This window comes from Micromys minutus (genome assembly GCF_963924665.1).
Source record: "Micromys minutus genome assembly, chromosome: 21".
Taxonomy (NCBI): Eukaryota; Metazoa; Chordata; class Mammalia; order Rodentia; family Muridae; genus Micromys; species Micromys minutus.
This window is the reverse complement of record NC_137956.1, coordinates 28,196,205-28,257,152: the sequence shown is the minus strand read 5'-3', so window position 1 is coordinate 28,257,152 and position 60,948 is coordinate 28,196,205. Positions and strand designations below refer to the sequence as shown.

The 60,948-nt window shown below is 45.9% G+C and overlaps 2 protein-coding genes across 3 annotated transcripts; both read left to right on the top strand.

The window, feature by feature from the left end:
- Positions 1-234: 234 nt before the first annotated feature.
- Positions 235-26,774, top strand: LOC308434374 (uncharacterized protein; the record flags this gene model as incomplete). The annotated part of the gene is made up of 9 exons (XM_080934663.1): positions 235-417; positions 1,950-2,102; positions 6,524-6,672; positions 10,062-10,202; positions 11,251-11,396; positions 14,478-14,573; positions 21,427-21,559; positions 24,268-24,374; positions 26,557-26,774. 9 exons carry the CDS (start codon positions 235-237, stop codon positions 26,772-26,774), a joined length of 1,326 nt encoding a protein of 441 aa, XP_080790789.1.
- Positions 26,775-38,634: 11,860 nt separating this feature from the next.
- RNF7 (ring finger protein 7) lies at positions 38,635-46,596 on the top strand. 2 transcript variants are annotated; one of them, XM_080934658.1, is made up of 3 exons: positions 38,635-38,957; positions 44,020-44,067; positions 46,280-46,596. In XM_080934658.1, exons 1-3 carry the CDS (start codon positions 38,790-38,792, stop codon positions 46,334-46,336), a joined length of 273 nt encoding a protein of 90 aa, XP_080790784.1. In that variant the 5' UTR covers positions 38,635-38,789; the 3' UTR covers positions 46,337-46,596. The 2 variants fall into 2 exon arrangements, with proteins under 2 accessions (XP_080790784.1, XP_080790783.1); XM_080934657.1 differs by having other exon boundaries at positions 38,704-38,964.
- Positions 46,597-60,948: the final 14,352 nt, after the last annotated feature.

The window sequence follows — 60,948 nt, the reverse complement described above, 5'->3', positions numbered from 1 at the left end:
ACAGATGGTTGGTTGTGAGCTACCACGTGGTTGCTGAGAATTGAACTCAGGATCTTTAAAAGAACAGTCAATATGCTTAACCACTAAGCCATCTCTCTAGCCTGCCTTTAAGATTCTTAGAGAATGGCACACAGCAGTGTTTGCAGGGATTTCAAGGGTGAGGCACATTCTGCGCTGGATTTCAGTTTAAGTTACTGTTTTCAGAACCGAAGTGGAACCGAACACTATAAAACAATGCCGAGAGCAAAGGAAAGAAAACAAAAACCCAAGGGTGGAGCTGCCCCTTCGGTGGTTCCGGTTCTTCAGAAGTTCCTGAAGACGTACCAGAAGCACTGCATACAGTCTCGGACTTCCCTGTGTCCCACCATACAAAGGGACCTAAAGAGCAGCATTGACAGCGAGCAGGTCCTCAGGAAGGTGAGAGGTGGGGATTGCATCCTTCTGTCCTTCCATCCTTCCTTGAAACAGACTCCCTAGGGACATGTTCCTCCAACCCAGAGCTGACCGCCTCACCAGCCCTGCCTTGCCTGAGTGACATTCACAGCTTGGCTCGCGGGGTACCACCGCCCTCTTCCATCGGGGTACCACCGCCCTCCTCCATCCATTCTTCTGCGTTCCCTGCGCCCACGCCCACGTACCTGCCCTCCTAAGCCTGCCAGAATGTGTTTGTGGGGGAGGGGGAGGCTCAGGAATTGAGTCCACGGAACCTCAGACAGCACCACCTTCTCAAGTGCCTCTTTAAGCCCTCCTCTTTCCTCTGACTTCAGCCTCCCCAAGATGCACCCTCTCCTACCTCCAGCCTCTCTTCCCACGTATCCTGCTCTGCCCACCTCCTCTGTCTCCAGGTTTTCTAGTCTCTTCTTTTTCTAGTTTCTACCGAACGTTCCCACACACATCTCCCTGCTTCAGAGAGGAGCTTCCCACAACCACCATTTTTTTAAAAAAAATGTATGTATACATGTGTTGTCTGTATATATGCCATGTATGTTCAGGTGCCAGTACAGGTCAGAAGATGGCATCAGATGCCCTGGAACTGGAATTACCCAGAGGAACCATGGTCCTCTGCAAGAGGAACAAGCCTTTAAACTATTGAGCAACCATAGCTTTGGTGGGGGCAGGGTAAAATAATTATTGATTACATTTTTAAAGATGTTGTCTTTAAATTATATGTATGGGGGAAGGTGTGCATAGAGTGAGGGCACCCGTGGAGGCCAGAAGAAGGTGTTGGATGCCCGGAGCCAGAGTTACAGGCCCTTGTTAGCAAACATGCTTTTAACCACTGAGTCATCTCTCAAGCCCACTAAATGTTCCTTTCCACTGTCGTTCTTACAATTAGTTTCATCAAACGTTTTATTGCAACCATCATCAAAATACAATTAACATCCCCATCCAGGATCAATCTATGGGTTGAGACACAACTAAGAGGCTTCGTAGGTTGGTAGCATGCTTAGATGGGGGGGGGGGTTCTCTGTTTTGATTATGAATATCATGAAGAGCCTTGTGAGGCGGTAGAGGGATAGGTCAGTGGTTAGGAATGCTTGCTGCTTGAACAGAGTACCAAGATTGGTTCCAGGTTACCCACATGGGGTCTCACAGTTGTCTATGACTCCAGTTCCAAGAGAGCTGATGTCTTCTTTCAGCCTCTGAGAGCACAGCACACATGGAGTGGAGACACACACATAGTCATAACATTCAGACACATAAAATTAAAATAGAAAAGTCTTTTTAAAAAACCTTATGAAACAATATGTATTGTCCTTGCTATGTAAGATGCCCTACTAGAGGGTAGTAACCTGTAGTAACTCTGTCCATGGTTGGTGGCCAGTTGGACCACCCACCACACTGGTACGCCAAACACCCATGCAGCCATCTGTGCCTGTGTCTCTTTTGCACATTCGGATGCATGGGTATCTCTTCCTGATGGCCACCTAGCCTTTTCCTCATTCCAGTTTATGCTCGTGAAAGCTGCTAACTCAACAGCAAGCACGCCGCCTATTTCCTTGGAACCTCTGCTCATGACCATTCGAGACGAGAGCTATACACTGGGCAAGGAGATCTGCATCTGGGGCCTTCAGCTGACGAACCCAGAGATCGCCAGACTCGTGAGTGTGGTTTTAAGTGTCTTCAAACCTTAAAATTAATAACAGGCAAGCAACACCCTGTATTCCAGATGTAGTTTATTTGGTGGCTGACTTAATGATATGTATGCTGCAAGATTTTCTTTCTTAAAAATAACACTACTTTAATGAAATGCCTCAAAAGTATCTTTAAGTGTGGAAAATGATGAAACCAGTATCCACAAACTCATCTCTATGATGTAATATACCCTTTTCAAATTAGTTTCTTTAATTTCTTATTTAACTCTATGTGAATGGCTGTTTCACCTGCAGGCATGTGGTTATGATACATGCATCCCTGTTGGATCAACTGGAACTGAAGTTACAGATTGTTGTGGTAGCTGGGATTTGAACTCAGGACCTCTGGAAGAGCAGTCAGTGCTCTTAATCTCTGAATCATCTCTCTAGCCCCTGAACTACTTAATCTAAAGGAAGGTAGTTGAGAAACTTAGAAACATGGCTAAGTTGCATGCCTTTAGCCCTAGTACTCAGAAAGGCAGAGGCAGGTGGATTTCTGTGAGTTCCAGGTTAGACTGTTCTATATAGCAAGTTCCTAAGGCTACATAGTGAGACCCTGTCTCAACAAAACAAAACACAGAAAGAAAGAAAGAAAGAAAGAAAGAAAGAAAGAAAGAAAGAAAGAAAGAAAGAAAGAAAAGAAAGAAAGAGAGGGAGGGACAGAGGAAAAGGGAGGGAGGGACAGAGGGAGAAGGAGAAAGAGAGGCAGGGAAACAACTAGAACAGAGCCTTTAGAAAAGAAAATACTGTTCATTTCCCTGCACTGAGGAGGAAGTGAGGAGAAAACCAGTGACCAGGAAGAGGTGATCAACGGAACGAAGCCGGAGGGAATGCAGAATGAAAACACAAACAGCTACCATGGCGCAGCCACAGAAATGGCGAATCAAAGCTCATTATTGAATATCAACACGGATATGAAGCAACTGAGTTTTCCACACTGTGGGAGGAGTCTGTACACAACTGCTTTGGAAGAGTATAATGCAGTTTCTCCTGATTCCAAATTTATTCTCTCTCTCTCTTCCTCCCTCCCTCCCTCCCTCCCCCTCCCCCCTCCCCCCTCCCCCTCTCTTTCTCTCCCCCTCTTTTTCACCCTCTCCCTCTCTTTGAGATAGGATCTCTTTCCAGAGCCCTGCCTGTCCCAGAACTCACTATGTAGACTAGGCTGGCCTCAAACTCAAAGGTCTACCGCCTCTGCCTCCCCGAGTACTGGTATTAAAGGTGTGAGCCAGTACACCTGGCTAGGACCTCCAAATATAGAGGTTTATATCTCTGACCCTTGAGACTAAGGGCTTTATGGCTCCGACTTTCAAAACTGGGGGCTTATGCTCTAGATGCTAATGGTGACAACTATTGTTCTGGGCTTAAAATACATTACCCAGCAGCCAGTTACAGCCCCACCCTGCAGCATCTGGACACTGAGGTCTTCAACCTTGAGCTCTCTCAGACTCTTGCCTCCATCTTCAGCTTCTGTCTTGGCTTCTCAAAACTTCCTCTTTTCTAGTCTCAGCTTCTTCGCCATCCCAACATTACGCTTTCTGTAGTCTTAGCTCCTTGCCTGTGTTACCCTGAGGCTCTCTCTGAGGTTTTACAGACCCCCTGCTACGAGTATAGCTCTGAGCTTTGGGTGTCAAGACCTTAGCTCATGGTAGCTCTCTGGAGTTCTCAGCTACCTCCTCACTGCCTCTATCAGGGTGTGCTGGCTGGTTTTATGGCAACTTGGTGGAAGCTAGAGTCATCTGACAGGAGGTAACCTCAACTGAGGAAATACCTCCATAAGACTGGGCTATAGGCAGGCCTGTCAAACATTTTCTTAGTTAGTGATTGATGAGGAGAGTTCAGTCCACGGTGGGTGGTGCCATCCCTGGGCTGGTGGTCCTGGATTCTATAAGCAAGCAGGCTGAGCAAGCCATGAGGAATGAGCCAGGAAGCAGCACCTCCAGGTTCCTGCCCTGATTCCTTCAATGACAGACTTGGACTCCTCCAACTCTTCCCGATTCTCCTCCGACTCTGACTCCAACGACTCCTCTTCTTCCTCCTCTTCCTCTTCTTCCTCTGGGAAAACACCAAATGGTGGATAATTCAGTGTAGTGGGAGGGCCTTGAAAACCCAGAGGCCACTGTGGTTTTAGAGGGTTCATCAGAGGTCTTAGGACCTGCAGTTGTGGTCGTGATCATGGTCGTGGTCCAGGCATGAGGCTCATGGAGGTAAAGCCACAGAGAAGGAGTAGATTTCTGTCACCAAGCTGAGCTGACAGGTTAAGGACCTGAAGATCCAGTCCTTGGAGGAGATCTACCTGTTCTCCCTGACCTTTAAGGAATCTGAGATTATTGATTTTCTTTTTTCTGGGCTCATTCTAAAAGGATGAGGTTCTAAAGACCTTGCCAGTGCAGAAACAGAATCCAGCTAGCAAGTGGACCAGGTTCAAGGCTTTTGTTGTCGCTACTGGGAACTATAATGGTCATGTTGGTCTTGCTGTTAAGTGCTCCAAGAAGGTTGCCACTGCTATCCGAGGGGCCATCATCCTGGCCAAGCTTTCCATCGTCCCTGTAGGGAAAGCCTACTGGGAGAACAAGATTGGCAAGCCCCACACTGTCCCATGCAAAGTGACAGGCCACTATGGCTCTGTGTTGGTGCCTCTCATCCCTGCCCCCAGAGGTACAGGCATTGTCTCTGCTCCAGTGTGCAAGAAACTACTGAGAATGTCTGGTATAAATGACAGCTACACATCAGTCAGGGGCTACACTGCCACCCTGGGCAACTTTGCCAAGGCCACCTTTGATGCCATCTCAAAGACTTACAGCTACCTGACCCCTGACCTCTGGGGTTCACCAAGTCTCCTTATTGATAATCCACTAACCACCTCGTGAAAAATCACACCAGACTCTCTGTTTAGAGGACCCAGACTCCAGCTGTGAGCATCACATAAGGATTTTTATACAAGAAAACAGGTATTAAGTCTGTGGGGGGGGGGGGAAACAGATCAATATCTTAGGAGCTGCAGATGGCTCAGCAGTTGAGAGCACTGACTGTTCTTCCAGAGGACCTGAGTTCGAATCCCAGCAACCACATGGCAGCTTACAACTCTCTGTAACTCCAATATCTGACACACTCACATAGACTTAAATACAAGCAAAATACCAATGCAGATAAAGTAAAAAAATAAAATTGAAGACAGCAATCACTATCTTGGGACCAGTGAGATGGTCCAACAGGTAAAACATTTGTTGCTTAAGCTTGGTGACCTGAGCTCACTCCCTAATGCCTACATAAAGGAGAGAGGGGAATGGGCATGGTACATGCCTTTAAGAGGCAGAGGAAGGTAGAACTCTGAGTTCGAGGCTAGTCTGGTCTACAGAATGAATACCAGGACTGTTACACAGAAAAACCCTGTCTTGAGAAACCAGAGAGAGAGAAGAGAAAGTGGGGGAGGCAGAGTGTGGTGTGGGGAAGGGTGGTAGAGAACCAACTCCACCACACACAGTAATTAAAAAAAATTTTTTTTGACAAATTCAGGGCTGACAAGATGGAGTAAAGACGTATGCTATTCAAGCCTGAGTTCTGCCCCCAGAACCTACTTTTAAAAAATGAATAGAAAATCAATTCCACAATGTTATCCTCTGACCTCTTTGCCACAGCAGGCACACATCTCTCCACCACAAAATAATCAATTTAAGAAGAAAAAAAAAGGGGGGGGGCATGGTCTGCAGAGGCTGTTGGCATCATGGCCTGTGTAGCTGAAGCAACCGATTCTCCTAAAAGCTGAAGCCTAAACTCAAGATGTCAACAAGGTTGATGTTTTTTTCCTGTATCTTCACATGATCCTTGGCTTGTAAGGACACTAGTCGTAACAAGTTGGGGATCATCCCAAGATCTCACCATAACACAGGCACCTGATTCCATAATCAAGCTTTCTGAGCTATAGCCTTCTGAGATGTCTGGGGTTAGTACCTCAATGTATGTGTTGGGGAGCACTATTCAATCCACAGCACCTGCACTCAGCACCTGTACACATCACCTGCACACAGCACCTGCACACAACACCTGCATATAGCACCTGAACAAACACTTGCACACAGCATCTGCATCCAACACCTGCACACAACACCTTCACCCAACACCTGCACACAGCACCTGCATCCAACACCTGCACACAGCACCTGCACACAGCACCTGCAGAACATCTTATCACAGGGTTTCATGGCTCTCATGATTTTTCAGTGAATTGTGGTTTTAAAAAAGGAAAGCTCCTTTATTTCTATGCTATGCTTCCTTGTAGAAAATCATCTTGGCAGCAAAAATGTTGAGGTCACTGATAGGCTAGACTTGGGAATATATGAGAACTCAGAGCACACTGGTAGCCCTGATGGAAGAGTTTCTTAATCTTCTAGGCTTTGTTTCTGGAGCAGAAGGGGCACACCACTTGCCCAGTGACTACGTTGGAAATCATTGATTGCAAGATGGATCTGTGGTCTCTGGGGCGACTTGGGAAAGCCCTGCAGTTCAGCAGTTTGCATTTCCTGGTCCTCGACTACTGCAAGTAAGGCTGACTGGAGCTCTTCAGGCTGGGTTCTAGATGGTGAGGGCCATAGGGGGGGAGAGGGAGGGGAGTACACACCCAGGTTCTTGGTGCCTTTAGCTTTCCTCTGGTGCCCAAGCAAATGATAGTGTTCCCATTTGTTCTTCCACAAATGTTTGTTGAAGTTGAGCGTCTTCATTAGGGTTCCTGGTGCTGCAACACTGTGTCTTGTATAAATTCACTGTACTGGCTGCTTTTATGTCGACTTGATACAAGGTAAAGTCATTAGAGAGAAAGAGTTTCAATTGAGAAAATTTCTTCATAAAATTCATCTGCAGGAGCTGGTCAGTGGTTTATTTTTTTTTAATTTTTAATTGTAAATGAGTTATTCTAATATAAGTGTAATGGTGTGTTAATCTGGCAGCTGTATTTCTTTACCTTATGCTATTCCCCAATAACTACACCAAAGAATTAAGGTTTATTCAAAAGTGCACCTCAATAGCTGAGCAGTTAAATGACCTACCTTTGCTAATCTGGCTACCTCCCAGCTCCATCCCATGATACCTGCATATTATTGTTGATGTGGCTCTTTGGATCCATCTTCATGGCTCTGATTCCTCCGGCCCCCTGCCAGTGGGTGATCAGCAGATGAGGTAGAGAGTAAATGGTACGGACTGTCTCACAGACTTGAGACAGGAGCGTCCCTGCATAAGCATTGCAATACCGGGTCCTGATTGGAAAGAAGACAAGGGCAGAGAAACCAGCATTTGAATAGCAAACATTACATAGTACACAAAACTTTATGTATGTCTACAAAAATCAACATCTGTCATGGTCTGCGGAGACTGTTGGCATCACAGGCTGGCTTATGCTTCCACATCACCAAAGGAAATCAGGACAGGAACTCAAGCAGGGAAGGAACCTGGAGGCAGGAGCTGAGGCAGGCGACACAGAACTGCTTACTAGACTGCTTCACATTGATTAACAAGCCTATTTTCTTACAAACCCAGGACCATCAGCCCAGGGATGACATCACCCACAATGAGCTCAGCCCCCAACCCATCAATCACTAATTAAGAAAATGCCCTACAGGCCTGTCTTTGTTGTTGTTGTTGTTGTTGTTGTTGTTGTTAAGACAAGGTTTCTCTGTGTGGCCCTGGCTGTCTTGGAACTGTCTCTGTAAACCAGGATGGCCTCAAACTCAGAGATCCACCTGCCTCTGCCTTCTGAGTGCTGGGATTAAAGGCATGCAGCTCAGCTCCTACAGTTGAATCTATGGAGGAATTTTCTCAGTTGAGGCTCCTTCTCTCTGATGACTCTAACTTGTATCAAGTTGACATAAAAGCAGCCAGTACAGTGAATTTTTGCAAGACACAGTGCTAGGCTCCAAGAAAAATATCAATAAAGGTGTGTAGGCGAGTGCTTTGTCAACTTGACACAAACTAGAAATCATTTAGGAAGAAAGAATCTGAACTGAGACAAGTCCTCCTTAGGACTGGCCCATAGGCAAGTCTTTGGTGCACTTTCTCAATCTCTGCCTGATGTGGAAGAGCCCTGCCTGGGAGCTGGCCTGTTCTCATGGCTTGCTCAGCTTCCTTGTGGTTGCTATTGTTGTTGTTTTGTTTGAGAAAGGGTCTCCCTGTAGAGCCTTAGCTAATTGGAAACTTGATAAGTAGAACAGAAGACCCCAAACTCAGAGATCCATTTGTCTCTACAGAAGACCCCAAACTCAGAGATCCATTTGCCTCTACAGAAGACCCCAAACTCAGAGATCATCTGCCTCTGCCTCCTGAGTGCTAGGATTAAAGGAATACAACTCCCCTACTAGCTCAGCTTACTTTTATACAATCTAGAACCACTCGCCCAGGGATAAGGTCTCTCATAGTCGTCTGGACCTAAAATACCCTCACAGAGTTGCCTAGAGGCCAATCTGATAGAGGCATTTTGTCAATCGGGATGACCTGAATTTGTGTCACACTGACAAAACAAAAAGCAAATGAGCTCACCGACTACCATGCACACAAACACCTTAGCCAGCACACACTCATGCCCAGCCCCAGCCCAACGATTAACTGTTAATGATTTAATTAAAAATTTGAAGTTAGGTCTCTATCATGTATGATCATCAGTGTGATGTTACATGCCCGTAATCCTGGAATGTGGAAGGCTGAAACAGGAAGCGTTCCTCCCGTTCAAATCCAGCCTGACTGAAGAGCAAGACCCTTGACTCAAAACAACGTCACTATGTCAACCCATTTCTAACATCGCAGAGTTCAAACCCCAACAATCCAAATTCCTTGCAGACACTAATTTAGCTCCCTGTTTCAGCTCCCTGACAGGTACGTGTCACTAGTCCTATCCAGGGGCTGTGGACTGGGCTTGTGAGTCACTTTTGCAAACTAAATATTATACAATGCGAGACTCATAGCATGAGGGTTGAAAGAAGCTGTGTTTTCTTAGAGTCCGGCAGCAGCCCAGGCTTCCTAGACTACACCCACCACTGCCAGTTACGTCATCATGTTGGCGTCATTCTGCCCGTCACTGTTCTGCCTTCACGTTCTGACTGTTCTCTGTTGAAAGGATGTTTCAAACCATCCTTTGCTCTCTTTGCTCTGGAATTTGACTTCACAACTCCTTCCCTCCCTACAAGATTCCCTTCTCTTCCCGGTCAACCCTGCACTATCTCTCCATCATCCAGAAGCTTAAACTGCGATCGATCGGTAGAAACAGTTGCTAGGTGGCCTGGGAAGACTGCGACGTTGTTAGGAGCACAGCACAAAGGTCCTTGTGCCCACAGATCTCCAGAGAGACCAGGATCATTAAGCACACAGGATTGTCTTGCTGATAGTAAAGATGTAAAACATGCTGTTCCAACCAGAAAGCTGGGCACTGGAGGTGATTAACACCCTGAGGATCTCTGGTGTGTGTTGGGTCAGGACATATCAAGCTCCTACAACGAAGGTAGCTAGTAATTTAAACGTCCCTTACAGTCCGGGCCTCTCCAGTCTCTTGCAACGAGGCCTTAATACTCTAATGACCTTTAAATTATCCGTATAGCCAAAGACTCCCCAAGCTCCCACAGAGACCAGAGGTGGCTAACAGCCCAGATGACATCTGCTATCTCTAGACCCTCAAGCCAGTACAGGTAGCCTCTCTCCAGAACCCATCTTCTTGGAAGAAATGACATGCACCCTGAGTTGAATTTTGATGTAATTTGTAAATTGTGTTACACCAGACAACTTTTCCCCCCATTTATACTGCATTTAAATGTGCTAGAAATGAACTGCCTGGCGTCGGACTGCCTGAAGTTTTGGTCCAGGTTAATACCTTCAGTATTCACAGTTCCTTTATCCGCACTACCATCTGCATGGTCCTCGGCCTTTGACACGCTCTTTGTTCTGTCATTTTAGGTTTGGAAATGAAGAACTTGAGAGAATCTTCTCAGGCCTGGAGAGCAACCAAAGGCTTCAGGGCCTCAGTATGCGCTACTGTGGGCTGGGACCCCAGAGTGGGCCAAGGCTGGGCTCTGTCATCAGCCACAGTGCAATTTGGTGAGCTGCCACACACACACACACACACACACACACACACACACATTCCACCATTCATCATGTCTCTGTTTTGGCTCATTGCACAATACATCCTGGTGACTATTTTTAATTTTTCCCTCCCTTCTTCTCTTCCTTCTTCTTTTCTTTCTCTCTGTTTCTGGTGAGTGAGTATGTCCACATAGGTGCACATGCATGCACGTGGAGGTCAGAGGTCAGCTCCATCAGATGTCATTCCTCAGGTCTTCTTACCTCTTTCTTGAGTCAGAGTCTCTCACTGGCTTGAAGTTCACCACGTAGGCTGAATGCAGAGAGCTCTGGGGATGCCCCATCTCTCCAGCTCTGAGTTTTAAAGCACACTGCCTTCCTGTGCTGTTATTCTACAGTTTATTAGAAATGTATCTTTTTTTAAATTTTTTGTTTGCATGTGTGTGTGTGTGTGTGTATACATGACCCATGCACATTCAGAAGTCAAAAGACTATATCAAATATATTCACCTATTGCTATTTTTTTAATTGAGACAACGTCTCTCACTGAACAAGAAACTTGCCTCACTTGGTAGTCAAGTTCCAGGGACCCACCTGTTTCAGCCCCCGATGATGGGATCATAGGTCCTTGTGGGTATGCCTGACTTTTACATGGGCACTGGGGATTTGAACTCAGTTCCTCTTGATATTACAGCAAGTGTTTTATCCACTCAGCCATCCCCGCAGCTCAGGGTTTTCCTATGGGTTTTAGAGATTAAGCACGGGCCCTCGTGCTTTCCTGGCGGGCACTTTACTTACCTGCCCTGATTGGTTTTTCTTACCCTTAGAGAAAAAGCCTTTAGTGAAGTTTGAAAACCAAGGTGTCTGCTGAAGGCATGGTTTGTGCTGCTGGCAGAGCCAGCATTTTGTGACATGGCCTAGTGTGTGTTTACTATAATCATCTATTGACGGTGTTACATTATATCGTTTATGACTAGTTATGCTGCGTCAGATGAAGATCTTAGGTTGAAATCTGTAGTGGGCCTGACAGCCGATGAGCAATGTTTTCTGCCCTCTTCCCCAGTGAGCTGCGCCTGGATGGAAATTGCTTGCAGTGTTCTGGAACTCTGGCTCTCCTCAGACCAATAGCGGAATACGCAGAGACGCAGGGGAAGGACCAGCCTACCTTGGTATCGCCACAGGTTGGAAATTCTCCTCAGCTTCCTCAAGGTAAACACTGGGCACCACCTCCAGACAGCCCCTGCTGGTCCCTGAAGAAGGACTGTGCTTTGTAACTAGGTGGCCTTTGCAGCACTAAATGTAAGCCACTTCCAGAGTGAGTGGGAGGTAGATAATGGGGCCCCAAAGGTGTCCCTGTCCTGACGTTCAGAACCTGTGAAAATGCTCTTATGACAGATGTCAGATCAGGAGCCTGAGATGGAGATATTCTGCTGGACTAGCCTGGTGGTTCAAGTATAATCACAAGGACCTTTCAAAAGGGCAGGCAGAGAGAGGTCTCCACAATGACAACTGACAGAGACGAAAGTAATCTGAGTCAGAACATAGGTGCAGCTAGTCTCAGGGAAAAGCAACAAACAAACAAAAACCAAGCAAACAGAACAAAAGACAAAACAAACATTCCTCCAGAACCTTCAAAGGACTCTAAGCTCAGGATGTCTTGACGGTCAGCTGTGGGATCTATTTCAGACTTCCAGCTTCCGAAGCAGGGCAGCATCAATAGGTAGCAAGTTTGTGTTTCTTCCAGTTAAGCTCCCCCCTCTCTCCTACTCCCCATCATACACCGCTGCCTCAGTTCCCTTCAGTTTCGTGAGACGGAGTCATGTTGTATATAGTCCCTGGCTAGCCTGAAACTCACCATGTAGCTCAGGCTGGCCTTAAATGTATGCTAATCTTCCTGCTTCTACTTGAGAGCATTGAGGCATCTCAGCCAGATTCTAAACTTCTATTCTGTTAGCTACTCAGGGTATGGCCATCCATCACAGAAGCAACTGGAAACTAACATCCCAGATCAGTCACACTCATCAGGTTGGTCAAAGCAATTCAAATGGGATTAAAGAATACTTTGTGTGTGACACAAATTCCTAGGCCCTGCATGGGTACATTTGCCTACAGAGACGGCTGAAGTGATGACAGCAAGAACCCTCGAGTTTGAAACTCTGGTCATCTATGGTCCCCAGACCTACCTCTTGGTCCAGGCTCTATGGACCAGGTCATGATGATCTGTGATTGACAGGACTCATCACACACCTACCTTGTGGGAAGGAAGCGTACATGCCAAGATTATGTGGTTCAAAGAGAGAGCATGTCCACACCCAGATAGCAGGCAAACAGATTCAGGACAGACAAACTGTCTTCACTTATGGGTTTTCACTTATTTAAGTAAATCCTCAGAATGCATATTTATGGACATTTCAAGGCTGACTACTTCTAATAACTGATTGTATAAACTGAATGGCTAATAACACAGACGAGGGTATACCTGTGTGTGGTTGGATAATTTCAGGCTCTTCAGCTGCAGAATGAACATCATCATAATTAACTTTGGTGTTCAGTAAGGACTGAGTGTCAAGTCCTTGAAGAACATCAGTTAGCCTCACCACTATGACAGGTTGCCTGTTTCCCAGGAGAGGGAAATCTTAGACCACAGTGGGAAACCCAGTTGCTCTATTTTCTGGGGAAGAGAGTGAGTACAAGGGGTAGAGTGAAGACAGCACTGGGGAACAGAAGGCCTCCGTGGTGGTGGAGGTGAGGCAGTTTGGAGCCCAGGGCTTTCTGGACAGCCAGTCTAGCTGAAACGGCAAGACACGTGTTCAGTGAGAAACCCTATCTCAAGAAATAGGATAGATAGCCAGTGCCAACTTCTGCCTTGACACACGCACACACAGCTGAGTGCATGTGCATACCCATTTATACACACACACACACACACACACACACACACAGAGAGAGAGAGAGAGAGAGAGAGAGAGAGAGAGAGAGTGACAGAGAGAGACAGAGAGAGAGAGACAAAAACAGACAGACAATGTCTTTTAAAGTAACAATTGACGTGAAACAAGAAAAGGAGTGTGGTATAGGAGTGTGAACTCTGGGAAAGAAGATGGGGTAGGATTTTAAACAGAGAACCTTTGGGTGTAGGGGTAAGCACATGGTATGTGTTCCAAGTATGTGAGTATGCATGCTTGTGTCTGATCATGTAGGGGCTAAAGGAGGGTATTCAGGTCTCTTCCTCTATTCTTCTCTGCCTCGCTCCCTGGAAAAAGTCCCTCTCAAGGAAAGAGGCAGAGGGAACAGCCAAGGCCTAGAGTCTTTGTACCCAGAGCAGCAGGCCCTGTGTACACCACAGTGACAAAAGGTGAAGGGACCTGGAGCTCAGAACAAACAGAGAAGAGTGGGATGAAGAAGTGGGTGGCACACAAACTCAGAGCGAAGACATTATGGGGAGCCGCCATCCTAAGCAAGTCTTGGACTGGGGTTAGAGTAGGTAGGAGCAAGAGGATTGGATTCTGCATTGCGTCATTCCAGTTGCATGCTGGGTACAGGGAATAGAGAAAGACCTGACATGGCTCTAGAGTGGTTCTGTGTGTGGATGATGCTGGGGATTAACCATGGCCTCATGCATGCCAGGCAAGTGCTCTACAGACTGAGCCATATCCCTAGCCCCAGGATTGATACCACCCATATCTATAGAGTTGGTGGTGGTTATTGTTGTTTGGTTTGGAGGGGTTGTTTGTATGTTTGGGTTGTTTTTTGTTTGTTGTTGGGTCTTTTGTTTGTTTTTGTTTGGGGGTTGTTTTGTTTTTGTTTTGGCTTTTGGAGACAGGGTTTCTCTGTGTGGCCCTGGTTGTCCTGGAGCTCACTCTGTAGACCAGGCTGGCCTGGAACTCAGAAATCCACCTGTCTCTGCCTCCCAAGTGCTGGGACTAAAGGCATGAGCCATGTCCAGGCTTCCTACATAGTTTTTACTGTGTGCCAGCAGAGTGCATTACTCCACCCACCTTGTTCTTTGTAATCTCGGGAACATGAAACCATGGTTACAGGAAGCAGCTGCTGCCCAAGGGAGCCAACAGCTACTGCAGGAGGACTCTGGGAGAGCCCTGCTTGGCCCAGTCTTACAGCTGAGAAATACAAGTCACAGAACTGAAAAGATTCTGACCATATTCAGCTAATTCCTTCCCAAGAGAAATACCCTTGCCCAAAGTGTCCATAAAATGAAGGTAACTGATCGCCAATACCAAAGCATGCCAAAACCCATTGCTTGACTCTGACCCTGCACCTTTTTTTTTTAACCAGTGTGCCAGGGAGCAAGCTCAACATTAAGTCAGATTGTGAAATCTTCCAAAGCTTTAACAGCTAAAAGGACCTCACAGAAGACACGTGGGAAAGGAGGTATTTGGTTGTGGTGTCTATAATTCCTTCCCCTCCCCCTCAGCTCACTCCCTGTGTTGTCTCTAGTGCATAATTATCCCAAACAAAGGCTTAAAATCAAATGGAGAAAGGGAAGATTCAGTGTCTTGTGACCTTACACAAACCACCCATGAACAGTTCCACGGTGTCTGCCAGAGAAATCCATCATGGGCACTTTCTCCACATTCCAGAAAAGAAAGGTTTGGAACAACTCTTCCAGAAGCTGCCAGTGAGGCCTCAGAATCCGGGGTACTCAGAGCTAGAAGCAGGGTGACCATGAAGGGGCTTTCAGCAATCCCAACTCGAGAGAGATGAGGAGGGGGCAGAGAGAAATACAGGGGGAGGCTGAGGGGAGGAGGTAGAGGGAAACAGAGATACTTAACTCTGAGCAGGCTTTAATACCACAGCTGCCTTCCAAGCTGCTCTGACCCTGCTCCCGGCAGCCATGCACTGCCTGGCTCTCAGAATCCCACTCTGCAAAGGGTGGGCCTGGCCTCACATCCTCTCTACACGCTGACCCCACTCAGTGCAGAGGCTCTGCTGGATAGGTCATGAGCATGCAGCCTTTGGGAAGCCCCTCATGGGACCACCTGAGTCTGTGATGCTGTGTCTTGAGCATCTGGTAGTTTATATGTTGCATTTCTGGGGAAGACAACCCCTCGGGCTAACCTAACCCCTCGGGCTCTTCTTCTTCAATTTTAATCTGTTCTTGTGTGGTCTTTTTTTTTTTTTTTTTTTTTTTAATGCCCTTGAGTCTTTTCTCACAAAAACTACAATTAGAAAATTACAAACTCTTGTGGTCCAAAAGCTGCATGAAAATGTGAAGCTGGGTGCATGCCCCTCAGCTAATTGCATGGGAAACAGAAAGAGGAGGATAAAGAGTTCAAAGTTATTCTTAGCTACAAAGCACAATTGGAGGCAAACCTGAGCTACATGGGACCCTGGGAGAGGAGGGGGAGAAGAGGAGAGAGAGAAGGAGGAAAAGAGAATATAAAGTAAGAAAGAAAGCATAGCAGGCCTTGGTGAGGTGTCTGCCCTCCATAGGTGCAGTTTCCCATTGGGTAGTGCTACTATAGAAGGCAGTCAGGGCTGAAGAGATGGTTCAGTGGTTAAGAGTGCTGACTGCTCCTCCAGAGGTCCTGAGTTCAATCCCCAGCAACCACACGGTGGCTCACAACCATATGTAATGAGATCTGATGCCCTCTGGTGTGTCTGAAGACATAGACAGTGTAGTCACATAAAATAAATAAATCTTAAAAAAGAAAGAAAAAAAAAAAGGCAGTCAGTGTTTCCAAGTCCACAGAAGTGGCCTTTGGTGTGTTCTCTGGAACATCAGAAGGCATTCTGCTCCAAAGGACAAAGCTGCCAGTGAGCCCTGGGGTGGAAGAAGAAAGGACTTGGATGAGAAGGACTTAAATAGGAACAACCCATACCATCCAGGAGCCCACAGGCTTGGCAAAGACAAGAGGAGGCGGGAGTCTGGCCCTCCTAGAGGTATGGATCACATTAAGGGACAAGCCAGCCCAAAGGCTTGGATTTGACCCAACAGATGATTAAAGTCATTAGTCCTCTCAAGCCTGAACTCAGTGGAAACAGTTTTCATCAAATGTGTGTGCGTGTATGTGTGCACACGCGTCTCTGTGTGCATCTGTGTGTGTGGGTTAGTCCCCTCAAGCCTAAACTCAATGGAAACAGTTTTCATCAAATGTGCGTGTGTTTGTAGTTTCAGAGATAACAATACAAGCTTTAAAACAACTTCCTAAGGCAGGGAGGGCATGATGCCAGAGGCAGATAGGGCTATGTAATCACAAAGCCAATCTGGTTTATATAAAGCATTGCATGCTAGCCAGGGCAACATAGTGACCACACCATGTTGAACAACTGCTTTGGCCGTCAAAGGGGTTTGGGGGAGAGAATCTGGCCTTTGGTAGGACTCTACCTGGTTCAAAGGGGCTGAGATGAGCTTACTTCGGCCTCTCTCCTGGGCAAGGAGGCCAGATGGATTCTATCTGGTGCTAATTGAAAACAGCCAACATATTTTCATGCACACCCCTTGTGGACAGAAGGGCTTTGGCCCTTGGAAAGTCATCTTCACAGTATCTTCTGAGGCCAAACTCCTCTCAGAAGCCTCGCCTTTCCCCTCACACATCTCTCATTTGGAGTCCTAAGAACATTTACAACAATAACCACAAACACGTGACAGACTGGCATTGGGCAGCCATCCACAACTTGATGGAGGAGCACAGGATTCCATGTAGCTGCCTGCAGTTGTAGGCAGGCCAGTCCCAGCCACACTGCAGTGGCACACCGCCGGACACACAGAATCACGACACCAGTGCTGTTCCACGGGCCACCTGCCAGTCATCAAAGGCTCCCCAAGAGCTCATGTCAGGGCTCTGAGTAAATGTTGCTGTCTTCATTTCTGTCGAGGTCCCCAGTAAAGCTGAGGCTGCTGGTCCAGAGAAGTCACCGAGAACCACTTCTCTCAACTTGAAAACACTGACTGACTCCCTTGGCTTGTCTTGCTCAGTGAAGATGATGACAGAGCAGAATCGGGCTCCTAGATGCCTCTTCTGTGACCTGGGGACCTCAGAACAAGAGGGCCAGGCCAGTCCTTCTGCACAGCCCAGGATCAGCCAGCATCAGTGGACCCAGCACTGAGACAAAGGTTCTGTGTATCACAAGAGGACAAGAGTTTAGAGGTTGGTCAGCCATCAAGCAGGTGACACCCAGCTTTGCCACAGCCTAGCCACAAAAGGCAGCAGAAGATGGTGAAGGCAGCAGTCACCAGTAGCTATCAAGAATATCCTGAATAACATGGTTCTTCAGAGATGTGCTGCTGGTCCTGCCTTATCACCGCAAGACCCCCCCATATCCCCAAAAGACCCAGTGGAGACCAAGGAGTGTTTTGTCGTCTGGGCCTATTCTTTTCCCAGGCGAAGCTACACAGTGTAACCGGCCCCAGGGCTGTTTTAATTCTGGAGGATTTAGGATGAGAAACGTCAACGTGGGACTTAAAACGGGGATAATACGAAATCCTAAAGTGGTCCTTCCAGGATCCCAAGTAAAACCAGAGCTAAACTGCAGCATCAAGCATCCCAAGTGTCCAGTTCCGGTTCTAAATAAAGCATTACTGTTTATATCATAACACACCGGTTACCAGTAGCATCAAGGAATGCAAGGGCCCAATTCAAGAGTCAAGATGCAATCTTCAAAAGCTGTGTGAGTCCAAAAACAGAAAGTTGCCAGTTACAATCCTGCAATCACTGCGCTCGTGTCTTCATCCTGGGGTGACAGCTGAACACGGAGTGGAAGCCTCTACAGGAGGGCTCGTGCCCCTGGGTGGACACCAGCCAATTCTCATCACGTTTTGCCCAACAAAACGGACCCAGGTCCTCTGGAGGAGCAGCTGGCGCGCTTAACTGCTGAGCCATCCCTTCACCCAGCACCTTGCTTAAAGTAGTAAAAACAAGTCTGAGTAAAAATAGATCAGCATGAGAACAGCTGGGGCAGGTCCTCACCCATATTCCAAGGAATCTGTTTTCCACCCAGAGAGAAGAGCTCGGTGCTGCTTTGGTTAAAGAGCAGGAGCGCTGACCCGAACAGCAGCTGTCCCCCCTTCTCTGAGAGTCCCAGAAGCTCCAGAGAGGTCTACATTCCAGTCTGCTCCATTTGTTGTGGGCAGAGATGATGGTTTCATTATCGTCCTGAGAACTGCTCCGAAAGCAGTTGAGATGTTTTTCCCACGGGGATGCAAGCTCTCCCCAGCCAATCACTAGCCCAGAGGGCTCCCCTCTCCACAGGCACACATGGACACCAAGCTGATGAGTCGGGGTGCTGAAGAGATGACAGTGGCTCTCCTTGTGAAGCTGAGCATCTGGAGAGGAATTTGACCATCTGCCCTCACCTGGTCCTGCTGGCCCAGGTTTTATTCACTGTTACTTTCTGGTGGGTGGAAAAGTAGATGAAAGACAGAGCGGCTGATCAGTATCCACATTGTCGGGGCAGAGGCTCAACTTTCAAAGGCATTTAGGGCCTGTGAAAATTTTTTTATGAATGAAAAATCATATCCCATCTGTGCCTCTTTCATGTTCATGAGTGGGATCAAAACATTGCAGTCTAACAGTGAACGGTAAATGTTTCGATGATTTGATCGTATTTGACAGTCTGGGAGGCATTCATTCATTCATTCATCCATTCATGACCAATCGTGTATCCGCCATGTGACGCATACACATTACATCCGTTCTAGTCTGCCCAAGCTGTTATTCTTGACAACTGGCACCTGCCGTCCTGGCCATGCTCTAGGTGCCATGACAAATTTTAGATGTTATTTATTCCAAATAAAAATAACAGGTGGGCCCGTTTTCATCGATAATTCATTTCACCTGGCAATCCGGCACATTCAATTTCGGGCCAACGAAACCACGTAGACCTTGAGTGTGCACACGTGCCCATCCTGGGAAGAAGTACTGCTGGGCCTTGGGGGATCAGGGTAGGACACCGGGTGCCCCGTCTACTGCCCTCTGCCTATTTTTCTAGCAGCAGTGTCTTCCACTGAGCCCAGAGCTAAGCCGGCGTCCAGCAAGCCCCAGATGTCCTCCTGCGCTCTGCCACTCACAGCTTTGAGGTGACAGCCACATGGATCATGCCCAGATTTTTGGGGTGCTGGGACCCAAACCCAAGTTTTCTTGCTTGCATAGCAAAAGCTCTACAAATTGAGCCATCACTCCAAGCCCTTCAAATTCTGTTTTGTTCTTTGGTTGGTTGGTTGGGTTTGGGGATTTGGGTTTTGGAGACAGGGCTTCTTGTGTAGCGGTAGATGTCCTAGAAATAGCTCTGTAGGACCAGGTTGGCCTCAAACTTACAGAGCTCCACCTGCCTCTGCTTCCGGAGTTCTGGGATTAAAAGCATGCGCCTCTGCCACCACCACCACCCTGCATAAATGTGTTTTTTATGTGTTTTGTCTATATGCATGTGTACTACATACATGCCTAAGGAGGTTAGAAGACAGCATGCAAGCTCCTGAAACTGGAGTTACCAGTGGTTGGAAGCCTCCCTGGCTGGAATTGAACCTGTGTCTTCAGCAAAAACAAGTGCTCCTAACCATTGAGCTATCCTTTGAGTCCCCAAATCCTTTTTGTCTGCTTTATATAGATTTATTTATTTACTATATATACAGTATTCTGCCTGCATGCCCCAGGGGACCTGATCTCATTAGAGATGGTTGTGAGCCACTATGTGGGTGCTGGGAATTGAACTCAGTACCTCTTGAATAGTAGCCAGTGTTCTTAACTACTGAGCTATCTCTCCAGACCTCAAATCCCATTTAAAAAGACATTTCTTTCTCTTTTATTTTGCAGCTAGCAAACCAGAAACACCCAATGTTTGATTTTTGACATTGTTTACATTTATTTCTTTATCGTGTTTATGCACACACACGCGCACACACACACACACACACACATACACACACACACACACGTGACCTACACCCATGTGAAGTTCAAAGGACAAATTATGGAAAAATTAGGTCTCTTCTTCTACCATGGGGATTCTGGGTATCAGGCTTGGTGGCAGGTGCCTTTACCTCTTGTGGCATACCACTACCGCCACTACCACCACCACCATCACAACAACCCTAAAATCCCCAAATTTATCACTCTGCATTCTCCGGCTTGGTTGCCAGCACTTCCACATACCCGGCGGACATTACCCATCTCTGAAGCTGTGTTAGGAAGGCTTCTTTCTTCCTGTAGCATCCCCAGCACATATGTGAGAGCTCAGTGCATGAGAGAATCTCAGAAGTATCTGCTGAATGCTGAGTGAGTTCAAATACTAGGGAAACTCTCAAACCAGCACGGGGAGCCAATCAGTTAAATCGGCCTTTGAGATCCCTTAAATTGGGGCTGGAAAGGTGGCTGCTCTTCTACAAGACCTGTGTTTGATTCCCAGTATCCACATGAAGGCTCACAGCCATTTGTATCTCTAATTTCAATGGGTCTGACACCCACTTCTGGCCTCTGCAGGCACACGCAGTGCACAGACATGCATGAAAGCAACATACCCGGTTGCATACAAGATAGAATCAACTAAAAGATTCTTTTTAGAAAAAAATCCTTCGATTGCCTTTACATCACAAAGGGCAAGACAATGCTCTCTCAAGTTCCACGCTGACTCGTTCCTGGCTTTAATTCAAGCCATGTCTCCTGCAGGCCAGCCTCGGGGAGTACTGGGTGGTGTGGAGGGTGGTACGGAGATGGGATTGGGATCCCTGTCCTACATGGTTACATGGCTGAACCCGACAGCTGGCTGCTGTTTCCTGTCCCGCTGTCCCTGCGTGTCGCCTTCACTCCAGACCTCAGCGACGAAGCCATGAGTCATTGGGGCAGGTGGTCCTTTCTCCTGACGTCCTGTAGAGGCCAAAGCTCCAAAAGTAAGACTTCTTTACACAAAGCAAACCCCCTTTTCGATAAAAACTATTGACTCCCCAGGGCCAGTAGATAATCCATTCAGCAAGAAATTTCTAAGACATCAAACTTCCTCCTCAGATTAATGGTGACTGTCTGACTCTGAGAGGGAACTGTGTGTATCATGAAATTTGGAGTCTCCAGGTGGGAAGATTCAAAGGGATGGGGGGAGCAGATGAAAGGGAACCAACCATAAAACCCGGACTTCCAAAATTCAAATATATTGTATCTCGTTGATTCTGTTGCAAAATAAACCTATTCTCAAACCCAACATGTGCAAACTTTATTAAAATATAGGTTTAGCTCGTCGTCTAAAAGTAATACCAATATTCTGATTGATTGATTGATTGATTGATTGATTGCAGGAATCAGGAAAAAAGTTAAAAACCTGGCAGAAGCTGGCCCTTGGATAGTGACGCTGCATCTGGCAGATAACAACATAGACAGGACAGGAAGGGAGGGAGAGCAGTTGCTGGAGCTGACTCGAACTTTAACATGGTAAGGAGTAATGAGAGCCTTGAATTCGTTCCCTGTCTGAAACCGAAGTGCTGAAGTTAAACCACGCGCCGGTCATAGCTTACTAGCAATCCTATGTGGCTTCTCGGCTTTCACTTACCAGTCTTGATCTTGGCACTTGGGCTCCCACAGAAACCTCATGAGGAGCCCCGTATTAAAAGGGCGGCATCTGGGGCTGGAGAGATGGTCCTGTGGCTAAGAGCACTGAGTGCTCTCTCAGAGGTACCGAGTTCAATTCCCAGCAACCGAGTAGAGGCTCACAACCATCTGTAATGGGATCTGATTTCCTTTTCCAGCATCCAGGCTCTGTATGCACATACATACATAAAACAGGTTTTTTTAAAACATTTTTTAAAAAGGGTGTCCACTGAGGCAATTAGGAAGAAAGTTGCAGTAATCACACACCCCTACCCCATGCACCCCAAAAGTCAGGATTTAACTCAAAACTGGATCATCGCCACCTGAGGAAGGGATGCCTGCTCAGACACACTTGTGTTTGGTTAGAAAGCTACCCACCCTAGCCTCCTAATGCAGAAACAGGAAACTATAATTCTCAGAAACTTCTAGAAGATGGTGTTTCCTTATCATGCTTACTTGATAACCTCAGGCATCCGCCCTCCATCTCTACTGAACGTACAGCTTAAGCAGACCCAGTCTTTGGCAGGGCTGGAAACCCCTGCAGGAACTGTAGGGTAGAGAGGGCTCTGGGCAGTACTGCTCTGGGCACGACAGGCATCTAAGAGCACGAGGCACAGCTGAGATCTGAGGCCTGAAAGCTGATGGGTAGCAATTCATTATCTCAGCAGAAAAAGATACCCTCTCTGCTGTTCTTCCTTATTCAAGACGGGCAGGAAGGCTTCTCAGTTGGCGATCGCTCAGCACTGGGCTGGAAACAGAACTGGATCTCAGCCCCACTAAGCCCTTGGTAGGCACCTTTGTAGCACAAAAACCTTCAGTCTGAAAAGGGCCCTGGTGGTAGCCGATGCACAGCAAACATATCAGTGATACTCAGCTCCCTCGAAACTGCAGAGTCAACCAAGACACAGGATTGAGTTAGCAAGTAGGTCTTCAGCATCCCTGTCTTCAGCATCCCTGTCTGACTTGCATGGAGCACCTTTTCCTAGAGTTATCCCTTTCTTTTATCTTTTAATGGTTTTTAGATGAGTTATTTTTTTTTTTATTTCATGTGTAGGAATGTCTTACCTGCAAGTATGTCTGTGCACCATGGACATCCTGATCTCCTTGACAGAAGAGGGGTGGGATCCCCTGGAAAAGGGGTTACAGATGCTTGTGAGCCACCAAGTGGGAGCTGGGAACTGCACCTGGGTCCTCTGCAAGAGCAACAAGTGCCATCTCTCCAGTCCCAGTATCCTGTTCTGACCCATCTAGTCTGAAGACCATGGACAGCTCTGGAAGCTGTAGGAGTTCAAGCCCTAAACAGATCACTTCCTTGAGAACAAGACCTTTGCTAGGAGGAGTCTGGTAGGGCTGCACAGAGCTGGCTTCAGTCCCAGCTGCTGAGTCAGTGGAAAGTATATACATCGAGCAGCAGAGAAAATGTGACCATAAAGTCGAGTTAACCCAAAATGAATGCTCAAGCCCTCATATGTGATGACAATTCCGGACTGATCTCTTGATGATCACATTATAGTTTATGTCAGACCATCAACGGCCGTTTCACGTTCCCTTAGTCCCTGCTGCACTGAGCACTGAGTGTGCCCTCAGGAAATGACCATTCTGTCTTCATTGCAACCTCCGAGACAGGACACACAGCCCCTCTCAGGCTGGTTTTGCAGATGTGGAAAGTAAGACCCACAAGGGCACATGGCTTGCCTGTGACCATGAGAGGGCAGAGATGACCAGCCCAGGTCTTTCCCTCAGTGCCATCGCCACTCAGGATGCCAGAGACTTCTGAAGACCAGCCAGCAGAACCACTAGGCTAGGGATCTTCAATATCATACCAAGAAATCAGGAAAATGCAACAGCCACAGCACCCCGAACATTCCTGGTCTCTGCAGATAACTAAGGAGAATCGAGCCCAGAGTAGTTGGGTAGAAGAGTTTTGTTTTCATGGAGCTAAATCCATTGGATTTCAAAGTCTTTATTCTCAGGCTTGCCTTTCTTAATTTTATGTGAAAATATCTGTTTATAATGTTCCCAGGTAAGCCTGACACTGTGGCACACCCTTAATCCCAGTACTTAGGAGGCAGAGGCAGGAGGATCTCAGAGTTTGAGGCTAGCCTGGTCTACAGAGTGAGTTCTGGGACATCCTGGGCTACAAAGACCCTATTTAAAAAATAATAATAAATCACCAGGGAAGAGCTGCCATTTACTTGATATACTGAAAGCTATCAAGCCCTTGTCAATCTCTCCAATTGCTTTGACTTCTTACCTGTATATAAATGACCATGCAGTCTTACGTGTACATAAATGACTCAAGGCAGTAAACATTTAAATTGCTTCCCTAAGAGAAGCTGAATTTCCCAAAGCAGAGCAGTTCATCCAGGACAAGCCAGGCTCAGCTCATCTCCAATCTCAAGTGAGGTCATTTATCAACTTGGGAAAGGGGGAGGAGGGGTGGGAGGAGCCCCCAAACCAAGATAATTCTCTGAGGTTGGGGTTGTCTTTCTTTGAGGGAGCGCGAACGATGCATGGCTCCAAGCACTCTCGCTTTCCTTCTCTCTATACAGTCTGATCAAATACTCGACCCACTTAAGGGAGATGGACCTTGGAAACAATTTACTGGGAGAAACGGCCGCGGTGGACATCCTGGAAGCCCTGAGAGCCAGGAAGACAGGTGAAATTTCATCCACTCATCCCCAGGCCCTGAACTGTCACAAGTGTCTCAGTGTTTCTGTCTGTTCGTGTTTAAATGACAAATCTGATCTGTGCAATTGTCGCAGGCTAGCCACCGCTGTGTCAACAAGCTGACACTCGTACAGAGCTCAAGAATGTTGGCAATGCTGTGTGTCCCCTTCGATCATTTGAGTAATGATTTTTCTAGGCAGCATCTACGTGTTCCAGTCTTGGCCTCTGGAGTAGCTGGTGCTTACAGCAAGCCTCCCAGCTTGGCTGGATTTGTTTTGTTTTTCATACAGTGATTTTTTTTTCTTTATTGTTTTTGGTTTTTCTCTTTCCTTTCTTATTCTCCAAGAAAGTTCCCTCCTGTTCTCTAGCCTCCTCTCCGTCCAACCTAAAGTACAGAAACCAACTGTAAAACGGAAGTAGCAACCATCCTAAGATGGTTCAGCCTGGCACTGAAAAGCTGAGACTGGAGCCTTTCAAGTTGGAGGCCAGCCTGGGCTATCTAAGGATGCCAAGGAGTGGGGGGTGGGGGGGCAGACAGAGACAGAGAGAGAGGGAGAAGGGAGGGAGGGAGGGAGGGAGGAGGGAGGGAGGGGAAAGGGGAGGAGGGAGAGCATGAACAAGGATCACAGTGTACTTCTAAGTCACTGAAGGGGGGTCTGGCTCTAGCAGGCAGGCAGCACTAAGTGTCTTGTGACCATGTAACCCTTTGAAAGGAATGGTGACCACCCCAGCCTCTCTTTTAGTATACACGGACGGAACTGGTGGCAGCTATTCTTGCTACTTTTACAGGGGACAGCAAGAAATGTCATTTTCAATGCAGCTTCATATAAGCAAGAGGACAGATTTTAAAATGAAAGTCAGTGTTGAGAGGGAGGAGGGCTCAGTCCTGGGTCAGGTTGCGTGGGGACGAATTCACTAGCTGCATCATCCTGTCTCCCTCATTTCTTCAGTAAAGCGGTCCGGGGTCGCTTTTTTCCTGCTGACAGTGTTGTGAAAGACCCACGGGGCGATCGTGGTCTGCTGTGTTGCTCCAAGTCAAACTCAAGCCATGCATCTTCAGTGGCCAATTAAATGAGGCTAAGGGTTTTTTTTATCCCCGATTATCCTTTTCTTTTAGAGGAACAGGATGGCTACTTCTGTTCCATTAGAGCTGGAAGAGGTTCAGCAGGATTACTCTGTCAAACCCAACTTTAAGTGCGCTAAACGCTTGCATTTTCCTGGTCCCGGAGCCACCGCCTCACTCTACCTGGTGGTAAAATCCCATTCTCAGGCTGCAGGCAATCTCCGCAGCATTACTGCAGGGAACGGAAGGACAGACAGCCTCTGGTGACTTGACAGGAAATTATTTTTCACTCAGTACCTCTCTGGAATGGAAAATGTCTTAGGAGCTTAGTAAATGGCTCGATTTACATAAACAAGTGGCTAATTATGGCGTTCCCACCTGAAAATGCAAGTACTCATTTAAACAGCATTAAAAGGCAATCTGCGGCTCAGGAAACCAGCATTTTTGAAACTTAGTCTGAGTGTGCATCATGAGTAGCCTTAATGCATTCATGTCATGAGCTGGAATCATTATGGGCTGTTTCTGCTTTAATTAGGTTGTTATTTAAACACAATGAAGAGTTTTCAAAAAAGCGTTAGCTGCTTACATTTCACAGGGTGACTCACTTGGCCATTAGCCCTTTAAGACATCGTTTTAGACCTTAAAAGACAACAGAAATACTCCCCGATTATAAAAAATTTTCTTCCCTGTTTTTTCTCTGTTCTTACCATTTATTTGCAAGCCAACAATTTCTAATCCCCCTTTCACGAAATCAGACTAATTTACATACGTGATAATGAATGAGTTTGGTTCGCTTATGCCTTTATCTCTCCCTCATCATCTCCTCTTCCTCTGGTTGTGGTTTTGACTTTTTTGAGACAGCATCTCTGTAGACCAGGGTGACCTTGAGCTGGCTATATATGTTTGTATGTAACCGAGGCTGGTCCTCCTGCCTCAGCCTCTGGAGTCCAAGTGTTGAAGATGAGTGCCACCACTCCCGAATTTAACAAGGAGCTCTTCATGAGCCGACTCTAATGATGGAATTCGGGCCACCCAAGCTCCTAAACCTGAGAGCACCCCTATACAGTGCTGGCTGTTCTGCTCATTCTTGCTTGTTCTCTCTGTTCAGGTAAACTACCACCCTTAAAAATTACAGTCACTCCCCGGATCTCTTCCGACACCTTCAGATCTATTTGGAAACTTAGCAAGAAATCTAATACGGCCCGTAAAAAGAAGAAAAAGGTAAATTCTTCAACGTCTGTGCAGTTGAGTAGCAGCCACCAGGGGGCGCTAGCTGAAGCATGGGCCTCAGTGGAAATTGATGGCGCCTTTGACCCCAGAGTTTAGCATCTAGGCCATCTCCCCCCACCTCCACCTCCAAACCACAGCCAAATGGATGATGGCTATTTCAAGGGGCAAGCAGTAAGACAACATCATCTCTCAAAGATAAAGGTTAGTGAAAACTGCCTCCGGCTTCAGCTCCTCTTCCCTGCTAAACTGTGTTCCTGCAGGCCTGCTGGGATGTGCCTGGAGCCTCACCTCTGCCCTCAGGTGTCTGTGCTGCTTCCTGGGAGATGATGATTTATGTATGCAATTCATTCTCCACTGCCTAAAGCAGAACTTTCTTTCTTAACTGGGCAAGTGTTTAATGGCCCAGTTACGAAATGAGCTGGTTGTAATAGGTAGAGGACGGCTTTTAATACAAACATTTTAAGAAGTGTACACATGCTTTTAAAAACCTAGACTGCTGTACACCAAAATATCGGCACTGTGACCACCATCCAGCAAGTAAATATTCCCCCTATATACTTCTGTATGTGTGTCACCTAGTTAGTTAGTTAGTTAGTTAGTTAGTTAGTTAGTTAGTTAGTTAGTTTTGAGGCTGGGTCTTACTCTGTATTGCAGACTGGCAGACTGGCCTTGAACCTCTGGCGATCCTTCTGTCCCCCTGAGATTACGGGCATGAGCTCCCATGTCTTTTTTGCTGTTGTTGACGGTGTTGTGGTTTTGTTTTCTTCTTTATGTATTTCTTCAATACAACTATTTCTGACCCAAGCAGGTTTGTACATGGTGGCTCACACTAACATCCTAGTAACACGTGAGAAGCTGAGGGCCAGAGAATGGCCATGAGTTCAAGGCCAGCCTGGGCTATCTAGTGAGTTCAAATAGTCAACAGATGTAAAGAGAGCGAGTGAGGATGAGGAGCTAGAGACTCTAAATGCCAGGAGTGGAAACAATAAGCCAACCCAGCAGTCAGGGCAGAAAACCTAAAGCAGGGCATGTGGCAGGTGTCAGTGGCCAAGCCTGTGATGGGATGAATGTCACAGATGCCGTCCTTGTCTGCAGTCCTTGTCCGCTAAGAAGTCACATCTACCCGGCCTAAACCAACATTAGCCAGCACAATAGGAAACGTGTTGCTTACGACTTTGGTTTTGAATCGCTGTAAAGTACTATTACTTTGCGGCTGTCTCCCACCCAAAGCTAGCTGGAAATCATTCAATCTTACAACTTCTGGCTGTGTTTTTCATTGGACCCAGGTCTAGAAAAGGTAGTTATTCCTCACAAAGACACTCAGGGCAATGTATGCTCCACAATGTCTCATGACAGGTGCTAAGTGCATTGACAGGCTTCTGAGCACTCTGCAGTAATAGAAGCACCCCGATTAAAAAAAAAAACCACTAAACACAATTAAAATTGATAACACCAATTAAGCACATTAAAATGAATACCAGTGTTCTGTTGTCTCCCTGTCTCTCTTTTCTTTTTCTTCCCCCAGCTCACAGAAATCACCTGCCCCTGTCTCCCTTCTGCTGGGATTACAGCTGTGTGTTTTGCTCTGACCTCCCCCCATCTCTCTTAATTGCTTTTTGCTGAGTTACCAGAGAACAGAATTTTCCTATATACCACCAAGACACTCAACAGTCTCAATTATGACTTTCCTCCCACAGTGTTAAGATGGCCAGGGGCACTTTCTTCAAGTAACTAAACCACTCAGCCCCCTTCTATTCAGGAAGCCCCAGACTGAGCCTCAAAAATCCAAGTAACTGAGAAAGACTCATAATTTTAAGACCAGACAGAGTGGGGGAGAGGGGAAAGGGAGGTTATAGAGGAGGAGATAGTGGTGGCACCTGCCTTTGGTCACAGCACTCAGAAGGCAGAAGCAGAAGGGTCTTTGTGAGTTTGAGGCCAGCCTGGTCTACTACAGAGCAAGTTCTAGGACAGCCAGGACTACACAGAGGAAGTGATGTCATTGTAACCCCAGAGGTGGGGAGGTGGAGACAGCAGTTCCCCGGGGCTCCTGGTCATGGAGACTGGACTGACAAAAGTGTGGTACTCTGTCTCAAAAAGGGGGAAGAGATTGGGGATGGGAGGACAGGGTGGAGGGGAAAATACAAGGAGGAATAACTAACACCAAAGACCTGTAGGAGGTGGTTCTGGTGCTGAGGTCCCGTTCCCAAATTGGTTCTTGATCTGTCAGTAAAGAAGGCTGGCCAATTGCTGGGCAGGAGGGACAGGCAAGGAAGGAGAGGGAGAGTTTCTGTCATGCTTTGGAGGGAGAACATGGCAGCCATGTGAGGTCTCCGGAGGAGCTGGTGGCCACTACTGCAGGCACGGGGGGTAAGGGGTGCTCAGGGATGTTTGACAGCGGCTAGATGGGACTAGCCCCTGAAGTCTAGGGCAGGCAGGAGCATCGGAGGTAAGAAATGAAGGGCACCCTTTTTCCAGGCAGAAGATTGTAGCACACAGTAATTTTGTCCTAAGGCAAGTTGAAAAGAAACAAACTGTGAGTGTGTGTGTGTGTGTGTGTGTGTGTGTGTGTGGCCTGAGGATTCAAAGGAAGCCAGGTGGGAGCTGGTAGTATGGTCACTTCCCAGAGCTAAAGGTCGTGGGTAGCATTAAACTACACACAACAAAGGCCTTTTGGAAAAGTCATATTAAAAAAACTAATAGAAGTTTCCTAAAAATATATTTATACACATGTATAAAGAGTTGAAACAGACTAACTCTATAACAGGCCAACAAAGCCCCTACTAGACACCACAGGCAACAGATAAGAAATCCAGTGCCCAAAGGGGTTCTTTTGGAGTCATTGGCCAGGGAACTCCAATAGACCCTCAGAATTCCAGAGTATCCACGGTGCTCTTGGTTATCTTGAGAGCTTGGTCATAAGACGCTACTGCTGAGGACATCACATATTTGAGTCATTAGAACTTGGAGAAATCGGGCTGTTACTGGCCCGAAGACATCATCCCTACTGGAAGACAAGACAGCCATTACTCTCCCTCAATGGTGAACCTGTCCAGCTGTAATAATGACCAGACATACCCACCCGTGCAACTGTGACCCAAGTGTCATGGGAGTGATTAACCACTTTCTGATTGGATTTAAAGCCCACCCAACAAGATGAACCTATACCTGGCACCATTACTGGAGCCAAGAAACTGTGAATAGGTGGGTCATAAGCCTGAGGGTGAGACCTACTACTATTATTATGCTAAATGAGTGTAGAGCTAAGCTAAATTCCCAACGACTTGTTATACCCACAGATAAGTCATCATCCGAAAAGCTTCTTAATGTGGTAGATTGTAATCAGCGCAGAGACAACACCACTGACCAAGGTTCAGAGAATGAGAGATTGTGGGATGCTGCCCTCCAACTGCGACCTCTGTATCATACCATCTCTTTTAAAGGCTCAGGGATTGTAGGAAAGGGGGAAAGAGATGGCAAGAGCCAGAGGCAGGGGATGGCTACAGGGAAACTGTTTTCCAGGCACAGAATCGAAGCTGCACATATTAACGTGCAGTAGCTGTGACAGGAAGCCCAAGACTGTGCAAGCGCAAGCCAGACAAAATCCTAGCATGGAGAGAGGAGAGGAGCAGGAAACACTAGCTAAAGAGCTATTAGCTACTGATGGCTGCTGGGAGAAAAGCTAGCTTTCTTTAAGGCTGTGGATCCCAGTAAGTGGACCATGTTCCAGTGGATGGCCCCACACCCAAGAGTATTACAGGCAGCAGAAATGGGATCTCATAAGTGAGCAGGGAAGGAGAATGAATCTGAAAGGAGGTGGGGGAGAAATGGGTATGCTCACGATGGATGGAAGCTCAAAAAACTTAAGCTCAGCAGGGTAGATTGAGAATTACCACTGAGTTGACCTCTGGCCTGCGAGTATATGCACACGTGTGTACATCCAGACTCATTTGAATATGTACACCCAGAGATGAATGAATGAATAAAATCAGACATTCAGAAGGGCCACCTTGATCATCTCTCAGAGGTCTTTGTCCTTTTATGATATAGTGATTTCAGGGGGATAAAGAATGTTGGTGGGGAGTGGGGGGTTAGAGAGATGGCTCAGTGGTTAAGAGCACTGACTGCTCTTCCAGAGGTCCTGAGTTCAATTCCCAGCAACCACATGGTGGCTCAAAACCATTTGTAAAGGGATTCGATGCCCTCTTCTGGTGTGTCTGAAGACAGTGACAGTGTACTCAAAATAAATAAATAAAACTTTCTTAAAAAATAGTATACAACAGTTTTTAAAAAGGGAATGTTGTTGGATACTATTAAAGTCTAAGATACAACCCCCAACAGTGATCTAAAACATTTTTCTATATTATTGCCACCTGTTCAGTAGACTGTTAAGTCATGAAAGTTTAGCAAGTCAGCCATAAAACTCTTCACACACCAGGAAAGACAGATACAGAAATGGTTGTTTCGTCTGCTGTGTTGGTGCACACCTGTAATCGAAGCCTCTTGGTTATGGGAGGCAGAAGAATCAGGAATTCAAGGGCAGCCTCAGCTAACACGGCAAGTTTGTGTACCCTGGCTACATGAGACCCTATCAAGATAGTACAAAGTGTGTCTTTAGTCTTGTTTGTTTTTTAACTTTAAATATATATATATATATATATATATATATATATTTAATGTATACAATATACTGTAGCTGTCTTCAGACACACCAGATCCCATTGAAGATAGCTGTGAGCCACCATGTGGTTACTGAGAATTGAACTCAGGACCTCTGGAAGAGCAGTCGACGATCTTAACTGCTGAGCCATCTCTCCACCCCTTACCTTTATTTAATATTTGTTTGTTTGCTTTTTATATAGGGTCTCACTATATATAGTGCTGGCTGGATCAGAACTCACTATTCCGAACAGCCTAACCTCAAGCTCACAAAAATTGCCTCAATCGGCCGCCTAAGCTCTAGAATTTAGGTAGGGTCCCTCGTGCCTAGCCTTTATTACTTTAACTCATGACTTCCTGTTCGTTATTTCACAGGTAAAACACTGAATACAGATGCTGTCTTTCCAGATAGAAGACACCTATTTCCATGACAAGGCAGACACAGGCAGGAAGAAGCTGTTTGTACACAAACATTTCTCAGTCACCTGCTTTCGGGTCCTAAAATTCATCAAAACCACCTAGTAGTTAGTTTTGTCGCACCAATCAGTCTCTAAACTGTGGGTTTCGTCTTGTCTCTGCTGCAGTTAAGTAACCAGGAGGAGGCCAAAGCTTCACTGGTAACACTATGAACCAGAAAGCCATTGCTGCTGGAGACCCCTTAGCCACAATGGCCTAGCATGGGAAAAGTTACTGTGCCCGCTTTTCTCCGGAACATCCAACTGTGATGAACCTGAGAGTGTCAGGGTGGCAGAGGCTCCTTAAGCTGGGCAGACAAGGAGCAGAGAAGGAAAGGCATCTGTGAGAGGGATTCGTGGGAAAATGGAAAAAGTGGTTGGTTGTGTTGGCGTTGTGGGGCTAAGGACTGTTGGGACAGGTCTGCAATCCCAGCAGGTGGGAGATGGAGGAAGTTTAAAGCCAACCCCAGCTACACAGGGAGTTCAAGGTCATCCTGGGGCTACAGAAGACCCTGTCAAGAAAGAGGAGGGGGAGGGAGGGAGGGAGAAAAAGGAAAAGGAAGGAAGAGAGAGAGAAAGGGAGGAGACAGAAGGAAAAAAAAGGAAAGCAGACTGGGTTTTGGGGGTTTTGTTCGGTTGGTTTTTTAACAGCAGAAGTAAGATGGGTGACAAGGAATGTTCTGGTTTAAAAACAACCCAAACAAGACAAAACAAAACCAGGCTGGACACACTAGCACACTCCTGTAATCTGGACCCTGGAGAATCAGAAGCAGGCTGGTTCCGGCAAGTCCAAAGCCAGCCTGCTCTATTGTGAGTGGTGGACCAGTGAGGGCTGCAACCAAGATCCTGTTCTCAAGCACGACTCCCCACCACTCCCCTGCAAGAAGAAAACCAGAATTAACACAGGCGCAGGAAGCCCACGCTGGGTGCTAGCGGAGGTGGTTGCGGCACACGAAGCCTTCACAGGATCCCCTGAGCCACATTCTTCCCGTTTCCTGACTTCTGCTTCCGGGGCGGTTCCAAAACTGGTACCGAATGGGCAGAGAGAAACCAGCGATTGTTCTCTCCAGTCTGGCCAAATATAAATAAACCCATTTTCCTTTACCAGTTTCTGTTTCGGGGATCGTTTCGGATTTTCTTTTGGAAAATGAGGCAGCAGGTATATGGCCCGAAAGCACCCAGAGACACATGACACAGCCCTGTGCAGGGACAAAGCATGAACAAATTTAAAATAACTTGTTGGGTGAGATTCTGTCTCAAAACAAAAAAGAAGAGAGCCTGGACTAAAGCTCAGCCATAGGACCCTTGCCTGGAATGCACCAAGACCCTGAGTCCAATCCCTGGAGGGTAAAAAGGAAAGATGATCCAGCAACTTCACATCTGGATACAGAAGCCAAAGAACCGAGAGCTGACAGGAAGGAATCTTGACAGACCATCTCCACAGAGCAACATAGACAAAAGGCACAAGAGGCTCAAATGGCTGGCAGATGGATAGGCCAAGTTTTAGTTTGGGAGTAGGATTTCTATTTTTAAAATTTATTTATTATTTTGCCGATTTAATTCATACTAAACATATATAACGAGATCTATAATATATTGTGGCCATATACACCCCAATACTCCCTCCAGTTCCCCTTTGGTAACCCCAACACACACACCTCCCATCCTCTTCCTCCTCCTCCCCTTCCTCCCTCTCATTTTCTTCTTTCTCTTCTTTTCTTCCTCCTCCTCCACCTTCTCCCCATCCTCTCTTCTTTGTTCTTCTTCCTCCTCTTCTCCTCCTCTTGCTCCTCCTCCTCTTCTTTGCTCACTGGATCCAATTAGTGTCATACTCCTCCCCCTCAAAATTTCTCCCCTTCCCTCAATAGACTTCAGCTCATTAGACTGTCTAGACTCAGCTGTCTCCACTTCAGCCACTTGAGCCCCACCCCCACCTGCCATCCCCACTGGGATTCTTGACCTGCTTGATTTTGTGCAGGTTGTGCCTTGGGCCACTGCTGTTGAGAATTCTCGACAAGTGTTGTGGCCACTTCCTGTTGTCAGCATCTCATAGCTTTTCCCAGGTCTCCTATCGCTTCCCCGCTGTCTCCCAAGATGTTCCCCGAGCCTGTGTGGTAAACCAATGCTCTACAAACCGACAACAGTATAGCATTTGGCTTTTAAGAGGCCGATTCGGGAAACAGCATGGATGACCGCTGAAGACGTTATGTCAGTTTAATCCAGCCAGTCACAAAAGACAAATGAGGCAGGATTCCATTTATTTGAGTTACTTGGAGTTCTCACAGCGACAGGATAGAATGGAGAGAGCCGGGTGGGCATCGGACGCAGACTTTTGCTCTGAGATTAGTGTGCTATAGAGACTGGCTGCTGTGTGGGTCGTTATCGCTCTTGACGTAACTCCAAACTACATCTTAGTGTCTATGTCCTGCCCTGCCACATTACAATTTTTAATGAATTAATGTATTGTACATCCAAGTACACAGTAACTTGAATCTATTCTCAGCATTTGCATTTCTTTAGATTTACTTTTTAAGTTTATATGAGTACACTGTCATTGTCTTCAGACACACCAGAAGAGGGCATCAGATCCCGTCACAGATGGTTGTGAGCCACCACGTGGTTGCTGGGATTTGAACTCAGAACCTCTCAAAGAGCAATCAGTGCTCTTAACCACTAAGCCATCCCACCAGCCCAGCATTTATGTTTCTTTTCACATTATATAACTCTTATTTTTTAAACTAGCTTTTTAATCATTTATGATCTGTCCTAGGAGGAAAAAGTTTTTAGCTGTTCTGTTTGTTCTTATGAGCTTGTGAAGGGCCAGTATCGGGGGAGTGAGAAGGCACACAGGAAGTGCACACGCCCTGGCAGTGATTGGTCACCGAGGACACAATGGTGAGAACTTTCCTCCCAAAACGAGGGGAAATCAGCTGTAAGGGACTGTCATTACCAGTCTCTCAAAAGGGCGGGTATGGCAGGGTGGCCGGTCTGAACAGGGTTCTGGACCGGGGTGCCAGGTGACAGCTGAAGGTAGGTGGTCGTTGTGGCGATAGGACTCCCTCCAGTGGAGGTAAGATACCTTCACACTGTGAGAGGGTGGGGGGATGGGTAGGGGAGACTGCCAGGAAGTCAGGACACACTAACCCAGGCAGCAGACGAGACTCAGGTAAATAGAGTGGGAAGTTCAGTTGATGCTAGAAACTTTCAAAGGGAAAATGAATATAATATTACTTCTAAATAGGTTGGAGGGTGGGGAGGGTCAAAGGTGAATGTGGGTTCTGATGACACTGAAGGGAAACTCTTGGGAAGAAAAGCTGAATCTTACAAGAAAAGTAATGACTCCTCCAAATGCCAAGTTAGAACGGTGGGCTCATGGGCCGTGAGAGGACACCTGGTAAGACTGAGCTAAGGCTAGAAGCCCTCAAGGGATGGTAGAGGTAGATTTGCCTGCTTTGGGGACTGGGCCCCTGTCACATAGCCACAGCTCCACCCACCTCAGCCCCTCTCCCCAGAGGTTTGTGGCCTTCAGTCACAAAGGGGCAGCACCAAAACCCTTCCACTTGGAGACGAGGCATCCCTTACCTCTCAGACCAACCCAAAAGGGAGTTCCTACTGTCAGACCCCCAACTCACCCCAAAACTGTATATAAAGACTCTATCTAGAAGGAATAAAGGTGTGTGAGAGTTACTCCATCGGCTGAGAGCTTCTGTCATAAGAGTTGTAAGGCTGCCGCCAGGGAAGAGACCTGCTCTCATGAAACTCCTGGCTGGTCTCCTGCCAGCAACAGCAGCAACGATGACAGCAGTGGCAGAGGTGGAGGTGGCAGCAGCCTTGGAGGTGGCAGAGGCAATTTCCCCTCCCTGTTTGAGTTCTCTCCCCTTCACTTAAACCCAACCCCCTGGCCTGGCCAGTGATCTCTGTGGAAGGCCTCCATACCCAAGCCCCCACACAGCGGGATACTGAGAAAGACTGCTGCCCTGCAAGCAAACACGGCCATCAGGTGCAGCGTTGAGAAGGTGCGGAGGCCAGTTCATCACAGAGCAATGGTGAAATAACTGAGTCCAGGCGAGAGTCTAGACTAGCCCGAGTCCTAGGGGGCGGGGTCTCAAGAATCAATGATGGGGCTGGAGAGATGGCCCAGATGGCTGGCTGTTCTACCAGAGGATGCTGGTTAAATGCCCAGCATCCACATGGCAGTTCATAATTGTCTGAACTCCTGTTCCAGGACTTCTGACACCCTCACACAGACATACCAACAGGCAAAACACCCATGAACCAGTCTGAGTTCATTCCTGCTATAGCTTCCCTCACTGAGGGACTGTGATCTAGATGAATACACCAGTTTTCTCCCTAAGCTGCTTTTGAACATGGCCTTTATCATAGAAACAGAAAGCAAACTCCCTCACCCCCATCCATTTCTTAAACCTCTCTTTCCCTTAGTCACCTGGGTTACAGACTCCAAACCTGGGCTGCTTTTTGCCTTTTCTTCTTTTCTTCTACTTCTACAAATCAAAGGCAGCCTTTTCTCTGTCTACCCTCCGCTGTTGTGATTCACGAGCTGCTGATCCTCTGAGAAATAAACAGCCAGCAGAACACTCATTGGTGATGGGAATAAGGTCTTTCCTGAAGGGCTCAAACATGTTTGTGTTAAAGGGAGTCTCTAAAACAAACCCAAGCATCTCTTCAGCCTTCTGAACAAAGGAATGGAGACTCTCCCTGCTGAGGAAGTGAAGTGACCACAGAAACGCCATCTTGTCCTGACTCCCTTTGTGTTTCCTTAAGCACTTCTCAATCCTCTACCCCAGCCCCCCGTAAGACCCAAATTGAGTCTTATGTATTTGAGGCTCCTGTGAATGAGACGAGAGATCGGGGATCTATGCATCAGGAATCTACGCAAAAGCAAGAGGTTTATTAGTCCAGTGCACTGGGGTGGCCTACATCAGGAGGAGAGGCAACCCTACACTTAGTAACAGGTGGGCTACAGCGATGGTGACTAGGCATGCAAGCATTGGTGGGTTTAGTAGACTTTTAAATCAATTGGCTGCTGCCAATGTGGGTTGCGTCTCAGGACCTATGCCTTACATTTCAGGGCTGCCCAGATAAGACACTTCTCCCAGGGAAGGAGTACTGCTTGGCACCTGCCTGGGTCATACATTAAGGCTCTTCTACATTCCAGAGGCTGCCCATATAAGGTTGAAGTACTCCTTCCTGGAGGGTGCGGGACACAAAAGCCCTCAGTGGGAGAGGGGAGCTGTAAGACACTCAGTGGGAGGGGGGAGCTGTAAGGAGGGTGTTGGACTATAAAAGCCCCTAGGGTCCCTCACCCAAAATGGTGGCATCTACCCTCCCAACACATTTGAGACTTCAGTGGCCTTGACCACGGTCCAGATGTATAAACCAAAATAATTAATGTAAACAAAAATAACTGAAGGCATAAGTCAAAAGTAACGTTCATGTTACATGTGAAAAAAAAATCAATATATTCTGCCAGAAATGACTGTTTCAGGGTTACTCTGTCATCTGACTTCGATGTGAATTGTGATCTTTGTGGGTTTTGCCTTTAAAAACACTGTACCTGAGCTTCAACACCGAAACACTTGAGTCATGAGCCTACACTTGGCTGCAGGGTGTAGTGGGATTCAGACACCTTGAGACTCTACACCTTGAGCTTCCTGTCTTTACTGGAAATGTCTACTTAGCTTGGAAAAATAGGTAACCCTGGGTTTTCAATAGAAACCTGGTTTCAAGACTGGCACCTTCCTATGACAGTCCTATGACCATTATAATGTCATTTTCTTGGTTTTCATCACTCCTACATGTAAAAAAGCTTACACTAATTCCCAGAGACCTTCAACAGAGCTTCTGGAATTCTTTGAGTAACAATATTTGGTACTATTTCCCCATTATTCACTCTTATTTTCAAGTGCATGGTGAAAGTTTCCAGAAAATACATAGTATATAGCATCGCTGGGGCTTTCGAGGCAGAATGAGTTCCAGGGCAGCCTGGTTTATATCGAGTCCTAGGCCAGCACTGCTTAAGTAAGGAGACTGCCTAGAACAAGACACAAACAAACCAAATCCATCTATCTTTTACATAAGCAAAAGCATTTGCAGATCCTAAAAGCCAGGCCTAGGCTGGTGCACACTTTTAATCTGAGCACTCTAAAAGCAGAGACAGGCAGACCTCTGTGATTCAAAGCCAGCCTGGTTTAAATAATAAATTCCAAGCCAGCTGGGGCAGGTGGATCTGTAAATTGGAGGCCAGTCTGAGAACAGAGCTAATTTCAGAACAGCCAAGGCTCCACAAGGAAATCCTGTCCCGAAAAGCCAAACCAAAGCAAACCAAAATGAAAAGTAACAACAAAAAAGGGTGAAGGTCCTAATACATTTTAAGTATAAAGAAACCCAATATGTAGTGTCTGGAGAGACGACTCGGTAGTTAAGAGCACGGCCTGTTCTTCCAAAAAAAAAAAAAAAAAAAAAAAAAAAACTGAGGTTCAATTCCCAGCGCCCGCATGCATATCTCAACTGTCTGTAACTCCAGTTACAGGGAATATGTCACCCCACAACAATGTACATAAAACAAAGTTAAAATATTTAAAAAATATAATCTCCGAATTCCAGGCCAACCATTTTGTAAAATACGAAGGTTACAGTAAGGAGATAGATCACATTTGGGAAAAGAGAGAGAGAGACAAATAAAGACAGGAACAAGGTGATTTTTGAGACCCCCGAGTTTAATACAACAGGACCCCAGGCAGTGCTCGCTTACTGTCCTCTGCCTGTCATGCAGTCACAGGCCCGCGGCCACAACAAACGCCGGGGTTCTCTGCGCAGGCTTCATGACGTCACTGGCCCGCGCCAGCCAATCAGCGTTGCTTGGCTCCATCTGCGCGACCGCGCCTTCTGGCGGTTCCGTGGCCTGTGTTGTGGCCCTGCTGAGCCACCATATGTCCCGCCTCCGCGCCCAACGTCGGCGTCGCCGTTCTGCGCCGCCGCCATGGCCGACGTGGAGGACGGCGAGGAACCCTGCGTCCTTTCCTCGCATACCGGGAGCGTAGGCTCCAAGTCGGGAGGTGACAAGATGTTCTCTCTTAAGAAGTGGAACGCGGTAGCCATGTGGAGCTGGGACGTTGAGTGCGATACCTGCGCCATCTGCAGGGTCCAGGTGATGGGTAAGCGATGCACGCGGAGCCGGGACCGCGGTGCGGCCTGCCAGGCGGGCCTCGCCGGCGAGTGCTGGGCCCAGCCGCCAGACACCGGATAGTTCCTGCAGGAGGTGGGCGTGACTCTAGTGCTGGAATGAAAGGCGAGTGCCACCACTGCCAGGCTCTGTTCCTCCTTTTAGAAAGGTTCAATCTCGTGAAGCCAGCATCTCGTGATGCTTCCTCCAACCAGTTGCTGCAACTTACAGAAATAAACCCGCAAGTCAAAGGCATGCTAGGGATTGAGCTCAGGACTTCCTTCATGCTATGCACACTACCAGCCGAGTTGCCTTCCTAGCCTGTCTTCCAGTCTGTTGGTTGTACTTGTAGTAACAACACTCTGAAAGCTGAAGCTGGACGGACATCCGTGCATTTGAGACCAGCCTCGAACAAAACCAAAGCCAGGGACTGGAGAGGTGTTTCCACAGTTAAGAACACAGGCTGCTCTTACAGAGAACTTACAGTTCGATTCCCCACACCCACATGGCAGCTCCTCACCCTCTAATTCCTGTTCCAGTGGCTCCAGCACTCCATTTTGGCCTTTGAGGGCATTAGGCACATTTGGTATGCAAACACATATGCAGGTAACATAAACATAATTTTAGATTACAAGAGAATGCTTTACAAGGTGGTGGAGAGAATAGTTGAAATAATTTCCGTAGTTTGCAAATGTTCGTGTTTCTTGGCATTGAGACGTTCTTTACACATAGAATCAAGAAATTCAAAAGTACATTCTTGGCCTTTGGACTTGCTACACAAAAAGTTTTTAACAGGGTTCCCAAACATTACTTTCTACATTTAATTGTAGACACAGTCACTACTTTCTAAGTATCTGATTTGACTAAAATACAGCTGTTCCACCCCCTCTCCCTTGCTAAGGAACTGGGCCATAACATAATTTCCATTTTAGGGTTGAGTGTGGTGGCACAAGTCTGAAATACCAGCACTCAGAAGGCTGAGGCACAAGGGTTACCTTTGTTCTTTTGCAGTACAAGCTTTGCTTAGAAATTTTTTTTTTTTTTTTTTTAAGATTTATTTATTTAGTGTATATGAGTACACTGTAGCTGTTTCAGACACACCAGAAAGAGTATCAGATCCCGTTACAGATGGTTGTGAGCCACCATGTGGTTGCTGGGAATTGAACTCAGGACCTCTGGAAGAACAGTCAGTGCTCTTAACCGCTGAGCCATCTCTCCAGCCCCTAGAAATTTTATTCTGGCCAGGTGTGGTGGTATCTTTAATCTCAGCACTTGGGGCAAAGATAAGAAGATCTCTGTGTTAGAGACCAGCCTGGTCTATACAGCCAAGGCTAAGTAGTGGGACCCCATCTTAAAAACAAGTAAATAATAAATCTTAAATACCTTTTATTAAATAAAAGAGAGACTTTTTTTCATTCTTTTTTAGTTTAGGATGAATCTTTCCAAAGGGAAGTTTTAAGAGGATTTTTTTTTTTCATTTGAAAGGCAATTTTTCCACAAATCTAAATAGTAAGAAATGTAGAGCCTAAAGTAGTTATTGAAATGTTGTAGCACATACTGGTGCATAAAGCATCATGTGTGAATTACAGACGGTCATGTTTGTGGGCTATGAGAGCTTAGTGACCACTTAGTGGTCAGGTGACCTCAGAAGATTAAGACTTACTAGTCCTGATCCCTAGCATTGTTTGAAAGGTTATTGTATGCTTTAGAAATACTGTCTCAGACTTTAGGAACATCATTCACAGGATTAATTCTTGGACCCAAGTGTGGCAAATCTATAACTTGAAACTTGAGACAAAGGCAGGGCGGGGGCATCTTAACATGTTAATTCAAGAGCAGTCTCGTCTGTAGAAAATCCAGGCCAGGCAAGATAAAACAAAAACAACAACAAGAAGGAAGATTGAAAAGCATTTTACTTGGATTTTTTTTTTTTTTTTGAGAGGCAGAGTTTTGAAGACATTTATCTGTATGAACACTGCACATATGCCTGCATGACAGAGAAGGCATTAGATCCCACCTATAGATACTTGTGAGCCACCATATGGGTGCTAGGAGTTGAACTCAGTGCTCTTAACTGATGAGCAATCTCTCCAACCTGGTTTTCTTTTTTTTTGTTGTTGTTGTTGTTTTGTTTTGTTTTAAATTATCATTATTTTTATTTATAAAGTTATATTTATTACCTTGTTAATGGGTCATACTTGAATCCTAACACTTGAGAGCCATAGGCAGGTGGGTCTCTTGAGTTCCAGGCCAGCCAGGGCTACACAGAGAAACCCTGTCTTAAAGTAAAAAGAACAAAATGTATTTGTGTGTGTGCAGAAGTGTGTGGAGACTTATAGGAACAGTACTGGGGAGTTGGTTCTTTCCTTCTGCCATGTGGGACCCAAGGCTTGAACTCAGGTGTGTGCCCTGACCTGAGCAGTCTAGCTGACCAGAGATTGGCTCTTAAATATATATTTAAGTTTTTTTTTCTTCATTTTTTTAACTTTTTATTCTGGGCATGGTGGCATTCACCTTTTAATCCCAGCAGTTTGGAGGCAGAAGCAGGTGGATCTCTGATTTCAAGGCCAACCAGATTTATGTAGCGACCCTGTCTCAGCCCACTCCACCCCCAACATTTTTAAATTTTATTTTTAATTAATGTACTGTAATGAGGGTGTGTACATATGTGTACGTGCCTGTGGATCCCTCGGGCTGGAGTTCCTGGCAGTTGTGAGCTCCCTGAAATGGGCACTGGATCTAAACTTGCACCCCATTTGACAGTTCTGCACTGAGCCATCACTCCGGCCCTGGATTTTGATGATCTTATTATCAAAAGTTACTTATTTGCCTTCTTGCTGGAAAGGCCTGTTTGTTACTCAACTGCAGTATGGGTAATCTCTCCCTTGGGTTCCAGCTATACCCTATAGGGAAAAGATCGGTTTACCCATACAGCCAGATTTCTGGAGCCTTGGTTTACTATTTTACTAAAAAGTTGGCAGCTTGACCACCAGAGCTAGAGGCAAACAGGTGATCAGCACACCTGGAGGTTTGCTTGCCTCACGTCTCCCATTTCCTAGTGAGCTGCATGAGGGACAGCAGTGATGGTTTTGTCATTCCAGGGCATACATCCTAGAAGAGCAGATGTTAGTGACTATGGATAAAGCCTGTAGAGGCAGTTTTTCATCTATATAGAAGAGGCCAGGATGGCATTGGGGGTTTGGTTGTTGAGGGTAACTGTGTGGAAAGAAGCAAACACCTGAGCTTGAGCCAGAGTAAGGAGAGGCAGAAAGCAGTCTTCAGCTCCATGGTTGCTATTTTTACAGAATTCTTTTAATTTTTTTTCCTTTTGGACAAATCACTCTAGCTAGCAACAGATTGTGTGTGTTGGGGGCGTGGTTCCTGGGGCTGGAGAGATGGCTCAGAGGTTAAAATTGATGGCTGTTCTTCCAAAGGACCCAGGTTCATCCACATGGCAGCTCACATCTCTGTAATTCTAGTTCCAGGGCATCTGACACCCTCACACAGACACGTGCTGTGAGAACACCAATGTGCATAAAGAATGTAAAGGGGGAGGAGCTAGTCCCAAACTCAGAGCAGTCCTACTGCCTCAGCCTCCTTAGCTCACTGATGACAGGCATGAGTCACCACACTCATTTTCTTCTTCAGCCACTTTTTCTCTTTCTCGGTCTGGAAATGGAAAAATGGCTCTGTGGTTTAAGGGCACATACTGCTCTTGCAGAGGACCTGAAATCAAAACCTACCAGTGTTGAGCACCTCACAAACTAACGCCTGCCCCAGGGGTACTCAGCACCTCTGACCTGTTCAAGAACACTTGCATGCACGTACATAACCACATTTAGACCAATAAAATAATTAAAAACAAAAGCCTTTTCTGTTGATTTGAGCTTTCTTTTACCTAGTTTGGACTACTAATACAGTTAAGAAATGAATCAGTTTTATTGGCTCCTAAAGCATAGTACTTGATTGAATTATAGAAACTACTAAACTTAGAAATTTAGAACTCCTTAGGTTCCCGTTCTTAGTATTTACTCATAAGCAGTTTATTCAAGTACCTTGTTGATGCTGAGTGAATGCATTGAGGATTAAGGGTTCAAGTCATCCTAGGCCAGTCTGAGCAACATGAAACCCAAACTCAAAAACAAAAGGATTTTTGCTTGTGAAACAAGTAGAAAAAGCCTTTAACTTTCAAGTAGATTATATAGTCACATAGTTAAAAATTAAGAGAGTGGGCTAGAGAGATGGCTCAGCAGTTAAGGGCACTGACTGCTCTTCCCAAGGTCCTGAGTTCAATTTCCAGCAACCACATGGTGACTCACAACCATCTATAATGGGATCTGATGCCCTCTTCTGGTGTGTCTGAAGACAGCTACAGTGCACTCATGTACATAAAATAAATATTTAATAAAAAAAATTAAGGGATTATATGTGGAAACTTCATTATTGGACAGACCAGGGGCACGTGCCTGTGATTCCCAAACTTTGAGGTAGACGTTAGAGGCAGGATTCTGAGGTGATCATCCAGTGTGGCAGTTCAGGTTAGTGGATATCTGTGGTCTATGTGAGGCTCTATCTGAAAAACAAAACCGTTATTAGTTCTTGTAGTATTCTTCTAGATCCGTGTGCGTGTGTGTGTGTGTGTGTGTGTGTGTATGTGTGTGTGTGTGTGTGTGTAAAATCAAATAATCAATACATGGCTATAGCTTATTTACTGTGGAGTCTTGAAAGCAAAGACCCCTAAAGTTGGTCCATGTGCGTGGTGAGCAAGCTGTGGCTTGCTTTTTTGGCATCTCTGTCTCAAGTGACTTCCTCTAGTGTGGTTGCCAAGCTATCTTGTCATAGAGCTTGTAAAATCATTAGCTTGTAAAACACTGGTGAATTAGTAGAATGCCATGTGTTTTATTTCTTTTAAATAGTTATTTTTAGATGAGAAATTAATACAAGACTTCGTCATCTCTGATCTTCGGGCTTTTATTTGACTTTAAAGATCTGGGTTTCCAGTGTTGCCTCCTGAACTTCAGATGAGATTCACTTTGTTTACTTTCAGATGCCTGTCTTAGATGTCAAGCTGAAAACAAACAAGAGGACTGTGTTGGTATGTGGTAATTCTTCTGCCTTTTCAATTAAAGGTTTTTCTTCTGTCTCTGTGGGAATTGAATTTGCAATTAAAATTGACTTTATTAAGCTGGCTGTGGTAGCCCAGGCCTGTAAATCCAGAAGTAGAGAGGTTGAGGCCAGCTTTTGCTATGTATTGAGACCTGTTTTTTCAGAGAGAGAGAAAGAGAAATGGCCTTGTCAGTATATAAAAATAAACCATAAAGCGGTGATTAATTATCAATATAAAATGTTGAGGGCAGTTAGGGGACTGGTAAGATGACTGGGTAGGTAAAAGTACTTCCCTCTCAAACCCAATGAGCTAAATCTGATCTCTGGAACCATCTAAAGATAGAGCTGACTCCCAAAAGATCTCTGACCTCCACATGAAGCTGTGGCATGCATCCCCCACCCACCCCTGTAATATACACACAGTTATAATTAAAAATAGTTTATAAAGCAAACAAAATCAGGTCTAAAACTAAAAGGGAAAGAATTCTAACAGAAGACTTTGGTAAAACATCTTTTTAATAAATAGTATTTTAGTCCTCAAAAAAAACTTAATAAAAATAAAATTGCAAAGTCTTTTATTTTAATTAAGAATACTATCTTCTGCTTGTTTTCTTGCACTCTTGCTCGCTCTCTCTCTCTCTCTCTCTCTCTCTCTCTCTCTCTCTCTCTCTCTCTCTTGCTCTCCTGCCCTTATCCCTTCTCTTCCCCTTCCCTTCACCCCTTCCCTCCACGTGCTCATGGCCGGCCTCTACCTACTCTACTCCTCTGTTCCTCCCTCCCTCCCTCCCCCTCCCTCTCTCTCTTTACCCCTCTCTCTCTCTCTACCTCTACTACCCTCTTAATTCCCCCATGACCTAAATAAAATCTATTTTGTGCTATTAAAAAAAGAAAAGAATACTGTCTTTTATTAAGAAAACTGCTAGGCCAGGACTGGTGCCACACACCTGTGTACCCAGCAGAGAGGCAGGAGTGCCATTGCAAGTTGGACACCAGCCTGGTCTATCAGCAAATTCCAGCCAGTCAGCTGTGCTATGAGACCCCATCTCACAAGCACAATGAAAGGGAGGAAGTAAGAGGACAAAAGGGAGGGAAAGAAGAAACATTTCAAGACCTGAGCTTGCATCCGTAATCCTAGCACCCTGCAAGGCTCAGACAGGGCAATTACTATGGCCAACATAGTGAGTTCTAGGGACCCTGGGCTATATATACAGCAAGGCTCTGTCTCAGCAAAGAACTCTGCTCAGAGAGATGCCTCTCTCCGGTCGCTCTGCACATCTAATTGTCAAATGAAGTACTACAGCTTGCTTGTGTGGTAACTTTTGGTATGATTAACTGGTTTTTGGTCTCACTGTGTGGCCCTGACTTGGAACTTGCTATGTAGACAAGGCTGGCCTTTTAGTGATTCTCTCCCACTCCCTTTCAAATTCTGGGACTCTAGGGTATAACCACACCCAACTGGATAGTTTAGCATAATTCACCACTTTTGGACAAACAGCTCCCTCAGTCTACAGTTGCTGATGTTCCATGCCCACCATCTGTTTATAATAGCCAGCTATAACTTGAGAGCCTGTAAAACAGTTGTATTTTGGTAAATAAAAAACAGAACTGTGTTTTTCAATAAAGAAAAGCACAGAAGAACCTTAAGGTTGCCCCATGTCTGAGAAGGATTGAGATTCCAGCGAGTTCAGGTCCTTTATTCTCCTAAACTTAAGACAGCTAGTGGAGCTATTTTAGGAGCTAGGGTTGTGGCTTTACCCCAATGTTTCTTAAATGTAAATATTTTTGTAAATAGAAAAAGAAACATGTTTTGATCACTTACCCAACTTTTCGAGATTATGAGTCATGACTATTTTTTTTAACTATAAATTAAAATTTTTGGAATAAAAAATATTTACATTTTTTATAATTTTATAATATATGTTGATTTTGCCCACCCCCTGCTTGCCCCTACCACTCCCCTGACATCCTTTATGTGTCCCTTCCTAACTTCCTGTCCCCCTGAGCTTAGCTATCTAAATTGACAGCTGACTTGTTGGTACATTTGTTTCATTGTCTGATTTTGATACAGATCTTGCTTTGTAACAAGTGGCCTAGGACTGAACCCCCCCCCCCACCCCCCACCCCCCCCCCCCCCCGCCCCAGCCTAGTGCTCAGATCACAGGCACAGCCACCTACTCAACTGTTCTCTTTCTTTCTTGCAGTGGTCTGGGGAGAATGTAACCATTCCTTCCACAACTGCTGCATGTCCCTGTGGGTGAAACAGAACAATCGCTGCCCTCTGTGCCAGCAGGACTGGGTGGTGCAAAGAATCGGCAAGTGAGAGGTGTGGTTGACCTGCACAACCTTGCCATCATGTTACTGGACAGAGACTAGGCAGTCCAGGGGATTCATCCTCCAAATAGAGAATGGTGTGAGGCCTTTGAGACTTACCTCCAAGGCATGGTTTATCATTTTGTCTGTTTAATTTTGGGAAATTCTCTACAATTAAGATAATTTATTAAAAATGGCCTTTCCTACCTCTGTGGTGTGTGTGTGTGTGTGTGTGTGTGTGTGTGTGTGTGAGAGAGAGAGAGAGAGAGAGAGAGAGAGAGAGAGAGAGAGAGAGAGAGATGCGAACTGTTTAGAAGAGCCGTAAGAAAGACAACACCAGAGATGGAATGATCTTTGTTGTCTATCTACACAAGGGCTGTGAGAGCATTGTGTTCACAGAAGAACATTTTTTGTGGTTAAAAAAATAAATAAAAGAATGTTACAATAACAAATAAAATCCATTGAAAAGCCAATTCCTACCCTCTGTTCCTAATACTTTTTGTTGGGAGAGAGGCAACCCATGTTATCTTCATTTGCTATAAATGAGAATTTTAACTTGCACTCAGTTAAAATTTTTACTTGCATGCAGTAACTGTCAGGTAAATGGATGAAAGTCAAGGAAGCCTGGACCTGTACTTGCCTCACTTGCTTAGTTTTAAAGAAGTATTTTCTGTTTCTGGGAAGCTTGTATTTATGTTTTAGTCAAAATATTAGTGGGAAAATGCTTGCCAGTAGGACATTGGAGTTCATTGTGCAGTGTTTTAATAAATGAAATACTGTGCTTTGAGTTATTAAAGTTTGATCTCTACTCAAACTTATTAAAATAATTTGGTAAAGTAAATAATTTGAACAAATTAATACACTCTGTTTGACAGTAAAAATTACTTGGACACACATGAACAAAAATTTTATCAAACTCTTCCAGTAGGGCTGGGAAGATGTCTCAGTGTGTAAAAGACTATGTCAGAGGGGCAGATTTCCAGTCCCTAGAACTCATGTGAAAAGGCTGGGTGTGGCAGCCAACCCTGAAAAAAATCAGGGACTGGAAAGATGGCTTAGTAGTTTAAAAGCACTTGTACTCTTGCAAAGGACCCAGACTTGGTTTTGAACACCCTCGTTGCCCCTCACAACTATGTAACTTCAGTTGTTTGAATCCAATATCCTCTTCTGGGCTTCTGTGTGTATTACATGTACAGAGTGCCCATGTAAACATGGAGATACACATACATGCAGACAAATATTCATAGGTGCTCTAAAAATAGTTTTCTAACTGTTTAGAATCAACATGAATTAGGAACTATGGAGGGTTTGAGACCAGGTCTTCCTGTAGCCCTCACTGGCCTGAAAGTGAACAGAGGTTGGTCTTGGGCTTTGCCTCCCAAGCACTGCAGTTACGGTGTGCGCACTACTGTGCCTCTCTCAGCTGTCATCTTACTTGTTCAAGTTTGCTTTCTCTGAAATGTTTGCTTCTGTCAGACCCTCTAGAAGTACGAGGAAATATTTTCTAAATTTTCTAAGTGCTAAAAGTATACAAAGGTTTTCGGTTATTTGAATATGTTTATCATGTAGTTAACTATTGATAGATTTTTTTTCTTTTTATAATGGTAGTCTTAGAGTGAACTAGGTGCTTGGCTTTGCTGTGAAGATGAAGTGTTCTCCCTGTCATGTTTGTTAGATGGCTTTGACAGTTCATAAGTGGATTCTTGGAGGGTGATAATGAGCTGGTGTTCCACCCAGTGGAACTAACAAAGCTCCATTTAGGATACTCGTAGAGAGGAGGAGGGAGTAAAACAAAGCTTAGTTCTGACCCCCTGCCCCACCCCTCACCCCCCAGTTGGCATGACACCCCCTCATCTGCACAGCCATCCCAGAGCTCCGTACATACTGTCTTATCAGAAAAAAACATGCGGAGGCACTTTAGTTGTAGGTTCCAAACTATTAAGCAGGATTTTTCTCTCCAAATAATTAAATGATATTTAATGTCTAGTTACATATATATAAACAGCAGTTAGGTTCTTACACTAAAGTAATAAGGAAATCCTGCTGCACAGTGTATGAAGTGAGTGCCTGTGTGTTATGTGGTACCTACCATCTCCTAAGCTGCCAGCTCCCATCTCCTAAGCTGCCAGCTCCCATCTCCCCACTGTCCAGAAAGTTCATGATTCTAAAACTCCGGTTTTGGAGGCAGGACTGGTTTCCTTGGAATGGCAGTTTTGAGTGCCTGACAGAACTGTTTGTTGCTGCTGTGGCCTCTTAGAAACACCAGAATGGCAAAGGGATGAATTTCCTTAAAAGGTAAGGTTCTCTGTACTGGGGACTGAACACAGCGCCTTGCACTTACTGCCTTTGCCCAAGTGACTGCTGTCCTCTAAGCAAGGGTTTGTAGAGCCAAGTGTTGCTCAGTAAAAAAAATAGCACTTGGGTGGCTGAGACAGGAGGATCATAGCCTTGGCTTATATAGAGAGACCTTATTAAGCCATGAGAAAAGGTTACAGGTGTGCATTTAAAGAAGTGTCTGTATTCTAAACTACTCTGTACTCAATACTTTAATGGTGTACAGAAACATTGAAAATATTTGATGTTTGCATGAAGTTACTCTAGCACTTTTTAGTGGTCTGTAACTCTGGCCCCAAATTTCTGGTCCTTCTTTCTCCAAGCCAGTGTCATCACACCCACCATGCCACTTTTATGTCATCCTTTCTCTCGTGGCTAGGTTTTGTACAGCAAAGTATGTCCCCCAGGGAACGGATATTTCTAATAATATAGTTGGATATTTTTAATAATAGCTGGTTTAACAGGGGAACTGACTTGGGTCTGTCACTTCTCTGTGCCTCAGTTTCCATGTGTAGTAATGCATCATCACCAGATTGTTTGAGGACCCAAGTCTATTACTTTTCTCCTTGGTGTAATTAAGTACTTAGCAAAGCACCGTGAGGAAAGGTTTATTTTGGCTCACAGTCTGAGAAGACAGTTTGTCATGGCAGGCAGCAGATGAATGCTATTACTCAGATTGCTTTCTGCTTTGTGTGCAGTACAGACTTCCCAGCACATGGGTTGATCCTGCCACAGTTAGGGTGCTTCCACCTCAGCCCTGCCTAGAAACTTGCTACTCAGGTGAGTCCCAAAGTATGGCTCCTAGATGATTCTATACGTTGTCAGGTTGACACTATAACCATCACAGGGTAATATAATAAATAATAGGTAAACCAAGGAGTCTGGTTCCGGTAAGGACTTCTTCCAAGGTCCTTATGTTGGTCTCCAGCAGAAGGTGTGGCCAGATTAAAGGTGTGTACCACCACACCTGGATCTGGGACTTGCTTTGTCTCACACTGACCTTGAACTCTGAGGTCTTGCTTGGGCCTAAGTTTTTCATGGCCACTATGCCTCAAGATCTCCATGCCAAGATCCAGGTCAGAAATATGTCTTTCATCCTCAAGATCAGGACCAAAGGTTAGCCCTCCAGTTCTGGATTGTAGTTCATTCCAGATGTAGTCAAGTTGGCAACCAGGAATAGCCATTACACTGGCACACAGGCAGGCCAGCTGGTTGTTGGCTACCAGTCCTTTGCTTAAGGCAGTAACAGCATCCAGCTACTTTCTCACAGAATCAAACTGCCCTATCCAAGTCTGCCTACAGGAAAATGAGCATCAGGCTGTTCACAGTAAGAGCTTAAGTAACTTATCTTAACGTTAATAGTTTGTTGCTGGGCTGGAGAGATGGCTCAGCAGTTAAGAGCACTGACTGCTCTTCCAAAGGACCTGAGTTCAGTTCCCAGCAACCACATGGTAGCTCACAACCATCTGTAGTGTGGATCCGATGCCCCTTTCTAGTGTGTCTGAAGACAGTAACATTGTACCCACATACATGAAATAAATCTTTAAAAAAAAATAGTTGGTTGTTTAACAAATTTTAACACTGTTTAGTTCCTGCTGGGTGCCATAGTGAAAATGTACTTCATTTCTCTGTTCCGTAGAGCTGCCTGCAGCTATGCAAATTTAAATACATGTATTTGAGTGATGTGTGTGATGATGTGTGTGTCCCTAGGTGGATATGTGCACCTAAGTTCAGGTGTCTGCAAAGGCCCCAAGAGGGTGTCAGATGCCAAGGGTGTAGATGCTGGGAACCAAACTTGGATCCCCAGGGAGAGTCACAGGCACACTTGTGTACCAAGCATCTCATTGGCCTGACACTTAAGTTCTTTTGGTGAGTCTTGGGACTCTGTGCTTTTCCTCAGCTGACATTAACTCTGCTTTTTCTACTCTTATAGACACTCATACTAATGTGTTGTTTATTAAACCTATGAGGCTGTGCAATACCCGTAGAATATTAAAAGTTCTTTCATCTTCAGAAGGCACAGGGTATGTTATGGAGTATTGCCTTTGAAACACAGTTGTAAGGTAAGGTTTGCTGAGATCCAGTCTGGGAACTGAAATACCACATTTGCTTACATTATATACAGTTTTAAGAACCATTCTGTGTGTGTGTGTGTGTGTGTGTGTGTGTGTGTGTGTGTGTGTGTGTGATGAAAAATTGTTCCTTAATCAGGTGTAGTAGTTCATGCCTAGAATCCCATCACTTGGGAGACTGAGACAAGAGGGTTGCTACCAATTAAGGCCAGGCTGAATTATTAAATACTTCCAGGCTAGCCCGAGCTACATACAGAGTAACAAGAATAAAAACAGAAAAGGAGGATGAGGAAGAAGGGGTAGGTAGGAACTGAGTGGAGGTGGCTGGAGGAGGGGACTCAGTAAAATACAGCCAACAATTATTAAAGAGGAGTTTTATGCAGTAACTCACTCGATCCGTATGAAGCCCTTTTAGGACTGGGCCATGGCTCAGTTGGTCAAGTGCTTGCCTTGCAGGCATAAGAACCTGAGTTTGAGCCCCAGAACCCATTGTGTCCTCACTGATCTGAGAGCACAGAGGCAGGACAGCTGGGGATCTGATAGCCAGCCAGCCTAGCTTACTCCAGGCTGGGGTGAATGAGAAACCTTGTCAAACACAGGTGGACAGCTGCCAGAGTTGACCTCTGACCTGGCCTGCACATAGATTGTACTCACCTTTTCTGTGTCTTCACCAAGAATGGTGGGTGATTGTTCTGATGTGGGTGTGCAGGAGACTGAGGCTTGAAGACTACCACAAGTTTCAGAACAGCTTGAGCTCTGTAGTGAGACCTGCTCTCCAAACCCCAAAACAAGAGGCCAGAGAGATGGCTCAGCAGGTAAAGGCCCATTACCAAGTTTGCCAGTGACCCACAGAGAGAAATGAGAGAGATGAGATTCCTACAGGTATACTCTGATCTCCGAATCTATGCCAGCCACACACAACGGATAAAATGAACTAAAGACTGATGAAAAGCCCCAATAGTTTCAGACACTTGTGATACAGATGTGTTTGCACAATGTGCTCTAACCCAGGATGGTAAGAACTGGGAGAGTTCAGAGTCTGAAGAAGAGGCAAATATTTGCCTGTGTACATATGTCAGTCACATGAGATCCCACAAGCAGCTTGTGGCCGATGAAGCAGATCCTCCCCGGAGACCCCCTGCCATACACTGACTTCAGACTTGCCAGTCTCCAGGATGGTGAGTTGGTGAATGTGCTGTTGAAGCCCCCAACCTGTGGGCATTTGCTATAGCAGCCCAAGCTGGCCAGCCCCCACTTCGGACCATAGCTCCTGGGCTAGAGAGCCAGTGTGTGTAGGAAGTGTGGCTTTAGTACACATGAACCTTTCCACCAGTACCTACATGAAGCCTTCACTGAACACTGAATGTGTTCCTCCAGAATCACTGGGCTGAAGTTTGTTCAGGATAGTTGAGTTTAGTGTGTCAGGCTGAAGCAGCAGGAACTTGAGATTTAGGATACATAGGAAGACAACAAACAACCCCCACAGCTCCCACTCATAGGTGTATTTGTAGAGCTATAGATCATGTTTTTCGGCAGCCATTATCCATAGCTTCCATGTGTTCTGTGCCAGATGTACCAATCAGCTTTGTGTTAGGATAAAGTAGAGGAGATGGTTAACATACTGGAAGAATGCGGGCCAGCAGGACAGCTCGGTCGGTAAAGGCACGTGCGGCCAGGCCGGATGCCCTGAGTTCATTTGCCGTCCCCTACTGCCTCCCCACCCTTCCTACAGAGTGGAAGGAGAGCAGGCTCTGGCAGGTTGTCATCTGATCTCCAGTTGCACACTGCGGGACGTCCACACACTAATAAAATGAAGAGGAAAGGAAGTTACTTAGCTGGCAGTTCTAAGAGTGGACAGTCACTTAGCTTTGGATTTCTGGTCAGGGCACCAGATGGCAGTGGCACAAAGACAATAATCAAAGGAGACCAAAAAGGGACCAGGTCACTGGTGCCTTAAGAAACTTCCAGAAGGCCCTACCTCCTGAAGGTCTGTGGTTCCTGGGAACTAAGGGGCCAGGACTTAGGCAGGAGGATTGTCAGAAATTCAAGGCCAGCTTGGTCTCCATACTAGGCCAAGCTACATAAGAAGGCTCTGCCTCACATTAATAGTTACATTAAAATTTAATTAAAATATCTGGCACATTTTTCGTAAATGCTAAAATACTCATGAATCGGGTTATCCTAACATCACTCTTTTTAGTTTGGTTCCTAAGCAAACTTACTGAAAGGTCTTACCCTTCTGCCCGAGTTAGAGTGTGATTGTCCCAAGAGTTCCTTTAAAGTCAGTGTGTCCTTGATAAGACAGGCTGAGTAGAGATGGGCATGCAAGATGGAAGCCGCTGACTTCATGGCATCATTCAAACACGAGTTCATCAGCTGACATGCACTTGGCAGCAAACCTCAGACAACCAACTCCATCACCACAGATGCGGCTTTATTGTCCCACACAATGAGGAGTCCAGCATGGGAAGTCTGAGTCGGTCCAGCAGGTCAGCAGTACCATCCTGGCCCAGGCTCCCAGCTTCCTGGCTGGATATAGTCAACATGAGGCCTTATTCTTCAGGTCCTCTTTCCTGGCCCTGAGGTGATACCATTCCTGACAGACCTTTGTTCTCTGTCTTGGGGGAAATGGGGGTGGGGAGGGGTGGGGGAGGGCACTAGGAGTGTTTTTCTTTGCTCAGACTTTGACTTGAGTGGAGTGGGTTGGAGCTTCCTTTTAGTATCTTGAGTCTACTTGATTGGTCAGAAAATGTCACACTACTGCTTTGGGATGTAAAGGATAGCAAGAAATGGAGATTTTGTTATGTTAAAATCAATTTTTAGCCAGGTATGATGGGGCACACCTTTAATTCTAGCACTTGGGAGGCAGAAGCAGGAGGTTCTCTGTGAGTTCAAGGCCAGCCTGGTCTATGTAGCAAGTCCCATGACAGCCAGGACTACCTTGTCTTAAAACAATAGTAATAATAATAATAGTAATAAAATTTGGGAGGAGGGCTAGAGACATATCTCGTGGGTTAAGATTATGTATTGCTCTTCTAGAGGTCCCAGGTTCAATTCCCGGGACCCATACATCAAGAAGTTCACAACCACCCATAGCTCTAGCTCCAGGGAGAATCTAACCCTTCTAGCCTGTATAGGCATATGTACTCCTGTGCACATACCTATGTGCATGCGCACAAACACACATATATACAGATACACATTTTTACTTACTGTTTTTACATGAGTGAGATTGGCCATGATTTATGACAGAACACACGCACAAGCTCAAGGATATCTTTCTGGAGCTGGTTTCCACCTCCCACTGTTTATTAAGGCAGGTTTCTTGCTTCTGCCATGCTGGCTGCTCCAGGCTAGCTTCTTGTCCCTGTCGGCCCTCTTGCCTTAGGAGTGTCAGGATTTAGATGCCTCCACCTGACCCAGATTCTAGGTTGTAAGTCAGAGCAGCAGGCTTTGGTGGCAGGCGCTTTCGTCTGCTGAGTCCTGTGCTTTTTGAGTTTCTGTTGTTGATGATGATGTTTGGTGGGTGTTTTGTTTGTCTGAGACTATGTTTCTTGAAGCCCAGGATGGCCAGGAACTCACTATGTCCTCAAAGATGGACTTTGAACTTGAATTCTCCTACCTTCCCAAATGTTGGGATTATAGACAGTCACAACTACACCTGGCTCCAGAGATGGCATTGTTTTGTTTTGTTTTTGTTTTTCCAGTTTCCTCAATAGGGGAAAACACAGAGGGACTGGGGGCGGGGAAGAGGGGAAGAGCAGCTAGGAGTGGATGCTGCATTAATCGACTGGTTTAGCTGTCATAATTAGCACTGAGAGTTGAGTTGTGTGGGTTATGGACAGCACATGTGGCTATGAAGCCCTGAGTGAGCTTCCCAATACGCATTTAAGGATCAAAACCAGTTAATCACTAATGCTTTGCTGGTGTCGCCTTGTGGACTGTTTTTCATTGATCAGAATCGGGAAGGAACCAAGAGATCATTTTTCTCTGAAACAGCATCTTTATGCTCTGAATACACTAGCTTGTAAAAGGGAAAAAAAAAGACATTTAGAATGTGTCTTACAATAAGAACTTGAATGACTCTTTAATCAAATGTTACTTAAAACAACTCCATAGTAAAGGAATGTGTAATTGGCCATGGTGGCACAGGCCTTTAATCCCAGCAGAGGCAGGTGGATCACTAAGAGTCCAGGCCAGCCTAGTGTATGTAATGAGTTCTCCAGGGCTACACACTGAGACTGCCCCCTGTCCCCCACAAAACAGCAGGAGATATGGAAAGGACTACAGATTTCTCATCAGACGATCAAACCGAAATTATAAAGCTATGGCTCAATAGCTAAGGCACTTATTACTCACAGAGAAGCCTGTTCAGTTTCTTGAAGCTATGTGGTATATAACAACCATGTGTAACTCCAGTTCTGAGGGATCTGATGCCCTCTTCTGGCCACTGAAGGCACTGCATGCACACAGTGCACATACATACATACATACATACATACATACACACATATCACACACACATATGAGCAAACACTTAAAAATAAGTCATAAATAAAAACAAAAAAATCTTTAAAGTCACAATGAAATACTAGTATGCCCCTGCCTATCACATACAAGCTCAAGTATAGAAGATTGGTAACAGCGTTGGAAAACATACAAGGAATGTGTAATAGTCACTTTGAAAACAGGAGCGGTATTTTTGAAAAGTTTGACATAGGGATTGGTGAGATAGCATGACAGGAAAGGACATTTGCTGCCAAACCTGACACCTCAGGTTCGATCTCCAGGACCCACATAAAGAGAGGCAACGCCCATTGCCTGTCCTAACTCCACGTATACCATGGCAGGAATCAATACATATTCAATAATGCAAGAAAAATGTCGTTCAGTATACCTGTACTCTGGGGCTCAGCAATTCTACCCACAGGCATTTGCCAAAAAGCAGTGAAAAGCATAACCACAAAAAAGCTCTCCAGGGGACACTCAAAGCCAGGGGACACTCAAAGCCATCGCTTCATGTATATATTATTAATAATAACCCAGTCCCAGTTAGTTTGGACTGTCACCTAGAACTAAACTAGAAACAAACTAGAAACAGTACAAATGACAAAGAATGGTATAAAATAGGGTGAATCTGGGGACGGGGTGAGCAATCAACCACTAACACAAAAGGCAGTAGACGGAGGGATGCACCCATCCAGTAACGGAAACATTGTCTTCACTCGGTGACAGACTCATGAGTATCAACATTTGCCCAAACGCAACGCCTGTATACTTAAAGTCTGTGCATTTTTCTCTACAGAAAATAGACTCTAGGAGCTGGTCCTGTAGCTTGGCAACAGAGCACTTGTCTAGCAAGCAAGAAGGTTCAATTCCTCACAACAGGAAAAGACGAGTCTTTAAACCAGAATGCTTTTAAACTTAGAAGTGGCTTACTTAAGAGCGTCATCAGCAAACACACTTTTAAGTTTGCTGAGTGGCAGGTGTGGGACACTGTTAATGGTGTTCCGTTGTCTTCGTGCTCAGCTTCTCAAGGAAGCACTTGAATCCAAATAATTGCATTTCTTGTCCTGTTCTGGTCCCCTGTGGAGGCAATCTGAGAAAGCTCCACGGAGCTCATTAGAAGCGCTGCACTTTCAGAGGCTTATCAAAGTGGACAAGAAATAAGAGCTGGAAGGGGTATTTCTTGGGGGAAATACTTTATTCATGCCATATGGGAATGTGTCTCAGGGACTTAAGCGAGACAAGTGTTGGTGTGGCCTGAAGTTTTTCCCTGCACTCTGGTCTCTCCAAGAGCAGGTGCGGCTTTGAGCACCCTCGACTTTTGGGGTTTTAGATTTATTTATCTGTTTGGACAGAGTCTCATGCTGCTCTCTCTCCCTCTCCCTCTGAGAGCTCACAGCCTGAAGGTACAGTGTAGCATGACAAGTTGGCATGGCAAGCGAAAACATAGGGCAGCTGGTCACGTGACACAGCTGATCTTGCGAACCCGGCTGGTCACGTGACACACTTCCACGGATAGGAGTCACGTGTCTGCTGTTGCAACCCAGCTCACCTCTATTTATTCAGTCTGAGGCCCTAATCTGTGGGATGGAGCCATTCACAATCAGGGTGAGCTTTCCCTCCTCAGAGCTTTTAAAAAACCCCTTCACGGCGATTCTCAGAGGTTTGTGTCCTAGATAATCCATTCTGGTTAGCAATGAAAATTACCCAGAACGTGAAAATTACACGATCCCTGTCCCCACCTTATTTCCCATATTTTATACTTATTGACCCTTACTGGCCCTGAGGCTATAGTGCTGCATCTCTGTGGATCCATAATTAAGATCATGTGATTGCATACAGTCATCCCAATAAAGCCCAAGAGTGCTGGGGTCCCCCAAATCCACCGTACCCCACTGTTAGGTCACACAGTGAGACGTCGCTTAAATAAATACAAATGAGTGAATGAATGAGTGAATGGATGAATGAATGGTCAAGCCCCCAGCATCTCCCTGCCTTGCTTCCTTTTCCTCTCAAGATTTAGCATCCGCAACGTGGAGACAGTGTTTTGCAATTACTCTTTTATTCTAAGATGGTTTTGTCCTCACCAAGAGAACATACCAGAAGTTGTGATGGTCCAGAGCCTAACTAGATCTTGGAACACTCCTAGCCCTTGCCTTGGTCCTTTTGGGAAGCAACCCTGAGGCCATGGTGCTTTTAGGATGTCTGGAAGAAAAGACCACAGCAGTCAGCCGTCTGAGCAGCTGACCCACAACCACATGCAGCACACAGCCACAGTGGGCCTACGTGAGACCAGAAATGGCTTCACTATAGCAAGCAGTTGCCCAATCAAAGCAAATATATGAATAGATAAATGAAAGCCTTCAAGAGGTTAATATGGGTAAAGTGATGTGGTCTGGTGTGGACCTGACATGTCCACGCCATCACCAATAGTGGGTCAGAGATAACTTTGGCCCAATAATGGTAAGAAGGCAATGAACAGATCCCAGCAATGGCCGGGTCTGTGGCGGGGGTGATGGGCAGTTAACACTGTGGTGTGGGGGCCAAGGGCGGAGATCCCACCCTCCACTCTCTCCTGCATCTCAGCTGCAGGTGGTCTCGGGAGCGCCTAGAGTCCAGCACATAAGACAGAAAAAGTTGACTGACAAGAGTCCACGATACATCTGCTGTAAGGACTCGTCCATGATGAGGTGACTCATCTGTCTGGGGTGTCACCCATACTCCTAAGCTGGGCTTCAGCGGAACCCTTTCTCTTTTACAGTACTCAGTGTAGTAAATAGATGTTTGTTCACGTGCCCCAGGAGAAGTAACACAACACGTGGGCTCCACTTGCTTTGTGATGCCTACAATACTCATTTCTCCTTGTGTATCGCAAGCATTCCGAGAGATTCAATGTCAGGAGTGGGGGAGAAAGTGCCGCAGAGTCGGGTGTTGTATGTCTCAGGAGTCCAGCCTTCTGTCCTGGCCAGTGCTTATGGACATCAGGACATCACAACTCTAGGGTTATTTTGTTTATGAAGGTTGGGTGTTTGTTGTTGTTGTTGTTGTTGTTCGGAATCACATTCCTGGCTAGCCATTATAGTTCATATCCTTAATCCCAGCTCTAGGTCAGCTGATCTCTGTAAGTTCAAGGCCAGCCTGGTCTACATAGTACAAGAACAGCCAGGCCTTGTCTCAAAATAATAATAATATCATTGTCGTCATTAAAGCACACACACTCCTTGTTATGGATGCTTGGTCAATGTCATTGAGAAAGGACAATGATAATATTATGCCAGACTGTAGATTCTAAAGGTCAGCGTTTAGTTATAAATGTAATTTATGGTAGAAATAAGAAATGTTGAACAGGGCTACAGATTTGCTCTTGCTTTCGAGTATATGTGAGCTTTTTTAAAATTTTGTTTATTTTCTTTATGAGTACACTGTAGCTGTCCTCAGACACACCAGAAGAGGGCATCAGATCTCATTATACAATGGGTGGTTGCTGGGAATTGAGCTCAAGACCTCTGGAAGAGCAGCCAGTACTGCTGGGTCATCTCTCCAGCCCCACGTGTGAGCTTTAAAGAGCCCAGTTACTCTCCATTCTTGTATGAATTGCCAAGCGGTCAGGCTTCCTACAGAAAGGCTTTTCCTTTAGCTGTGCAGAGACTGTCGCTGTTGACCTGAGTAGTCAGGGTCTCCGCTGTTAGCTCTGTTCCACAGTCCCATCGTACCTTGAGGCCTCCCATGGGCTCCAGCCCCAGCTCTTTCCTTGATGTCAGAGACTCGGTTATCGCAAGGTCCTCCCTCTGAGAAAGGGCCTGAGATGCTGACTGCCTAGTCTGAGGCTGAGGCTAAATTCTTTTTTTTTTTTTTTCCTGGTCTCAGTTTTTCTTACATGCAGTAACAACTCACTCAGACAGGTCTTCACTAGGGCTACGAGGCATTTAACAAGTAAGCGTGTGGATCGGCAGACAATGCTTGCAGTTAACATGGAAAACACTTGGTTTTTAAGCTGACATTCCCTGCACACTGGAGGACAATTGCTCTCTGTCTCATTACAGTCGGTGCCTGATTGTAAAATAGCTTTTAAACACATTGTATCGTGGTTTTTACATAACTGAGTTCCCAGTCATCAAACCTTTATAACCAGACCCCCAATCTTCTCTCTGTGGGACTGCAGGGGAGCCCTCCTGGGTTTCCAAGGCCAGCTGCCACCTTCCCAGGTTCCTTGAGTCATTTTTCTTATATTTTAGCCTTGTTCCCCTTATCTGATACCAGCTTCCGCTTGCACTGGGAACCACTGCATGTACCCACCCCCCATCTCCTCTACCTCCTTCACCAGCAAGAAAGGTCAGCTGACCTGCAGCTTTTCTCTTCCTGCCCCAGACACTCAAAGTGTTGCATTCCAAGCTGGGCATAGTAGTGTAGGCCTTTGACCCCAGCGCTTCAGAGACAGAGGCAGGGAGATCTCTATGAATTCAATGTCAATCTGATCTACATAGGATGTTGTAGGAAGGGCTACATGGTGAGACCCTTTCTCAAAGAAGGGGGTGGGTTGTATTTCACATTCCCATGATGTTACAGAAACTTCTGTCCTTTGCTTTCCAACCTCCGAGGTATATTCCAGGAGCTGGTGAGCACGCCTTAGCCTTTGTCTAATGGTGTTTTCCTGGTGTCTTTGGACATTCCCTTACTGGCTGGTCCCCCTCTCCCCAACTGCTAATCGTGGATGATACTCAAGGCTCAGCTCCTGTCCCAATCTCGGTGTTTCTCCTTGGATGGCTTCAATTCCTACACCTGGCTGAGACTTAGACACTGTCTGTCCCCAAAGTCTTTCTTTAAAGTTCCGGACCCTCCTAGCCAACTCATCCCCATCTGTATCCCTCCTCTCAGGCAGCCCCAATCTGAACACAAACTGAATATTTTACCAGGATTTTCTCGTCTTGGCAAATGGCATAACCAAGCCAAAACCCCTGGAATCTCACTTCATTGCCACCATCCTCACACCAACAGATCTTGTCCATTTTGTCTTCAGAGTAACTTAAGAATCTTGATTTCTGTTTGTTTGCCCAGGCTGGTCTTGAACTTCCGATTCTTTTGTCTTGAGCTCTAAGTGCCGGAATAGCAGCCCCTCTACACTGTACTAGCCAGGATTTTTTTTTTTTTTTTTTGAGAAGTCACACATGCATTTAAATATGAATATATTTAACCCCATTGTCTCCCAACACTAGGGTCAATTGAAACACAAATGTAATCATGTTGCAGACCTAAACTCTAGTGGTCTCTGGTTATTCTTAGGCAACAGATCAAACCCTTAGAAGAATGCCTCTCCACGGGTAACGGCCTGGGAATTTGTGCTGGCCACTATCCTATTTGTTCCAGGTATTTTTCTGACAGGTACTTACCTCATGCAACCTCAAAGCTCCATTCTTAGCTCACCCCACCCCATCCCCAACTGCTAAAAAGAATTTGCCACGTGAGACAGATGCTCGAACCTCCATCCTTCACAAAGATCTCTGGCAGATGTAGCCTCTTCTCCGATATTTCTCCTTCTGCAGCTGCCTCTGTGTTCTTGCGGTTACTGTAATGAGTTAGCACAGATTAAGTGACCCAGAACCACAGAAACTGATCCTCACGCGGTTTGGCATCAATGGCTCTAAAATCCA

Coding starts and splice junctions, on each gene's coding strand:
- RNF7 (XM_080934657.1), top strand. CDS start 38,790: ATGGCCGACGTGGAGGACGGCGAGGAACCCTGCGTCCTTTCCTCGCAT. Junction 38,965..44,019: donor CTGCAGGGTCCAGGTGATGG/GTAAGCGATGCA, acceptor GTTTACTTTCAG/ATGCCTGTCTTAGATGTCAA. Junction 44,068..46,279: donor CAAACAAGAGGACTGTGTTG/GTATGTGGTAAT, acceptor TCTTTCTTGCAG/TGGTCTGGGGAGAATGTAAC.